At 40.9% G+C, this 72,089-nt stretch overlaps 2 protein-coding genes across 2 annotated transcripts; one reads left to right on the plus strand and one right to left on the minus strand.

The window, feature by feature from the left end:
* Positions 1-11,060: 11,060 nt before the first annotated feature.
* LOC124605840 (bolA-like protein DDB_G0274169) lies at positions 11,061-18,200 on the minus strand. Its single transcript, XM_047137774.1, has 4 exons — positions 18,041-18,200; positions 17,692-17,927; positions 16,580-16,648; positions 11,061-11,278 (listed from the first exon to the last, which is right to left on the minus strand). The coding sequence occupies exons 1-4, from the start codon at positions 18,066-18,068 to the stop codon at positions 11,198-11,200; spliced, it is 414 nt and encodes a 137-aa protein (XP_046993730.1). The 5' UTR covers positions 18,069-18,200; the 3' UTR covers positions 11,061-11,197.
* Positions 18,201-18,529: 329 nt separating this feature from the next.
* Positions 18,530-60,360, plus strand: LOC124605830 (metallo-beta-lactamase domain-containing protein 1). Its single transcript, XM_047137763.1, has 4 exons — positions 18,530-18,794; positions 19,077-19,241; positions 41,332-41,445; positions 60,088-60,360. The coding sequence occupies exons 1-4, from the start codon at positions 18,644-18,646 to the stop codon at positions 60,309-60,311; spliced, it is 654 nt and encodes a 217-aa protein (XP_046993719.1). The 5' UTR covers positions 18,530-18,643; the 3' UTR covers positions 60,312-60,360.
* Positions 60,361-72,089: the final 11,729 nt, after the last annotated feature.

The following is a 72,089-nucleotide window of genomic DNA, read 5'->3' on the forward strand; positions in this document are numbered from 1 at the left end:
GTCCCTTAGTGTATACTGGAGACTAAGATTCAGCAATAGCAGATTCTCAAGTGCAGGTTATCATTAGTTGGAAGGTTGTTCAAGCATTGGTTAATAGTATGGCAGAGTTGAAAGCATCTAATGTAGACTTGCATAATAGTCTTACAGCTAAGCAGGAAGAACTGGACTTAGGTGAGCAACCTAGTCATTTATTAGACCCAGCCACAGCCAGTTTGATCATGTCCCTCTCTGGAAAGCCGACTGACGTATAATGTCCTTTTCGGATGACCTGCAGTTAGTAGCTAATAGGATGGTGGGAGGTCAGAGGACCAGTTATTACAGGTGCCAAAGTTACAGTTAGTAGGGGAAGCCAAGACATGTCAGATGTACAGAAGGACTAAAAGGAGCCCAGAAATTTGATGAATTGAAAAAATAGAAAAAAGGCCTGCTACAAAGATACGAGAAGTGAAACGTCTGAGGTTTTATCACAATCAGTTGGTAGAATGTGGAAAGTGAATGTGCAGACATATGAATTAGGGGAAAGTGATGAGTGAAATGCAATCATACATTGCGAAGTGGAACAGAGAAGATTGAACAAATTTTTGTGAGGCTTGCTGTCTGATATATCTAGATGGGTGAGAACATGTGCCCCAAAGGATTCATATTCTGTGATCAGATTAGCCATGGAATTTCAAGAAAATTAATGTAGTAAGAGGAGTAAGGGATAAGAGAGAAGTATTTTTCACTGATGTGAGGTGTTACAGATGTGGTAGAACAGATGTGCAGAGGCAATGTTCCCAATCTCATTGTAGTAGGTGTGGTGTGCTTGGATGCCACCAACATGATTGTAGGAATGATAAGGGGAAACAGGGGTCAAATAAGCAGGTATTAAACACAAAAAGGAACCTCAAACCCACCATATGAAGCTATCAATAAATTTTGATCCAATGAATACAGATTCATGGGTTGTAGGGGGGTTGTAGTATAGTGGGAATAGTGAAAGACAGACAGCACAAGTTTTTATTACACACAGGAATGCATGTTACAGTAGCAAGTGTGGACCTTGTGTGTCAGAGGTTATTAAACTCTCCACAGTATAATTTATGTGCAGTTGGAGATAATATGCGGAATTTACAGGTGGGGATGCAGTATTTTAGGCAAAGCATAGAAGTTGTGCTCTGAGTAAGCGATAGTTATTGCATGATCTTAGGACTGGACTTTCTGACAAAACAGCATGCCAAAACTGACCTCAGGTAATATAGAGTTGAACTTAAGGGGACAACATACGAGCTAGGGGAGATGGCCACCTGTAAAGTCTAAACTGCAGTCAGCAGCACAAAGGATTAATTCACATGTGCTGCAAGGTACCAGGAAGTTGCTCTGGGTGAATGCTGAACTGGAATGACCTGTTAATGCATTTTGCTTATACTCTGTCTCTCATGACATTGATGTCAGTGGGACATTGAGCTCTAATCCCCCCATGTCCCTCACCATTATTCCTCCTCTCATCTCTCTCTTCTCATCTCCTCCCCTGCTCTCTCTGCCCATCTCATCCTCTGACCCTCTCTCTGTCCATTCCCTCATCTTCCTTATCTCTGTCATCACCTACTCCCCCTCTGTCTGTCCATCTCCACCTCCCCCCCCCCCCCCCCCCCCCGTCCATCCCCTCCTCTATCCATCTCAACCTTCCCCAAGCTGTGCCCATCCGCACGTGTACCTCCCTGGAAAATGGGTCGATGAAGTAAGCTGTTTCAACTCCTACTACACTCCTGTCATGCAGGGCAACCTAAATGTTTGGAACATGAAAAATGTTTCTTGCACTGCTCTGCATAGCAGGTTGATAAGGCAGGCCAGTCTATCCCAGTACATCATGTCTGTTGTTCAGGGCAGTCATGTCACAAGCTGAGAAACCATTTCTTGCCCCTACTTCCCTTCCTGTGGGACCTGTGAGGTTCTAACCTTGACAGTGCGTTGTGTGAGACAAGCAGTATGTGCACCAAATTCACTGAAAAGAAAATGATGCAACACACTCAAGGACTATGTTCAGTGGCACAGCATATAATATGTGCATATTGAGAAGTTATAGTGTTAGTGTTTCATTTATCTTGATCATTGACTATCAGATGATCCTCAGGAGGGCTGTCTGTGCATCCAGTGTGTGACAGCATTCCCTGCTTTTATCTCTTCATTGATTATACTCTGTGTCGATGTACTGGCTGAAAAAAATAGGAGGTGGAAGTGCAACTACTGACAACTGTAAATGATGTAGCTGACAGATGCAAAGTTACATTTCACAGTCTTTTACTTTCACTGTTCGCAACCCCCCCAATATTACAGTTATATGCCCAGTGCACTATTTTTTAACTTTCAATAAGCCTCATTAATAGGTTGCAGGTGAACATCCACATAGTTTACTGTTGAACATGTACAAGCAGAAAAAAACATAACCACATAGTCAACAGTTCTTTTGGAATAATCAGGTATGTATGGAATAGACACTGTCGTCGTTTTAACACATGGCATAATTGTGTTACACTTATTTCATAGTTAAGTTAATGCATTGTTGTAGTTCTAACCAACAAAGGTTCCTCATCTGAAACTTGGCCACAGACTGACTGTCTCAGGACCAAAAACTGGGCCGTTATATATCCTCACAATAATAGGTACTGGAACTACACATTGTTCGAAGTTAAATTTATAGAAAGTACAATTAAAACTTAGCTCATTAAATTAACTGAATACACTGAAAAATTGGTTCTTTTTAACAGTTTCTTCTACTACAAGAGTTAGACTGAATTATTTGTTTAAATCAAAAAATTAACAAATATCATTACACAAACAATACTTTTCACAAAATTATTAATTACTTTGGAATTAATTAAGGGCTGGCTTTGTTAACATGTTTTTGAATAGAGCCAAATAAATACTTTAAGAATGCTATTAGTTGTTCCTCCAAATGTTTTCCATTAGTACAGAATTTATATTTCTTTCTAAGTCAACAATAGAATTTAAGTTACGAGACAATTATCGATTTCACCCTATAACAAAAGATACTAACTAGGTACAGTTGAAATAAATTAGAAAATCAATTACATACATAAAACTAGGCACAAAATTTGATCTGGTGTTATATTATTTAGAACTGAGGGCCAACCTTTCTCTTTTATGAAAATGCAGATTATACTCGCATCTGTTAATGGTAATTAGTTAGAAGTGAAAAAATGAATTCTAAGGAGGCAGATGGCAAAACAAGGGGGGAAGTAAAAATATCCCAGCTTGCTTCATCACAAGTGTTTTGACTCTGCAGGCAGGAAGTGTGCTAAGCTTAGAGGTGAACAGTGTTTGCAACAACCCTTATAGGGTAACCATGCTCCACCAAGAGTACATGCTCCTGTTGAACGAACAGCTTCAGCCATTTGAATTGGGTCACATTGTGGGCCAGCAGCAAGCAGGCTAGATGTATCAAAGGATAGCCATACATGTTGGGCACAATGTATTGGTGGTGTGTCACTGCTTACAGCAATGGTCTGTGGAACATTACCACACCTGTAGAGCTTGTCCTGGATGTCTGCGTTTTACAGACATACGTCAAGATTGGTGCGTAGTGCTAACAGCAGTGGCTGACCAAACATCATCTGTGGAAGAAATCTGGGGCACATGCTGCACCTGCTGTGTCACCAGGAACCATTGGCAACCATCTACTTGCAGCAGAACTATGCCCATGTGTGCCTCTTCCCACACCAATGCTGACATCACAATACCTCCAAGGAAAGGTACTCTCGTGTTGTGAAAGAGCTGAGTGGAGAATGGAATGACACTCTTTTTGTCTTCAGTGATGAGAGTAAGTACTGTATGTATGCAAGTGGTGGACATACACATATATGGTGTAGACCTGCTGTGCAGCCTATTTCAGAGTGCACTTGCCCGTGACACAGGGGCCCCACCCTAGGCTTCGAAATGTGGAGGCCATCAGTCACATTTGGTGTTTCTATAGGGTGAAGTAACAAGGGCCCACTACAATGCACAGGCTTTTATCTCTGTGCTACTGCCACTTCTTCAACATGAAGGTGATGTGCTTTTTCAGCGTGACAATGCACGTCAACATACAGCTGCCATTACACAAAGTGCTTTCATGGTATACAAGTGCCCTGACCAGCAAGATCACTATATCTCTTGCAACTGAACACATATGGGACATGATGAAGTTGGAACTTACTTGATCTACAGGGCCTGCAAGAATCATTGCCAAATTGAAAAAAAGTGCAAGATTCTCAAGACAGCATTGGACACCTTTATGGTTCTTTGCATGTGAGATTCATGCATGTACTGTGGTCAGAGGGGTACAAACTATGTACCGATGTGACTCACTGGGTGGGCATCCTTTACTGTGATGTGTGTGTCATTTGATCAGAATTTATCATGTACTCCTACAGTTATGAACTACCTGTCACTTGTCAGTAAAATGACATCGCCATTGAAGGTGCTGCATTTTTCCCAGCTGTGTATGTATAGATAGCTAGATAATGCAGATATAGTGTTAGATATACTATATCAAGAGGTATAGTTTCCTGGTCTTTTTTCAGTGTAGACCTTGATTCGTGCCGTGTATCTGAAGGTTCACTTCTTTGATAATTTGTATGGAACATGATGACTGGATGAATGACTGAATTGTCATCTGATTACAGCCATTGTTTCGCAGAACTTCAATAACTTTATATATCGTAACTTTTCCCAATGTTTGTTCATTCCTTTAGTTATTAATTTATTAATCATTTTCTATAGATCCCTTCATGAAGGAGAACCTTTAAAGGTGTGGAACAAACCAAGAATACATTAACAAAAGACAAGCAATTGGTGAAAACTTAATCTGTACAATGTATTAACAAGGAACTATTACATTTTGCATAATACTGTTTTGTGTTTACACCAGCAAAATGTAACCTAGTAAATTGGATTCTATCAAGTCAGCAAAAAGTTTTAATATTCTGGTATAAACACTACCACAAGCAGAACTCGCGTCCCTTGGGAACATAAAATAATTGTAACCTCCTAAGAGATTTTATTTGTGAAACTGTCTCTCAGTGAGATAAATTTAGTGTGCTGCACCAACTCAAGATGCATACCTGATCACTTATTAGTGTGTAGAGTAACAGCTGTTTGCTGGTAAACAAGTTGCAAACTACTCAATTACTAACTGGTAGGCCTGTACGCAGTGTTTCTCACAGTTGTTCAGTGTATTCACACAGCAAATTTCTATGACATCAGTGCATGTGGTGGTGTCAAATAAGTGTAACAGCTTTTGTCATAGTGTTGCATGAAAGATATGTGCAATGCGAAGGAAACACTGTAATGCTCATTTTAGTGTCATCTTTTATGAACACGGAATGAAAGTTTGGAAGATTCCTCTGGGGTTTTGGAGTACCATGAAGCTTGTCTGCTGGATTTGTAATGTGGGTAGCTATCAGTCTTCTCAGACCAAGGCACAGTGTCAGCCTGATGTGTTTTCTACAGAATATTCTAAATACAAGTTTCCAAAAGGACAATGCATCCTACAACTGACGTCTGTCCAGATGCTTTGTAAGCTGAGTGAATGTTTTCTTAACCAGCACAATCACCTTATCTGTCAACAACACAAGCAATCAATGGATGAAACTCATGAAAAAACAAGGATTTAATGTCAATGAGATCGGTTGAGGTACACTCAGCAATCCTTTTATTTCATATATCTCCCAGAATTGGGACCTATTTACCAATGATTTCTTTCTCCAACCACTTAAATATTTTTATTATATTGCAACTAAATTAGCACTTGGTTGCTGTTCTGTATGGCTTGTTTGTGTAGCGTCTGCACATGATTAAATGTCAGTTTGATGAGTAGAATAACGAATTTAGAAAATGCTGTAAACATCTGTTTACTATAGTTTGACTGGTCTTGCAGTAAACGACATTTGAACTGTAACCTTTTTTGAGTGAAAATCATAGCTATGAAATGTATCAGTCAAACACAGATACAGATCCTGATGTGTAAGAATTTTCCATGCATAATTAGCCTCATATAATTTCCAAGCACAAGTTTTGGCCATTATATAATGTTTCAAGTTCAAACAATGGAAACATCGAGATGTGTCTTCTTCATAGTAAGTAACATTGATGCATCAAGCTTATATTGTCTGTTCCCTAGCTTCACTGATAATGCATTTCAGTTTCTCATTATTATTAAATTCTCATCCCACCTGATATATATAGTTTACAAGTTCATTAATACTATGAAGCACTTCTCAAATTTCTCTGTCATAGCTATAGTTTGCATAATACCTGTATAATTACAATGCCCGTGGAATATCTGTTTAGTTTCATAATCAATGTTCCTTCCATTTGATGCACATAATTACTCATTTCCAATGCCCTTGTTCATTATTATTTCTATTTCTGCTCTACCATTGCCTAACCCTGTCTGAAAAATTGTATGATCCCCACTCCAAAAATCTCACTCTCCTGTCCATCATGTCTCTCTTTTTCCTCAAAATCTACCTGCATCCTTTTCATTTCTACCTTTAGGTCTTCTAGTAAAGCAAATTGCTTTAGTATTATAATATTCCATGTACTCAGCCAGCATAGAATTCTTTTGATGTCTAATACCAAAAGGCCTGGTGGTTTAGTGGTAAAGTTCATGCTTGGAAAATGAAAGACCAGTGATGGAATCCTGGTCCGAGTATAGAATATTTCAGCCTGCCTTTAACCAGGAATGTCAGATGATTCAGATTCCACATTGAACTTTATATCCCCTTTCCCTGGTAGGATTTTGAGGTAAGTTAGGGACACAAAAGTCACCAAAGTGATGTCCAGTTGAAGACTTGGATCAGTGAACTGAGCCTCATGGAATAATTGTACGTCTAATAGCTCCATCCAGTAGTACTCCTCATCTGGGGATTCAGATGAGGGAGCATTTTACCTCCAGAACATTTTACCCAGCAGGAGACTGTCAATACATTTTTAGCAGACTGCAAATACTAAGGAAGGTTTCCCATTTCCTTACACACCACAGTACTACAGATAGCATAATAGTTGTTATGCCAGGTGACTTCCATCAACTGTGAGTACTCAAGGAACTACTGTCTTCCTCCAGAATGAAGTTTCTTTCTGTACTGGCCTCAGCACGGAGGATTGCTGCTTCCTCTCTCTCTGAATTATGTTGATAATTTCCTGGCTCCATTAGCTACATAACTGTGAAAAAAAGACAATGAGTGTCCACAAAAATTATCCAACAATCTAAAATTAAACAAGAATCTGAAATTACCTTTTTTGATTAACTGATTAGTGAGTTTGAAAATGTGTCGTGCTCCGAGAAATAAATTCAATGGGCAGTACAAGAATACGTAGAATTTCTCAAATATGACAATGATTGTCTCACTTTTTGAAGATGGATTACTCTGATACCAAAAAGGTACTTCAGTAGTACACAAGAAGTTAATATTTTTATATTGTTAATATGTATTTTCATTTACCAAGCTGATCTTGTATGATTAAATCCACTGTACCCAACAAGCTAGGAAATAAAGTTAGAAAATACTCACAAAATATATTTTACTTGGAATATATCAACTATTTCAGGTTGATTTTGAAAATTAAAATCTTAAATATGGCAAAGAAGTCAGATCAATTAGAAAACTTTGTTGGATACCAACAAAACAATCAGCAAATTGTCACTGACCAACACTCCTCAAATTGAAGATACAAAAAACAAACTTTTAAAAACGCTTATTCAACTTTGGTACCATCTGTAACACCAATTTCACAAACAAAACTTCACATATGATCACATTAATGGATTTATTTCATTGTTTTCATATCTTTTATTTGTTAATGTTAACTTGCATAATAAAAGTTGAACAAAATATTTTGGAAGCTACCTTTTTTGGGGTTCTTGGGTAAAATGTAAGCCTGGGCTAACGTTTTAAGAGTAGATACGCAAAATCTCCCAAAACAATACTCAAGTCAGCCAGCAGAAATAGACCGTTAACAGTCTAGGATGAACCAAGATGGTCCTCATCTCTCCAGTCTGACACACAATCTGTGGCCATGCCAAATAGACTGGAGAATTTGTAACACTGTGACTGCATGTTGCACTATTTGAGACAGTCTACTTTCCTGAAGAGGACATAATTGTGACCTAGAAATTTCACATTTGTTTTTTTCCTTTCTAATCCATAAAATGATATCCTTTCTTTTTTTTCCAGTGAAGTATTTGGGCCAATAAATAAGGTAGTGATATATAACAGTCATGTACATGGTTGTGTTCTTCAGATTCTACTACAATGACTCTGCCTTGTGAAACTCAGTGTAGTTTAAGGAAGCTTTGTCTTCTCTTCATTGCCTCCGCCCCTCCTCCCCCCAAGGCATACACTAAAGCACTGTTGTGACTGAATTATGCAGTAGGCTACTGGATGTCCCTGTGAACTGGGACAAATATCAGGAGTGCCATGTTTACTTTGTGTTGGTTGTTGTAACTGCAGGTCAGTAATGGCTGTACGAGAATGTGACATACAAATATTGGAGACTATTTTAGCAATATTTTGTAAAGCTTCTTAATTTCCATGATAGCAAAACAATGCCAAAAAACAACTGCATCAAGGAAATGGTACAGTGTACAGGACAGCTAGACAACCAAATGAACCTGTCATGCAGTGCTTGCGAAAGACACCATGTTTCCTGCTGCATTCAGCAATGTTAGATCTATAGTTCAGACGATCATTTCCTGAAAAGTATAAGAATTCTGTAATGAATAAAAATACAATAGATTCCAAGAGGGCGCAAGTTCTCCCTCTTCTCCTGCCACCTCACCCCCTTGTTGCAGACATCCATGCATGAGATCCTTACAAGGTACTACCAGACAGACAGGGATGACTTAGGATTTTAAAGGTGTTACACCTTCATCATATCCATTTTATTCTGTCTTGTGACAGGCAGATGCTGGCCTCCCAGAAGCTGAACTGCTTCCTGCTTCATACTGCAAAATGAAATGTCATCTTACTGTACCCGATCTCATTTGCATCAACTTTATTCACTCCAAAATGCTGAAAGCATCCTCTCCTTTCCCATTTGCTTCAGCTGTGGCTGATAATGAGGAACATATGTATCATTATTGATCATACGCACACAACAAAATCAAATCCTGCTCAGTTTGTTTGCTGCTGTCCACGTGACGAGTGGTGTCGAATTCTGTCTTTGTGATCACTTAAAAGTGTATTAAATGTTGTACAGTACAATACAGTAACCAAGATGAGTATTATGAGTAAATACAAATCATTAAGTTTATAAGATAAAATGAGAGTGCTTGATAAAATCCAAGATAGTGCTTCAGAGTTTAGGATTGTTAAGTTCATTGTTACAGTATTAAGAAAAATCATAATAAAGCTTTGGACCTTTTTTGTACAAAAGGCGAATTAGCCAGAAAGCGAGCAAGTGGCTCAAACCTGACCTCTCATAGTTAGTGCTGTGTAAACTTAAGCCATTATCAATAGGTACTGAGAATGAAAATATTGCCATGGCATCGTCATGATGTAGTAGTGCCTCTGCTATGGATCATGGGTCATAGAGCTAGATGACTCCAACAAATAAATGGTAAAATATAAATTTGCAATACAGCGCATGTGCAGTAGTGTATATATCAAGCTTGTTTAACATAATCTTTCAAAGTGTATTGTAACTTTAATTTGTTTGTCCTATTTGTAATTATTATAATATCATTACATTGGTTGCTATTAATTTAAATAAACTATACAGTATTTCTCATAATATTATGGTTCATCTAGTTTTTACTTAACTGCTAATGTATGAAATGTACCAATATATGACTGTTAGAATAAGTATGACATGACACGTTGACCTCAAGTATCAGGCTGCCACATCTAAAGGCTTATAAAATTTTTTGTAACAATCTTATTTCATTTGTCTGGTCTTTTAGAGCTCAATTTATTATACTGATTCATATTCTGACAATTTGTTTTGATCTTAGAAAGCATACAAATATCTATGTGCTGGTTAGACTGTTACTGATCGATAGCTGAACATAAAACATAAACAACTCTCATTTTGAAATTCCTTGATATCTTTTAGAAAAAGTGAAACCAGCTTCTTGTTAGTATTTATGGAATAAACTCATGCAAATGTCAGGAACATTTTCCAACTAATAATCTTCATGATATAAGCGTTGTTACTGAACATATTTTGTGAATTTCAATACCAAAAGTCAAAAGCTGTCTAAAACTTTATGTTGCAATGTGTGATTGGATTTTGGATTTGATCAGTCAGCATACACCAGCTAGTTTTTGATTGTAAGCCATAAATTTTCTGCTTCTAATAATGAATGATGTAAGCAGTGACTGTTCGAAATATATACAAACAGTGGCATATCAATCACTCAGGGTTTCAGTTTTCTGACGGTTTTTTGTGAGCCAGTTTTGTTACAGTTTTATGCAATAAATATGTAATTCTGGAAGAGAGCATCATGTTAACCTGACTTTCTTGAAATTTCTCTCGGCATCTGCAAATCGTTAGCTACATTGCCGAAAATTTAGCAAGTTGCATCTAACTGTTACATCCTGTTATACCTCACATGTTATATACCTTCATTTCATTGCATTTCATTTTATATTTTCATATAAACATTTTGAAAAATATTTGGAGTTTGAATAATTTGGCCTGAAACTCACCTCAATTAGTCCAAATCAGTAATCTTTCACTGTACATGTTTTACTCATTTCCTCTGCTCAGAAATTCCTTTATAGAAGACAAACTGTCACTGATTCACAATACTTAGTTTAATAAAAATATTTGTCACCTGTGCTATATATCTTCTTTACCATTGTTTCCTGACACAGAATTTTGCACCTCTTAATATAATTTCTTCCAAATATAAACATAAATTTCTGCTTTAACACATGATCTTAAACTGAAGTTAAGTTCATTTTCTTACTTAAAATAATTGATTAAATTTTCTGCATAACTTATTTCCCATTTCACCAGGTAGCAGATGATGTAATCACGAACTTGAAGGGGAGATAAAAAGAAGCAAAACAATGTTTCTTGACATGAAAGAATCTTTATTTTAATGAAACCTACAGTTTATAACAATACATACTCAAGACAGTTGATTTACATGATACAGAGGCATACTTCTTTTATTTTCAAATATGCTTTCAGATGTGTTATGAAACATTTATTTTCCAAAACCACCTTTACATGCTGGACTAGACGTCACTTCCTTGCTTGACTCTTCCCACTGCTTCGGAGTTTTTGCCTTAAATGACACAAATTAAAGAGACTTCTTTGAAACTGTCACATATAGGTAAACAAGCATTACAGATTGCACATTCACCTCTTTTTATCAGTTTTACAAGGAGCTACCATCAGCAAGCAGATTAGCAAATAATAAATGAAGTTACAGTAGTCTCTCTTTCATAAAGATCACGGCTATGCACACTTAACAGTATAGAAATTGGCTGACAGAAATCACTTCTAGAAATCGTGTCACGTACAGCACTGACATGAATTAATTGTTTTTTCAGTTTATGTTGGTGACACTCAGAGCAGAAGTATAATTACATGAAAATGGTCCTTTAAGTATTCTAAACATGTTCTAAGATGATACAAAAACTTTGTGGAAATGCAATACAGCTTCATTAGTTGCAGATGTTTAACCCCCCTCCCCCCCCCTTTTTTTTAAGAGTAATGTTCATAATGGTTGTGTGATTAATTCTAAATCTCAGTAGCCCTGAAATGGAAAACACTAAAGAAAATAAGAATCCAAATGCCAATAAAGACAAAAACAAGTTAGGAATATACGAATGATATAAAGTGCACTGATAACTTGATTGCTGTATGTTAATGATTCACTAGCTGCTTTATGCCATTGTGTTTTGGAAAGGCATCTGAGATTATGCAAAAGAACTTGCTCTTCTTCTATCAGGAGTGTACTGAAAGTTTCTAGAGGAATGATGGGTACCAAGTGGTCAGAAAAAGGTGCAGGTCATTACCTTTTTCAAGAAAGATTGTTGCACAGATGCACATAATTATAGGCCTATGTCACTGACATCAATCTGTTATAACATTATGGAACATGTTTTATTCTCAAGTGTTATGGTATTTTTTGAGAATGAAACACCCCACTATAATAATCAACATGGATTTGATAAACCAAGATCTTGTAAAACTCAGGTTTCTCTTTTCAGCCAAAAAATTCAGAGCGTCAAACACAAAGTTGTCCAAGTAGATGCTGTTTTTCTTAATGTCTGGATGGTAGCAGATAAATTTGCACTGTTCTTTAGTGCACAAAAGAAAAGCTTACTGAGTATTGGGACAGATTTGTGACTGGCTCCAGGACTTGTCAGCATGTAGCGCTTTTCTCACATGACATACTGAAAGCTTTGGATCAAGGTAGTCAGATAGATGCAGCATTTCTTGATTTCCAAAAAGCATTTGACTTAGTCCCACATCTTCATTTATTGTCAAACGTATGATCATATGGCGTATCAAGTGAAATTTGTGACTGGACTGAAGGAACTGACCTGGAAGATTCTTGCAGACAGACATAAGCCATCCTGGTCAAGTCTATTAACAAAGTTCCAAGAACTGGCTTTAAATGATGACTCTAGGAATATACTAATTCCCCTATGTACTGGTCACATAGGGATTGTGAGGATAAGATTAAAATAATTACTATGTGCACAGAGGCATTCAGTGAGATGTACACTCTGCCAAGCAACTAATGGTAACTTGCAGAGTGTACAATGATGAGACAAAACATTATGATGACCTTTTTCACAGCTTGTTTGTCCATCTTTGGAACAAGATACACCACAGATTCTGTGTATCAGGGGTCCGACAGTTTCTTGGTAAGTTTGTGGAGGTATGTGGCATTAGATGTCTATGCACAGGTCATGTAATTTGTGTAAATAGCAGGCCACCGATTTATATACAATGTGATGGTGCCTGATAGTGACCCAGATGGGCTGCATAGGATTTACATCAGGTGATTTGGCTGCTGAGACATCAACATGAGTACATTATAATGCTCCTCAAACCACTGCAGCATGGTTCTGGCTCTGAGACATGGACAATCATGCTGCTGAAAGATGACATCGCCGTCGGGGAATACATCTAGCATGAAGGGATGCAGGTGGTTTGCAGCTGTCGGTGTGTCTTTGATTACTGCCACAGGTCCTATGCAAGTGCAGGAGAATGTCTCCCATGGCACAGTACTGCTCCCACCAGCCTGCGGCTATGGCGCACTGCATGATTTGAGCCACCGTTCGCATTGATGACAGCATTTGTGGAGACAACCAGCAACCTAATGTAGCAAAAATGTGATTCACCTGAAGAGCCGACATGTTTCCATTAATTGATAGCTGAATCCTTGATGGTACTGCATCCACTGCAATTGCAACTGGAGAGTCATTGTTGGGTCAACACGTGAACACACAGGAGTGGTCTGCTGTGGAGCTCCATGTTCAACAATGCACAATGAACGGTGTGCTCCGAAACACTTAGGTGTGCACCAGCATTGTGCTCTTTCGGCAGATATGCCATAGGTCACCATCTAAGCACTTCACAGAGCAAATAAGCCTTCAAAACCCCATATTCTGTGAAAAGTCATGGACGTCCTTCCATTTAGTGTTTACTGGTAGTTTCCCTGCCCTTCTATTTCTTTTCATAGATGCTCACAACAGCAGCATGTGAACATTTGACCAGCTTCGCCATTTTCGAGATACTCCTTTACAGGCTCTGTGTAGCAATAATCTGTCCTTTGTCAAAGTCACTTACGTCTATGGATTTCCCCAGTTGAAGTCCATATCTGTGCTATGGTGATCCCTTAGCAGATCCATGCTCCACTAACATACTTTTGTTAGCATGTCACGTGTCGGCAATGCCACCAGGCAGCATCCAATGTCGTGTGAGCATTGGTCATAATGTTTTGCCTTATTAGTATAGATGTAGAGCTCAAAGTGTGGTTCTTAAAGGTTTGAAAATGGCAGATGTAAAGGTAAGTTAGGGAGTACCCCAAGGAAATGGTGTAGTGGATAACGTTGGAAGTACTATGATCCTGTTCACAGACAATGTTGTTTTCTACAGGAAAGTTGCAATTCCAGAATATGGTAGCAAATTACAGCAAAAGCTGTGTTACAGGGCCAGGTAGATGACCTTTAACATTAACAAATGTAGCACAATGGGCATAAATAGTTGAAGGATAATTTACTGTTTGTTTAGCAACTGTAAAGTACCTAGTAGTAATTGTCATGAGTGACCTAAATTGAACTTAAAACTAATGGTAGGAAATGCAGATATCAGGCTGACAGTCATTGAATGAATCATAAGGAAGTCTAATAAATAATTCATGAACAAAAGAAGTAACTTACAAAACATTTTTAAGGTAGAGTCCTGAGTATTGCTCAGCAGTCTGGGACCAACACAAAGGGGAGGGGGAAAAGGTAAAAAAAAGGGGGGGGGGGGGTGGGAAGAGAGGAAAAGAGAGTTAAAAAGATAAAAAATAGGTAGGTAGGTAGAGAGAGAGAGAGAGAGAGAGAGAGAGAGAGAGAGAGAGAGAGTTAAAATTCTGAGAGCATACGTTGTTTCAACAAGAGTAGGCCAATTTATTATTTTTCCACACACATCTCCCACAGTAACAATGATGAGAAAATCAGAGAAATTACAGTTCATGTGGTGGTTTACTCATACTTATTCTTCCCATTTACAAATCGAACATGGAAAAATGGGGGAGGGGGGTATATATTGTTGCCAGATGAACCCTCCAACACACATAAACTATGTGATCAAAAGTAGCCAGACACCCCCCACAAACTCACGTACTTCGAGCGTGGTCAGGTGATTGGGTGTCACCTGTGTCGTACGTATGTACACAAGATTTCCACACTCCTAAAGATCCCTTGGTCCACTGTTTCCAGTGTGATAGTGAAGCGAAAATGTGAAGGGACGTGTACAGCACAAAAGCTTTCAGGCCGACCTCGTCTGTTGACTGACAGAGACCGCTGACAGTTGAAGAAGGTCGTAATATGTAATAGGCAGACAGCTATCCAGACCATCATACAGGAATTCCAAACTGCATCAGGATCCAGTGCAAGTACTATGAAAGTTTGGGGGAAGATGAGGTGAGAAAACTTCGATTTAATGGACGAGCAGCTGTTCATACACCACACATCACACTGGTAAATGCCAATGACACCTCACTTGGTGTAAGGAGTGTAAACATTGGACAATTGAACTTTGAAAAAATATTGTGTGGAGTACACAATGTGGCAATCCAATTACAGGGTGTGCCCAATGAACATCATTTGCAGGCATGTGTAGTGCCAACAGTAACTTTCGGAGGCGCTAGAGTTATGGTATGGTTGTGTTTTCAATGGAGGGAGCTTGCACTCATTGTTATTTTGCATGGCACTATCACAGCACAAGACTACATTGATGTTTTAGGTGCCTTCTTGCTTCCCCATGTTGAAGAGCGATTCGGGGATGGTGACTGCATCTTTCAACACAACTGAGCACTTGTTCATAATGCACAGCCTGTGGCAGAATGGTTACTTGATAACAACATCCCTGTATTGAACTGGCCTGCACAGAGTTCTGACCTGAATCCTATACAACACTTTTGGGATGTTTTGGAACGCTGACTTCATACCAGGCTTCACCTACCGACATCATGCAGCACTCCGTGAAGAATGGGCTGCCATTCCCCAAGAAATCTTCAAGCAACTGATTGAGCATATGCCTGCAAGAGTGGAAGCTGTAATCAAGGCTACGGGTGGGCAACAGCATACTGAATTCTAGCATTACTGATGGAGTGCACCACAAAGTTCTAAGTCATTTTCAGCCAGGAGTTTGGATACTTTTGATCACATAATGCAGCACAATGATGGTGGCTTGGAGAGTATAGATGTGGATGTAGAAGTACAATGTATGAAGTCAAAGAAAGGTGATCTACTTTTATACCATCAAAATACAGCAATTTGCACAACTCACAGAATTAGTAAGTTTTTTAGTCAGGTGAGGTGTTGTTGCAGGGTCATACACATTTTCCAACTGTGACTCTTTATATACTGAAGTCAAGCAGAATTATTCATATGATGTGGATGTAACACCCTACATAAGTGTGCTGAATAGCATTCTTCAAGAGGAGTGTACACAAACAATTGTTCTGAAAAATATTTTCACTTTTTCCTCTGGTTTGGTCAGTCACTCTTCATGAGAGCACACATCTCTTGCACTTTCTTTGGACATATACAGAAAATAATGAATTCAGAACAACTATTGCATGAGTATAATTTTAGGTGGTGTAGCTTACTTTAGGATATTACCTGGTGCTGAAATACGTATTTGGTTGTACTAAAACATGAGCATATGCTCATGGATGCTCCCTCTCTCAAAAGTTCCTAACATATGATGTAGCACAATGTGTCTTAAATGCATTTGCTCTCCCCATTTCTCTACATTCTGGTTGCACAACTTATATGATAGATATAAAGAGAATATTGTACAGCGTACATTATGCCCTGTAGTCAGTACTTGTTCTTATTTTAAGTACACTTACCACAATTGACAAGGCATGAACACCATTTTTCAGTTCATCCTTCAGTATTTCATTTACTATCCGATGCCTCTGAAATAAAATGAAAAATATTAAATACTCACTGCACATAGTGACTAAATTACATGGCAAATTGCTGAAATTATATGTTACTGAAATGTTAACGGACTTGATTAAACACACTATAGATGGTATTAAGGTGTTCGATAGGTGGACAATGCATATAACTGAGAAAATTGCAACTTTTTGTTTAGTGGTGTCTTTCCTTTCATTTTACTAGGTTACATTTAGCTTGTGTAAGCACAAATAGTATTTACCAATGTAGTAATAGTTTATTTTTGTGTACTGGTGTGTCTACATTGGCTCTTCCCACATCCCACAAGGTTCTCAGTCCTTATGGTGTCTACGGTACCCAATGGATTATGAAAATTCAACAGATACTGACACAAATAAAAATCTTACAGAATTAAGAATATATGACAGAAAAATTATAAAACTAAAGCCTTTATCATAAGCTAATGCACAATGACAAAATTTTCAGCATGTAATAATACTAGTTTTCTTTACTAAACAATACCCATATATGTTACTTTTGTAATGTCTGCCTTTGTTAAATTCAGTAACCACAGTTATGCTTTCTACTGCCTTAGTAAGAGCAAATAATGTTTTTGAATTTTAGATGAATAAGTAAAAGTTTAAAAATGTTTGAGCATTTGGAACATTCCCTCCGTTGTTCCAGGCCAACACTAATAACTAATGACTTGGCATCAGTGGTGATTTCATTATGCCTAGTTTCTGGTCATTGATTCTTTTAAGTATATTCAAATCTGCAGAAACGCTTATTGGCCCTACTGAAAAAGAGGATCATGTCAGATACTACCAAATATGGTATGGGCAATCGTGGAAGGCATGAATAATTTAGAATAACAGCGTTTGGCCATTTACACATTAAACGTAGTTCTCAGATCAACTGTACAAAATCATTATTCAGGGGGTGTCAAACACAACGCAACTAAATGTAAAGAATGCACTTGTTTCATGCAGTCACTTGACAGTTCATTCTAACCAAAGATCTGAAAAAAGTACGAAAAACTTTATATTACATATCAACCCACATTTATAAGAGGCAACGTTTCAAATTTTTCTGAAACGACGACGACTTTGAAATGAGTTTCCGAACCACGGGGCACATTATGCATGTATGATTCATTAATAATCTGAATATGGTGTGGCTGCAAATTCTCTGACAGTTTTTGGCGTATTGATGTTTCAATCGGTTTCGCAGCTGGTTCTGAATTAATAGACATTTTATTTAACCCACATCGACCACAGAGTCGTACGTTTTGTACACCTGTAAAGAAAAAGGTTCATCATAAGGAATATGGTTGGAAGGAATTGTAAACAAATTGAAAATTTTGTTCGATGTGGCTAATGAGTTTAATTGACATAAGGAAATATTCTCACTTGTAACCAATTTGACTGATCGAATCATTTGCAGAGTCGTCGACTATTGAAGGAGTCAATCAGCTGTCTAGCATAAACAAACCACAACTGCTTACTACAGCACTGGCAACCCAAACTCGACAAGCTGCGCGCATCTTCCATTTAACGATTTGAATTGTGACGACTTACTAAAAGTGTATTTACTTCTTTTTGGAGAGCAGAAACTTGCGTCATTAAAAAATAAATAAAAAGTACTCATTGGGCTAATGTGTGTGTTTCGGACTATAAGAGGACAGCTGACTTTAGAGTCTGTGATATGAGAGTGGACAACAATACTTGACGAATTTTTGTATTCGCGATGTCACTTTGTAAGCCCAGTGTCTGTAACTAGATGTTATTTATTTTTGCATGTATTTTAAGTACGTTTTACAAACGGATTTCATTTGATGGTTGTATTATTGTAACTCTGTCCATAGCACTTCACTTGACTACCTACAGCTAGCTACATCTTTGGTCAGCAAATTTGAGGAATCTTTGACAATGTTTTGATCAGCTGTGCGTGATTTTCAAATTTGATTGTCGTCGCGCAAGAAATTTTGTGGATGATCTGAAACTACTTGAATCATGGCGTATGAAGTACATGTACTTTACGATGGATTCTCGAAGATGACGGAGAATGGAATGGAAGCTAACTGTAGTTGCACGTTAATTAAAGGACCGAAAAAAATAATAGTCGATACTATGACAGCATGGGACAAGGAACTTATAATCGAAGGTTCTCTAATTTTTTGTTTTGTAACGAGTGACGCTTCTTGCTTTCTTTTTTTAAAAACCTTTTTCATTTTGACGTAAATACAAATATCTAAGACCAAGCATTTGAAAATATTTATTTTCTTAAAACACTTTTCGAGCCCCTTCAGCGTCCTATTCAGATGGGACATGCAATTATCAGTATGTGCATTCAGTTAATACATATCCATATAGCGTACAATATTCATAATAGATAAGCTTAATGTTGAGCTTTGCCGCAGTTTAATTGAAATCACTCCTTCTGCAGGACTAGCACGCCATGGAGTCACCTGCGAAGAAATTGACTATGTGGTTTGTACTCACGGTCATTCAGATCATATAGGGAACAACAACCTTTTTATGAATGCAAAACATATTGTGGGGTTTTCTGTATCCTTCAAGAATACGTATTTTATTCATCCATTCGAAACAGGTAAGTAACTCCATTATCTTTTGGAGTTTGTCAAAAGTAGGATTATAATACATAAACAAAAATTGGCACTTTACAAAGATACAGCGAATAGTAAGTGATATCAGCGGAATGCATTTTCATTGTACAGTGGAATGTGCACTGATAATTGGCCAGTAAGTTTCAGTGAGTGATACTCTTTACAATGTATGGTTATCAGCCATCTGCTTAACTTTTTGCAGAATGGTGTAAACAATTGTTGTTGTAACAGTAAACATAGCCAGTGAGTTTTCTGTGTTGGATGTCATGCTTAGTCACTAGTCAAACATGTCCCAAGCATCCAGCACTGCTCGATATATCGCGATAATTCATGTAGATCCCAGTAAAATGGCAGTTGGCAGATGGCTATATTATCAATGCTAGCAGCCTTAAAATGTCCAATAAGATCTTTTAGTACTGCTCCCAATGTACCGAGAACCACTGGGACCACTTTTATTTGCTTATGCCAATGCTACTGTAGCTCAGTTTTCAAGCCCTCATACATGGAGTGTTTTCAAGTTATTTGCCATCTTATCAATCATTTGGAATAACAGTATCAGTGATCCACACTTTTTCTCCACAACTGTGATGTCTGGTATACTGTTTTACAGCATTCAATCTGTCTGAAATTGAAAATACCACAGTAATTTGCAGTGTTTGTTTTCTTTAACTTTTTCTAGCTGGTGATACCACCAGATCCTTCTCACTGGCAGTTGGTAATTTTGGCTAAGTTCCAGCAGATCATTCGTGCATTGTTGTGCCTCTGCTTGTAATCAGTCTGAGCAATAATTTTGCTGTATCTCAAGATACAGTCAGCTGTTTCATCATTATTTTTGCAGGGTATGTACTTTCAGTTCTTTGCTGATTTCTCGATTCTGGTTGTAATGGCGTTTGTTCTGATTGCTTGTCTCTTTGCAGCAAAAGTTAGTCTTTCAGTTTCTTTAATCAGATTTCTGTTGGTCACTCAAGACCAGGTATTTTCTCAGTCGATTTTACCTTCAGTCTTCTGCAAAAAAAATCTGCCCATGCAACGCTTTTGTAATGGAGTCAGAAAGAGTCGAATGGGCAAGTGGTTGTGTGCTGGAGGCGGGTGGAGGCGTAGGCGATGAAGGCAGCTGCTTGGTGTCACAGTTCTTTATTATCAACCATAAGTGGATACAGTGCAGTATACCTGCAGTAAGCAGACAACAGGTGTCGAACCCTGCAAACAGGAGCACAGGTCTGGATGAGTCACTGTAGGCGGTCTGATAGTGAATGGACTTAACTACCAGTGCATTCCACATGGCAGATGGCTGTTGGTGAGTCAGGGTGGCTTGACACTGCCGGGCTGGGGTGGATGGAGAGAGGGAGGCTGGTGGCCAGTGTAGTGGGAAACAGCAGTGACATCCAGATAAGGAACTCTGGACCAATTGGTGGGGTGCTGCATCTGGTTGTGTTGGGCCCCAGTGGCACAGAGCTGGGAGGACCCCAGTTTATATGTCAGACAATGAGGTGGTGACAGGTTCCCTGGCTGATAGTCTCGTGTAGACAGCGGCAGAGTGAAGTTGGCATGATGGATAGGCCAACAGGCAGCAGTTGTCTACTCACAGCCAGGCTGCATCAATGATAGCTCCATCAATGACAGCTGCTTCACAAGGGTGTCTGTGACCCACAGCAGAGACCAACACGTGGCGGGTGTCGATACATGGCCCAGCCATGCCAATGACCTGCTTGGCCAACCCAGGGGATATATGTGGTTGAGGAGGCTTTTTAATATGGAAGACAAGTACTGCCACATATATTCAGTGCCACTGAATCTTCCTAACACTGGTCATTGCCTGGAGAACTGAGTCGCTATTGAAGAAGCTGTTGATACTGCGAAATGCTATGCTGGCTGGCTGCAATCCATGCCCTGATATGGCATCAGGCTCCTGTCTGGATGTGTATAGCTACATTTACACTCTGTGAGCAATGATTCGACCCACTGAATTTCTGCTTGAGAAACTGGCTGTAACAGAAGTATTTTTCAGTTGTTTACATTTTGTATTCTGCTACTCAAGGCCGGACTGACCACTCTTGAGTGACCAATACCTTTTAGTATTCTTTTTCCTTTCTACATTTGTGCTATGTTCACTGTCTTGACTCCTGTGATGGACAGGAGTGGAGTCTTTAGGTACTGTTTTGCCCTATCCTTCTTTATTTCTTTTGTTTTTAGTCCAGTAAGCAGCTGTCATTCCACCTTGTAGGAAGAGACGCCTATCAATGCATCCCCACAAATTTTTCTTATTTTTGTATTGTCTTCCTTATTGTCACTTGATTCCAAATAGCTAATAAGAAGACATGAGGAACATGTGTGCCCTCTTTTGTCCTTAGTAAAAAGTACTAGGTGCTCATCCGGCACTCAAGACAAGTCCAAGCCTTTGTTGGCTTGTGTGAACTTATCTGTATGCATATTGCCATATAATGCTGTATAACTATGTCTTAACAAATAAGGATCTTTATTTACAAAGTAAAGGTGTCCGTGGTAGCATTGCTATGGTCATATTCTTGGATGTAGTGACTGAGGAAGTATCAAAATTCCATTGTTCTCATATACTGACATTACTACAAAATCACAATTTGGTGATGCCTCTCACTCCAAGAGACTTGTCCAGCAGATTGTGCTGCACGTACTCAACAATGCCACTGACCTGAGGGTCATAGTCACTTTTCAGCTACCCTGTGTGCCCTTAGTCTACCTGTCATTGTTATCATAGATCATAATACTTTGCTGAATACCTCATATATTCTCCTGCAGTTTCGTGTTTTTAGCTGGGACAGATATATCTCAGATGGATTTTTTGTTGTCATGCTCATTGAATCTCAAGGGACATAGTATTTGAATTGATGATGTCACGACCAACGGCTCATCTTGCATCTGTGGTACCTCAGTGCACTGCTGCCTTGAATCAGTGTTGTGTGATGAAAAGACAGGAAACCCTAACCATATGATATTGTTGTGACGTTTGATCTGTGCTTTTCTTTGGCAGTGCTGTACTACTGTTTACATCTACCTTATTAAAACTGAGTAATATTCCTTAATTTTTGCTCTGGTGGTCATCATACTTATCCAATTTCCTATAACACACTGTAACCATTTATAGCACTCACTTTAGTTTATATAGACATATCATATGCTAAATTCCTGCTTCTCTATCTACAACTCATGCTCATAATTTCCTGTTATTTACATTGACCTAAATTTTCTTGGTGCCCATGGCCTTCCTTGTCTTAGCCTTGTGTTTTCTCTGCATTACGTGGTGTAATGCTGTTTTTGTCAGCATGCCGTTGCATACTGTGTCTTGCAATTTGGCACATGAGTTTATATGCCCAGATAAATTACATTGTGTATATGTAGTCTGTGTCATCAGTTCATCCCTTAGCTCCATCCCAGGTACCATAACTGAGACTATCCGTCACATAATGGGAAGAGGACAGCAGGAAGAGGACAAACACCAGGATACAAGGACCCTACGAATGGTATAAGATGTGTACTTGCTGCCACTTACATTTACTGTTATCGGACACATTGAATCACCATTGCAGTCCTCAACTGATCTGCTCTTCAACATCCTACAGACCTTCTGACACCAAGTGTAACAGTATTGGAAATGACACCAGGAAGAATGTAATGAGCAAATGATTCTCTGCTGGAGTTGGATGGAGGCATAGATGATGAAGGTATCCATATGTCATAAAAGTTCTTTATTGTTAACACTAGACAGACATAAAGCAGTGTGCCTCTGATGGATGTTGACTCTGCCTCCAGGCATGCCAGTGTGGACACACCATTGCAAACAGCCCAGTAGTGAGCAGACTTGGCTACTTGCGCATTCCAATATGACAGTGTCCTGGCTCAGGTGGCCAGAATGAGGCAGGCCTGTGACCAGCCTAGTAGGAAATGGTGGTGGTGGTGGTGATGGGGGAACGAATCCTTGACCAGTTAGTGATTCACTGCTGCTGGAACCAGCAGAGATCGCCTCAGTGATACAGAGTGAGAAGACCCTCAGTTTTTACATAGTACCCCATAAACTGCTGTCAGGATCAATGGCTGTCTGTCTAATGGAGATGACAGCAGAGTGAAGGTGACCAGCAGTTGTTGGTTCGCAGCCCAGCTGCATCAATGATAATTAAGTCACAAGATTTTTGGTAATGCCATAGCAGAGATCAACACCTGGTGCCGTGGCAGGTGTTGATGCATAGCCCATCTGTGCTAATGACTTGCTCAGTTGGCGCAAGGGTGTATATAGTTAATGCAGAAGACAAGTGCTGCTTCTTGCCGTGCCGTTGAAACTTCCTGAAGGCTGGTCATTGCTCGGAGATAAAGGTCACTATTGAGGAAGCTGTCAAAAGTCTGCATCAGCTGGCTGCGACTCATGCTCTGAATATGGCACTGGGCTCCTGGCTGTGTCTGTACTGTTACAGTTTATTGCATAGGCTGTCAGTCCGGCTTAGCAGTACAACTTTTCTGTGTGATGAATCTTGGTTTGTTGTGTCTTGAGAAGCTTTCTGTTGTTGACTTCAACCAGCGTTGATTCTTTGCTATCTTTCACACAGTGTGCCAAAGCATTCCTTTCTTCTTCCAGTGTCTGCTTTTGTGGGCAAGTACAGCCTGTTGACGTCACGGAAATACGGAAGCGTCCGATCCCGCCCGTCTGCTTTGACCCATGATGTCACAAATATGGCAGAAACAAAAAAACACACACACACACACACACACACACACACACACACACACTCACACACTTTCCACAAGAAGCCTAATGACATTAACGGGACAAGCGCGGGAAATGGGGTGTTTTGGGTGGGGGCAAACTAAATATAAACAAATTTAGACGCCTTGCTACAACGTGTAAGTGAAGACAGCCATGCATGAATACCCACCCACCTCCCCAGAGGTCGTAACCCCTGCAACCCATAGAAGATAAAGATGCTTCAGTAGCTGATTAGTGTTTTTTGTCTTTAAAAAAAAAAAAAATCTCACGGGATAGAACGAACAGATCAGAAAGATAAATATAATAAACTAAAACAGCAATTGGAGGAAACAAATAATTAAAATAAGTAATAAGTGCTTTTAAATTTTAAAAAAAATCTCACGAGATAGAACGAACAGATCAGAAAAGTAAATAAAATAAGATAAAACAGAACTGGAGACAGCCACACACAAACCAAACTCAGCGCCGTCATGACGTCACACACGACAGCACCCTTACGTCACGGGTCAAAGCCGACGCGTGGGATCGGACGCTTCTGTCGACCCGACATCACTGTCAAGGGTGGATCTTTTGGGTTTACTTTTTACTGACGATATGTTTTACATGCCCATGCTTGATGTAATCCTGCAGCACAATGCCCAGGTTTTTGTAGGCTTGTAGCACGTGATGATTTGTGCATTAGGCATTTCAATGACTCCACTTTCTTAGTTTTGCCCTTCTTTAGTGCCAGTGGGGTCTACTTAATCTAAGCTGAATTCTGTGCTGTTGTCACAACTGAAGATTTAGATTGTATTTGTCAGAGACTGGTTTCAGTTTCAGGTTTTCCATGGAGAATTTCTCGCTGTTTGATAGGCCACATTTGTTTTCTGTGATATCATTGGCAGTGGAATCAAGACAATGACAGAAAGCAGTGGGGACACGAGTGCTTCTGGAAGGTGCCTATCTTGACGTTGACTAGTCCGTAAGTTCAATATCTGACAAATGGTTCTCTATTCCAGTGTATCTACAATTTCTCCGTGAATTCCCTGTTTTTGCTGCTCCTGATGATTTCCAGATGCTTTATGGGCCATCTGTGTGGCAGTGAGTCAAAGGCTTTTTCTATAGTCTAAAGCTTTTTGTAGTCAATCACAGTCATAATACATAGACATGTTTTCTGGCTTTTGCAGTTTTCCAGAACCATTTTGTTGATCAGCAGCTGGTCTTTGTCCTCTTGCTTTTTCACTTGTCACCTTTTTGTCCTACTGGTATGATTATGTATTCTTCCAGAAAGTCTTGAATTCTGATGGTTATGGTGCCTCTCAGAAACTTTAACGAACTGGACAAAGATGCTAGTGACCTGTAATTTCTGGGTATTGTTCATCTTTCTGTTTTAAATAATTTTTTCCAGTTGTTAGCTGTTCATTGATGTTTCCTGTCTGGTTTAAAGCTGAAAATTGTGGTACAATGCTTTGACTTCGACCTGTGAGGTCAACAGATTTCTCATCTTTAGAAGTGCTCTTCGTGCCATTACCATTCTACTTTTATTTCCTCTGTACTTTTGCCATTATCAGTTTTTTTGCTGCCCAAACAGCAAAATTCATCTACTACTTTTAAGTGTCTCATTTTCTAATCTGATTCTCTTTGCATCACCTGATTTAATTTGATTACATTCCATTATTCTCGTTTTGTTTTTGTTGATATTTATCTTATATTCTCTTTTCAAAGCAGTGTCCATTCTGTTCAACTGCTTTTCCAGGTCGTTTGCTGTCTGGCAGAATTAAAATGCCATCGGCAGCCCTTGAATGTTGTATTTCTTCTCCATGAATTTTAATTCCATTATCAGTGTTTAAGGACTGCAACTAAGCTACTGCTTATGGCTGGTATGTAGCTCAGCTGAGAGGAAAGAAAAGTCATTATTGTGGTGTGCTGCCTCTCCCCCCACTCACCATTTATGTATTGGGAGCTACTTGACACCATCCTCATGTCTTATTTTCTCTTTTTGTTTTTGCCAGTAGTTTCACTTTGTATTCACCTTCTCCTTTTTACCGTAATTTACTATACAATTTTATACCGCCTATATATACTCAATAATACGTCACCCACTTCCAAACCATGACCAAATTTATTTATTTATTTAATTTTTTTTTTTTTCCGTATTCAACACTACCGCTGCTATAAAAGCCGCCGTTTCTAGTCCACAAACAGTTCCTTTCACCTATTAAACAACCATTTCGTCTAGTTCTGATAACTTTCGCTTTATTTCCATTTCCGTTTTTCCCACATCACTGATAATTTTTAGCCGCTTCCCACAGGTTTTAACGTCATTATTTCTTGCCAGACAATTGTTAGCCTCATTTTCATAATCTGCCACCACAAAAGCACTCATTTTTATACACTTACACGCCGTTTTTTTGAAATTTTCCCGAATCTCTCCATCCTTTAACGTGTTTTGGCGGCAACACAACCACCTAACCTTCTACATCTACATCTATACTCCGCGAGCCACCTTACGGTGTGTGGCGGAGGGTACTTATTGTACCACTATCTGATCCCCCCTTCCCTGTTCCATTCACGAATTGTGCGTGGGAAGAACGACTGCTTGTAAGTCTCCGTATTTGCTCTAATTTCTCGGATCTTTTCGTTGTGATCATTACGCGAGATATATGTGGGCGGTAGTAATATGTTGCCCATCTCTTCCCGGAATGTGCTCTCTCGTAATTTCGATAATAAACCTCTCCGTATTGCGTAACGCCTTTCTTGAAGTGTGCGCCACTGGAGCTTGTTCAGCATCTCCGTAACGCTCTCGCGCTGACTAAATGTCCCCATGACGAATCGCGCTGCTTTTCGCTGGATCATGTCTATCTCTTCTATTAATCCAACCTGGTAAGGGTCCCATACTGATGAGCAATACTCAAGAATCGGACGAACAAGCGTTTTGTAAGCTACTTCTTTCGTCGATGAGTCACATTTTCTTAGAATTCTTCCTATGAATCTCAACCTGGCGCCTGCTTTTCCCACTATTTGTTTTATGTGATCATTCCACTTCAGATCGCTCCGGATAGTAACTCCTAAGTATTTTACGGTCGTTACCGCTTCCAATGATTTACCACCTATGGCATAATCGTACTGGAATGGATTTCTGCCCCTATGTATGCGCATTATATTACATTTATCTACGTTTAGGGAAAGCTGCCAGCTGTCGCACCATGCATTAATCCTCTGCAGGTCCTCCTGGAGTACGTACGAGTCTTCTGATGTTGCTACTTTCTTGTAGACAACCGTGTCATCTGCAAATAGCCTCACGGAGCTACCGATGTTGTCAACTAAGTCATTTATGTATATTGTAAACAATAAAGGTCCTATCACACTTCCCTGCGGTACTCCCGAAATTACCTCTACATCTGCAGATTTTGAACCGTTAAGAATGACATGTTGTGTTTTGCAGATTTTGAACCGTTAAGAATGACATGTTGTGTTCTTTCTTCTAGGAAATCCTGAATCCAATCACAAACCTGGTCCGATATTCCGTAAGCTCGTATTTTTTTCACTAAACGTAAGTGCGGAACCGTATCAAATGCCTTCCTGAAGTCCAGGAATACGGCATCAATCTGCTCGCCAGTGTCTACGGCACTGTGAATTTCTTGGGCAAATAGGGCGAGCTGAGTTTCACATGATCTCTGTTTGCGGAATCCATGTTGGTTATGATGAAGGAGATTTGTATTATCTAAGAATGTCATAATACGAGAACACAAAACATGTTCCATTATTCTACAACAGATTGACGTAAGCGAAATAGGCCTATAATTATTCGCATCTGATTTATGACCCTTCTTGAAAATGGGAACGACCTGCGCTTTCTTCCAGTCGCTAGGTACTTTACGTTCTTCCAGCGATCTACGATAAATTGCTGATAGAAAGGGGGCAAGTTCTTTAGCATAATCACTGTAGAATCTTAAGGGTATCTCGTCTGGTCCGGATGCTTTTCCGCTACTAAGTGATAGCAGTTGTTTTTCAATTCCGATATCGTTTATTTCAATATTTTCCATTTTGGCGTCCGTGCGACGGCTGAAGTCAGGGACCGTGTTAAGATTTTCCGCAGTGAAACAGTTTCGGAACACTGAATTCAGTATTTCTGCCTTTCTTCGGTCGTCCTCTGTTTCGGTGCCATCGTGGTCAACGAGTGACTGAATAGGGGATTTAGATCCGCTTACCGATTTTACATATGACCAAAACTTTTTAGGGTTCTTGTTTAGATTGTTTGCCAATGTTTTATGTTCGAATTCGTTGAATGCTTCTCTCATTGCTCTCTTTACGCTCTTTTTCGCTTCGTTCGGCTTTTCCTTATCAGCTATGATTCGACTACTCTTAAACCTATGATGAAGCTTTCTTTGTTTCCGTAGTACCTTTCGTACATGATTGTTATACCACGGTGGATCTTTCCCCTCGCTTTGGACCTTAGTCGGTACGAACTTATCTAAGGCGTACTGGACGATGTTTCTGAATTTTTTCCATTTTTGTTCCACATCCTCTTCCTCAGAAATGAACGTTTGATGGTGGTCACTCAGATATTCTGCGATTTGTGCCCTATCACTCTTGTTAAGCAAATATATTTTCCTTCCTTTCTTGGCATTTCTTATTACACTTGTAGTCATTGATGCAACCACTGACTTATGATCACTGATACCCTCTTCTACATTCACGGAGTCGAAAAGTTCCGGTCTATTTGTTGCTATGAGATCTAAAACGTTAGCTTCACGAGTTGGTTCTCTAACTATCTGCTCGAAGTAATTCTCGGACAAGGCAGTCAGGATAATGTCACAAGAGTCTCTGTCCCTGGCTCCAGTTCTGATTGTGTGACTATCCCATTCTATACCTGGTAGATTGAAGTCTCCCCCTATTACAATAGTATGATCACGAAACTTCTTCACGACGTTCTGCAGGTTCTCTCTGAGGCGCTCAACTACTATGGTTGCTGATGCAGGTGGTCTATAGAAGCATCCGACTATCATATCTGACCCACCTTTGATACTTAACTTAACCCAGATTATTTCACATTCGCATTCGCTAATAACTTCACTGGATATTATTGAATTCTTTACTGCTATAAATACTCCTCCACCATTGGCGTTTATCCTATCCTTGCGGTATATATTCCATTCTGTGTCTAGGATTTCGTTACTGTTCACTTCCGGTTTTAACCAACTTTCCGTTCCTAATACTATATGCGCACTATTTCCTTCAATAAGAGATACTAATTCAGGAACCTTGCCCTGGATACTCCTGCAGTTTACCAATATTACGTTAACTTTTCCTGTTTTTGGTCTCTGAGGACGGACGTTCTTTATCAACGATGATAATGTCCTCTCTGGTAAGCCGTCAGGTATTTTATCGTTTCGCCCAAGGGGGGGTCCCTCTAACCTAAAAAACCCCCGTGTGCATGCCACACGTACTCTGCTACCCTAGTAGCTGCTTCCGGTGTGTAGTGCACGCCTGACCTGTCTAGGGGGGCCCTACAGTTCTCCACCCAATAACGGAGGTCGATGAATTTGCAACCATTATAGTCGCAGAGTCGTCTGAGCCTCTGGTTTAGACCCTCCACACGGCTCCAAACCAGAGGACCGCGATCGACTCTGGGCACTATGCTGCAGATATTAAGCTCAGCTTGCACTCCGCGTGCGATGCTGGTTGTCTTCACCAAATCAGCCAGCCGCCGGAAGGAACCAAGGATGGCCTCAGAACCCAAGCGGCAGGCGTCATTCGTTCCGACATGTGCTACTATCTGCAGCCGGTCACACCCAGTGCGTTCAATAGCTGCCGGAAGGGCCTCCTCCACATTACGGACGAGACCCCCCGGCAAGCACACCGAGTGCACACTGGCATTCTTCCCCGACCTACCCGCTATTTTCCTGAGGGGCTCCATAACCCGCCTAACGTTGGAGCTCCCTATAACTAATAGGCCCGCCCTCTGTGACTGTCGGGACCTTGCCGGAGAATCGGCCACTGGCCCAACAGGCGAGGCATCCTGTGGTGGCTCGGAAACGATGTCATCACCATTAGGAAGCACCCCGTACCTGTTGGAAAGGGGTAAGGCAGCTGCCACGCGGCCAGATCCCACCTTCGCCTTTCGGCCAGGCACGCGCGAGCCCACCACTGTCCGCCATTCACCCTGGAGTGATGGCTGACCGGTAAGATGCTCACTGCCGGAAGACGCAGTGGCATCAGGGGTTCCATGCAATTCCAAGGCCACCGAAGTAGGCATAGGTCTCACCACAGTTGCCCCAACGCCACTACGAGCCGACGCCTGCGCCTCGAGCTCGATGAGCCTAACAGACAAAGCCCCCACCTGCCCCCGAAGAGTGGCCAATTCTCCTTGGGTCCGCTCACAACAACCACAGTCCCTACACATGACTATGTTTACCCTACTCTATACGGTGACAAATTCCCAAGATAATCTTCTGATGAGCTACTCTGATAATCAAGAAACACTCACTGAAATACGAGACGCGAAAACTACGCTAGGTTTTCCCAGAAAAACTATTTAAAAGCTAAGCGCAGCAAATAAGTACAAAAACGCTTTATACAAACAGTACTCGCTGCTGCTGGTGCTCTCGCTCTGGCTGTCACAAGACAACTGCTGATTCAAGTGACTAGTGGCTAACGGCCGCGAAACAAACAAAAGACGGTTTTAGGGCGCTTTCTGTTCTAAACGATCAAGAAAACACTAAGAAATCTAACACGAAAACTACGTAAAGTTTTATCAAGAACTGTTAGTTACTATGCAGAGCAGATAAACACAAATAGAATCCCTTCCTTAGTGGAAGGTCGTAAACAAAATGCAAAATAAACGCTTTATACAAACAGTACTCGCTGCTGCTGGTGCTCTCGCTCTGGCTGTCACAAGACAACTGCTGATTCAAGTGACTAGTGGCTAACGGCCGCGAAACAAACAAAAGACGGTTTTAGGGCGCTTTCTGTTCTAAACGATCAAGAAAACACTAAGAAATCTAACACGAAAACTACGTAAAGTTTTATCAAGAACTGTTAGTTACTATGCAGAGCAGATAAACACAAATAGAATCCCTTCCTTAGTGGAAGGTCGTAAACAAAATGCAAAATAAACGCTTTATACAAACAGTACTCGCTGCTGCTGGTGCTCTCGCTCTGGCTGTCACAAGACAACTGCTGATTCAAGTGACTAGTGGCTAACGGCCGCGAAACAAACAAAAGACGGTTTTAGGGCGCTTTCTGTTCTAAACGATCAAGAAAACACTAAGAAATCTAACACGAAAACTACGTAAAGTTTTATCAAGAACTGTTAGTTACTATGCAGAGCAGATAAACACAAATAGAATCCCTTCCTTAGTGGAAGGTCGTAAACAAAATGCAAAATAAACGCTTTATACAAACAGTACTCGCTGCTGCTGGTGCTCTCGCTCTGGCTTTGTGCACATCGTTGTCTACCAACCCAAGTTCACCACAGGATCAACATAGCCCAGCTTTATCCAACACTTTTTCGCCTTTTTTCACAACAGATTTCCAGTTATTTTCATTTTCATTTCAACCTCATGTCACACTTTCCACCTTCTAATACCATGTCACCCTCACGACCCCATTAAGTTTTATTTACATTCCCTCTGCAAACATGCCTTCACCCTAGCCAGATTACGCTCGCATATTTTATTTTCTCAGGCTTGTCTGACATTTGGCATTACCCCCAAAGGTCTCACACTTAAAGTTCCCATCTCTGGCTGCAACCCTTCTTTCCATCAGTCCCTATACCAGTTCCAAACTGAACAATCCATTGCCCTCACCCACCTAATCCTTCACCTACACATCAACTCAGCCAATGAATACACCCGTCAACTCCTATCCTTAATAAAAGTCCTCAATCTTTCCTCTCCCACATCCACACCGGCTGTTCAGAGCATCCTCCTACAGGCCAACCGCAAATTAGAACAGCATGCCACCCTTCACCTCAAAAAACTATCCAATCTCCTGGTTTCTCACCTCCGGAAAGGCAACTCACTCACCCTTCACAACCTTTCCAGCAAACCTCAACCTCCTCTCATTGCACACAAACCCAGTCTCTCCCATCTACTCAACCTCCCACTTCCAGCTCCACTCCCTCCAAAACCTCAAAATTCCAATCAACACAATCTGGAACCACAACACCCTAATTCAGTAGTTAACCTTTCCTCCAAACCTCTCTCCCAATCCGAAACCTCTGTCCTATCCAAAGGCCTCACCTTCAGCCCGACTCCCAGATTCAACCAAACAGCCCTCGTCAAAGATTTACTGTCCTACACTCGTACTCTCTGCTGGAAGTATCACTTTGCCACGAAGAAAAATGATCCTAATCCTACTCCTAATGATCCAACTCTCCAAGACACTATCCAAATTGAACCCTGCCTGGAACAGTTCCGTCCTCCGTCACTGCGGGACCCACCTCCTCTTCCTCAAAATCACCCTCTCCAAACCTACCAGGAATTTCTGACTTCCAGCCTTGCCTCTCAATCCTTCTTAAAAAACCTTAATCCTACTCCCAACATTACCACTGCTGAAGCCCAGGCTCTCTGTGATCTGAAGGCTGACCGGTCCATCGTCATTCTTCCGGCGGACAAGGGTTCCACGACCGTGGTACTTGATCGTCGGGAGTATGTGGCTGAGGGACTGCGTCAGCTTTCAGACAACACCACATACAAAGTTTGCCAAGGTAATCCCATTCCTGATGTCCAGGTGGAGCTTCAAAGAATCCTCAGAACCTTAGGCCCCCTACAAAACCTTTCACCTGACTCCATCAACCTCCTGACCCCACCGACACCCCGCACCCCTACCTTCTACCTTCTTCCTAAAATTCACAAACCCAATCATCCCGGCCGCCCCATTGTAGCTGGTTACCAAGCCCCCACAGAACGTATCTCTGCCTACGTAGATCAACACCTTCAACCGATTACATGCAGTCTCCCATCCTTCATCAAAGACACCAACCACTTTCTCGAACGCCTGGAATCCTTACCCAATCCGTTACCCCCAGAAACCATCCTTGTAACCATTGATGCCACTTCCTTATACACAAATATCCCGCATGTCCAGGGCCTCGCTGCGATGGAGCACTTCCTTTCACGCCGATCACCTGCCACCCTACCTAAAACCTCTTTCCTCATTACCTTAGCCAGCTTCATCCTGACCCACAACTTCTTCACTTTTGAAGGCCAGACATACCAACAATTAAAGGGAACAGCCATGGGTACCAGGATGGCCCCCTCGTACGCCAACCTATTCATGGGTCGCTTAGAGGAAGCCTTCTTGGTTAACCAAGCCTGCGAACCCAGAGTTTGGTACAGATTTATTGATGACATCTTCGTGATCTGGACTCACGGTGAAGAAGAACTCCAGATTTTCCTCTCCAACCTCAACTCCTTTGGTTCCATCAGATTCACCTGGTCCTACTCCAAATCCCATGCCACTTTCCTTGATGTTGACCTCCACCTGTCCAATGGCCAGCTTCACACGTCCGTCCACACCAAACCCACCAACAAGCAACAGTACCTCCATTATGACAGCTGCCACCCATTCCACATCAAACGGTCCCTTCCCTACAGCCTAGGTCTTTGTGGCAAACGAATCTGATCCAGTCCGGAATCCCTGAACCATTACACCAACAACAGCTTTCGCATCCTGCAACTACCCTCCCGACCTGGTACAGAAGCAAATAACCAGAGCCATTTCCTCATCCTCTCAAACCCAGAACCTTCCACAGAAGAAACACAAAAGTGCCCCACTTGTGACAGGATACTTTCCGGGACTGGATCAGAATCTGAATGTGGCTCTCCAGCAGGGATACGACTTCCTCAAATCCTGCCCTGAAATGAGATCCATCCTTCATGAAATCCTCCCCACTCCACCAAGAGTGTCTTTCCGCCGTCCACCTAACCTTCGTAACATCTTAGTTCATCCCTATGAAATCCCCAAACCACCTTCCCTACCCTCTGGCTCCTACCCTTGTAACTGCTCCGGTGTAAAACCTGTCCCATGCACCCTCCCACCACCACCACCTACTCCAGTCCTGTAACCCGGAAGGTGTACACGATCAAAGGCAGAGCCACGTGTGAAAGCACCCACGTGATTTACCAACTGACCTGCCTACACTGTGACGCATTCTATGTGGGAATGACCAGCAACAAACTGTCCATTCGCATGAATGGACACAGGCAGATAGTGTTTGTTGGTAATGAGGATCACCCTGTGGCTAAACATGCCTTGGTGCATGGCCAGCACATCTTGGCACAGTGTTACACCATCCGGGTTATCTGGATACTTCCCACTAACACCAACCTATCCGAACTCCAGAGATGGGAACTTGCTCTTCAATATATCCTCTCTTCCCGTTATCCACCAGGCCTCAATCTCCGCTAATTTCAAGTTGCCGCCACTCATACCTCACCTATCATTCAATAACATCTTTGCCTCTGCACTTCCGCCTCAACTGACATCTCTGCCCAAACTCTTTGCCTCTGTATACGTCTGATTGTGGCTGTATATGTGTGGATGGAGATATGTGTGTGTGTGTGTGTGTGCGTGCACGCGAGTGTATACCCGTCCTTTTTTCCCCCTAAGGTAAGTCTATCCGCTCCTGGGATTGGAATGACTCCTTACCCTCTCTCTTAAAACCCATATCCTTTCGTCTTTCCCTCTCCTTCCCTCTTTCCTGATGAGGCAACAATTTGTTGCGTAAGCTTCAATTTTGTGTGTATGTTTGTGTTCGTTTGTGTGTCTATCGACGTGCCAGCGCTTTCGTTTGGTAAGTCGCATCATCTTTGTTTTTAGATATATTTTTCCCATGTGGAATGTTTCCCTCTATTAATATATATAAAGATGATGTGACTTACCATACGAAAGCGCTGGCAGGTCGATAGAAACACAGACACATACATACACACAAAATATGTCTGCTTGTGTCTGTATATTTGTGGATGGATGTGTGTGTGTGTGTGTGTGTGTGTGTGTGTGTGTGTGTGTGTGTGTGTGTGTGTGCGCGTGCGTGCGTGCTCCTACCCTTGTAACTGCCCCGGTGTAAAACCTGTCCCATGCACCCTCCCACCACCACCACCTACTCCAGTCCTGTAACCCGGAAGGTGTACACGATCAAAGGCAGAGCCACGTGTGAAAGCACCCACGTGATTTACCAACTGACCTGCCTACACTGTGACGCATTCTATGTGGGAATGACCAGCAACAAACTGTCCATTCGCGCGCGCGCGAGTGTATACCCGTCCTTTTTCCCCCCCTAAGGTAAGTTTTTCCGCTCCCAGGATTGGAATGACTCCTTACCCTCTCCCTGAAAACCCACTTCCTTTCGTCTTTCCCCCCTCCTTCCTCTTTCCTGATGAGGCAACAGTTTGTTGCGAAAGCTTGAATTTTGTGTGTATGTATGTGTCTGTTTGTGTTTCTATCGACCTGCCAGTGCTTTCGTATGGTAAGTCACATCATCTTTGTTTTTAAATATTTAAAATGTTTGGGTAGCCACCTTGTCATATCAGTATTAAAAACAAGACACACAAAATCAAAGCTCCAACTATTAACAATAACATGCACTAATAATTACAAATCTGAAAAATGAATCAAGTGCTCTTAACTGCCAACATCAAAATAACTTGCTAACGAAGCATCACAAATTCTTCCTATATTATTCTCACAAACAGCACTCAAGAAGTCCAGTGATCTGCTAAAAACCAAAAAAATCCCACACTAGAAAGTGCCACCACATGCTCTGCAAACATGATTAGTTTCAAATACACTGTGCCACCATGATGTCACACAACAAGTATGTCACAGGTCGAAATAGACAGGTGGTATTGCAAACTTCGGTTGACCCATCTGCAGCGTTGCACTAAGCAGTTGGGCTATTTTTACATGCAGATTGGTTAGATATTTGAATCAGAAGTCATTACCAGGTGGTGTCCAGTTCCTAACTTCCTTCATCCTTTCCTCAACCATTTCATGTTTTATCCACAGCTGGTGCATTCTTTTTTCTAAGTCCTTTGCACACCCAGCACTTTTGTTCTAGTCATTTTCAGTCTCCCAGAGATCTTTCCAGAATGGAGTCGCTGCCTATTTCTCTGTTTTTCAAATTTTGTGTTGACTTGCTGATTCAGGTGCTGGTAGAACTGCCTTTCATTGGATTGGAAACTTCGATTTGGCCTGTACTGGATGATACTGGCCTCATATTTTTCAATTTCCCTGGCTGTTGCAGTTATTTGTTGTTTCACAATTTCCAAAGCTTCTTCAGTTTCTCCTGTGTTCACCAAATACATTTTTAGTCTTCTCGTTATTCAACTCGTGCTCTTTCATGTTCTTAAAGTTGCTTGCACCAGATTCAAGCTTTCCCAATAAATCTTCTGGCAGGCTTTGGTTGCAGTAACCCCGTTTCTTTTGTTACCGTTACTGCTGAACTCAAGCTGGTTCATTTCTTTGTCGTTGTTTGGGCAGCTTTGATGTCCTTAATTAGTGGAGCCAGTTATTTACTGCGGACAGTTTTCAAAGTTGGCAGCCACTTGCTTTTTGCATTAGATGGCCAATGATCCAGAGTTTTCTCTTTAAGATCTTGTTGTCTTTTGAGTCAGTGTATCAGGCATTTCATCAGTGGCCTTCTTTTTCACCTTCTTATTCATCTTGCATCATTTTAAAGGTTTTTTTAAAGTTTGACATTGTTCAGTGACTCCAGTTCTTCCTAGTGCCCAAGCAGGAGGTAGTATTACTTTTGTGCCTACGTTTTCCACTAGACTAAACACTTTGTTCCTTAGGACAAATTGTCTGTAATTGGATAGTCATCATTCTGTTATCTTTGAGTGTGAATATTCTTGTTTCCAGAGTAGGTACATGTGCTTTTGGTAGCCACTCTTATAAAGTTCTGATGGCTAGAAGCATTTGATGACTTTGCAGTTGTCTTACATAGTGTATTTCTGCAGCTTCAGAGTTTTTTCATTTTGTATGGTAGGCCACCAGCCAACGGCTGCCCAGGTTCGTCAGCAGCCACTGTCCTCCTTTTTATCCTGAGTGACACCTGAGCCAGTGTGGCTTCCTGTTTTTGGTTTGTTGCTCCATTTGTTCAAATCGGTTAGGTGTGTTTAGTCCTTCCCCTCAGCTTTGACCTCTTCATTGTGGTTGAAACTGCCAGTAGGTTGCACTATTGCTGGCATGTCTCTCAGCTTTACTGGAGCACTCAAGGCCCTCACCCCCTCCGGACCACATAAAGGTGGCACCTGTTGGAGGGACTATAATTTTTTATTATTATTATTATTATTGGTGGTGGTGGTGGTCGTAGTAGTAGTAGTAGTAGTAGTAGTAGTAGTATAGTCCGTGAGACGAGTGATTGGTACTGACAGTTCCGGCGGGCAGACGGCGCTGTTGCCGAACGTGGCTCACAGCACGCGGCGCCCTGTCCTCTACACGCATTCTCTAGCAGCAGAAATAAAAGCGAGACAAAATACAAGTCGTATTGGTACGCGTGAATTTATTTAAAGTTGATGCTTGAAATATATTAACTCGAAAACTGATAAGAGCTATTTAGTACAAGTATCTAAGATGCTGAAACATAATAAAGTTATTTGTTAAACTTCACAACTGAAATGAAAACTATTTTCGCAAGTTGTTGAACATTAGCAGTTTTGGTTTCCATTGTTAAGTATTAGCATTATTAATTTGTTCTACTACAAGCTACAGAATAATTGGTCAGTGTATTAAGAGTTATAATCTGAAGAAAGTACTCACAATATGATGATCTGGTTGTAGATCGATAGCAAACTCCCTCCTTACATTCCTGAATATGTTGTAGTTACTGTAATGGAAAAACACCACTCACATCACTGTCAGAATCTGATTTGACATTGCCTTGCTCAGCACTACTCGAACTATCACTGCTCTCTCCCAGATGTATAATTAAATTTTCGATGCATTCTTCCACAACCCCTTCGGTTTTGGCCGCCTCTCTGATGGCACTTGCAGTGCTGTTTACAATTTTAGCCCACGTCTCGCTTGTCACTTTGATAGCTGCTGGAAGGAGAGTTTCCACTTCAGAGATCGTGAATTTTTTATTGTTTGCAGCAATGTAATTTTTTATCTGCGCCCACACTCCTTCAATTGCATTGAAGTGACAGTGGTATGGAGGAAGCCGAACGATTTCATGCCCGTGCATTTTAGCAATCTCGTCAATTACATATGTTGGAAATTGGGGTTTCTTTTGTGCCACAATTTCGAGCAGTTCCGCCTTCCTTAAATCTTCCCTGAAATCTACTTTTTGCTGTTTCAACCACTGAATGATATCGTCTTTTTTTGTTGCCAAGGTTGGTGCCTTATCGTGAACAACGGAATGATAAGGCGCATTGTCCATAACAATCACTGATGGACTTGTCAGATTCGTCATAAGCGATGTCTCGAACCATTCTTGAAATACTACACTGTTCATTTCTTCATGGTAATCTCCCGTCTTTTTTGACCGAAACATTTTCAAGCAGTTTGGCACAAAACCTTTTGATGTTCCTGCATGTAAGACAATAATATGCCCTCCTTTGCCAACAGGCACTGCCATTGCCCCCTCGGGCGTTCCATCATTCCAGCCTCTACGTAAAGAATGGCTGGCATTGACCCAAGTTTCATCTAACCACACTATACTTTTGAATTCCACACCCATGATCCTGCGCAGAAATCTGCACCACCATGCAACTACATCTGTCCTTTCCATTAATATTTTGCGTCCGTTAAACAGTGAATAGCTGAAGCCTATGTCTTTCAACACTGAACGCAATGAAAATTTGCTCCCTTTAAAAAGATCGTCTTTCTGAAGCGACACCTGTAATTTAGATAGAGTGGGATGTTCCCTTCTCTTATAATAGCTGTATATATGACGACGAATAGAGTCTTTCTGAAAATCGTCCAAAGCTGTCACCTGCTTATTTCTCGGTCGCTTCTTTCCTGGTGTGTGCAGGTTTGTTGTGCCACTCTCGTCACAATCTCCACTATACTGTTCTTTCCATATCTTTACAACAGTGTTCTTACTTATTTTCAATGCTGCTGCAGTTCTCTTCACAACCTGAACAACAGGAATTAAGGGCCCACCTTTGTCCTTTTCTTTCTCTAAGTAATCCCTCACAGAGCACACGAATTCACGGGCCTGGGTGTGTAGCACACTTTTCTTCCTCCGTTTCACTTCTTGTGTTGGGCTGGTACTACCCGCTGCACTAGACATTGTTTACAACGAAACATAAACAAAGAAACACTAAAAACAACAAAAACGAAATAAACTGCGAATTCAACTTCAGACAAACAACGAATGACCGCACCGCCTGCACGCGAGACACTGGTAAGTTTCATAAACGCGCGCGACCAGGTTTCAGAGCGGCAACGTGGCCCTTGCTACCCGCTCAAAGTCAGGCCATCATTGGCTGCCTGCCTGCGGTCGCTAGGCAACGGAAAGACGCTACCGAGCTGTCAATACCAAAGACTCGTCTCCCAGACTATAGTAGTAGTAGTAGTAGTAGTAGTAGTAGTATTGTGACAGACTGGGCATTTCTCAGTATATTTATTACAAAAAGTGTTTCAGCTACCCTGGCAACAACCAAGACACAGAATTTACTGTTTTACATGGTGATAAACATATCCATAACCAGAGATGTTGAGTGGCAGAAGAAACTGCAAATGAGCCCAGATATTGAACATAAATACATGAAATTGTGTTTGAGCTGTTGAGCCACACTTTGAAATAAAAATCTTGATTTGGTCAGTTTGGTTAAGTATGTATGTGGTTTAGCAGGAGACAGGGAGGGGATTCAAGGCACCATAGCACTAGGCTGGTTCCTTTATTAAATGTGTGTGCCTTCCATAAAACTGAACTAATCTGTCATACATGAAGATTTTGCAGCGAGGCATTAAAGCCTAGCAAGAAGAGAATACCAGTCTGCAGATTATGTTCTGTCTTACCCCAATATTCTCTAATATGAAGTTTTTATATGATCAGGCATTTGATGTTCAATGGAATAAAGTGAACATTTCAACCATGTGCTCATAGGGACTGTCACAATTTAATCTTTAACTTACTAATACCGGTAACCTATTGCTGTGTTGTGACACTAGTTAGAGTTAGTGTGATAATGCCCCTCCCCACCTGAAATCTTCATTGCTGTGACAAACTAATCTATAAAATTAAGAGAGACTTAAATTAGGTAGGAATGCTACACTTTGGTTATGATTTATTGAAGGCAACAAATGTAAATGTGAAATACATATAATGGTAATGGATTGATATTGATGCAGTTTGATGTCTAAAGTTTTTGCCATATTTAACACATTTTTTGTTATAAGAGTTACATCTACAGATATCTTATATAAACTATGAAAAATTTGGGGGAAGGTACTACATAATTCTTAATGTAGTTAATTCTCAGTGAATGCTTTGTATCTCTCCCTTCATGCACACTTTTACGATTATTAACTTCTATTAACCAGTTGCGGTTTCTCATTACTACTTCATATCTAAGAATTCATCTATTGAGTAGAAGTTGTCATTCAGAAATTCTTTTAATTTGCTCTTATATATATTTTGTTTATCTGTTCCAGGTAAATTTGTGTGCTTTTTATAGTTTTGCAATTCTTTCTTTGTTAGCTTCTTGATTTAGTCCCACTAGTTCAATAATTTCTCCTAGATACTAGAATTTGTCTAGCTGGGGTGTGCCAAAATTACTGAGTAAAAGTTGATCGTTCAGTCTTAATCTGGTCCCTTCCATATAATGTTTTTTCTTATGAAATTTGGTCCCAGTTTTTGCCACCATTTCGTAGATTTTCTCTACAGAAAGGGTTGCTTCCGGTCTGTTATTGGAGAGGATTAGAATGTCAGCAAAAGCTAGGCAATGAAGGCGAGTTTTAGTTTGGAGACTTCTGGCAATATTTATACATTGAGTTTCATTTTGCTATTTCCAGAACTAAATTAAACAGTAATGATAATAATCTATTCTCTTGTTTAATGTGTGTTTGGTTTCAAATGGTTCAGTTTATTATTATTTATTATTTTATTTATTATTATTGACTTTATTTATTTATTTATTTATTTATTATTATTATTTTATTTATTATATTATTTATTATTTTTATTATTATTTATTACTATGTGCCTATTTTTTGTAATTGTACTTTAATAAACACAAGATAACCTTGTCACAGTTTACAGAAAAATTTTATCATCACTTCTGAGATTAAAATGTGGAATTTCACAAACCAACATCCCAAAAATAATAATTGTTACGTGTGATAACAATTTCATTTCTCCTCTTGGTATTAAGAAACCTTTTAACAAAAACCACTTTAATTTCTAGGGGAACCTTATATTATAGATGAAGATGTGAAAGTTATACCAACACCAGGCCACACTCTCAGTGACGTATCTGTAATCGTTAAAACTAAAAGTGATGGCATTTTTGCAATTACAGGTAAAGTTATAAATTTACTTTTCAATCATTTATTATTAAATGTTAGTTTACTTTAATGGAATTTAATGTAGGCAAATAAGTCTTCAGATCTCCCCCCCCCCCCCCCTTTTCCCTCATGTTATGGAGCAATACTGTAATTGAACTGGAACAGAAATAGATGCGTGTCTGCTTCTTGGATGGAATAGTGATAACTCAAAACTTGGCTTTATAAGTGTGGTGCTGCCATGGTTGACAACTTAGCATCATGTAATAAACTAATAACCAAAATTTATTTTGTGGCCCTACAGCTGAGACAGCTTAAAAAGATCACTGACAGCTCATAGTGCTGTTGTCAGCTTCCAACTGTAAGCACTGATGGCTGCAGGAGAAAACAGTAGCCATATACAGAGCTGGGAGAATAACTAGGCATTGCCATAGAGACTTCTATCATGTTACGTTATTAGTTGATGTAGACCCACAAAGCTTCTGCATCCAGCTGACTGCAACTGCAAGGAATCAGCTTATGCCGACTCAGCTATAGCTCCGCATGTTAAGTGGTGACTTTGATTTAAAGTTATAAGTGAGTTACATAACTCACCAAAGCAATGATCACAATTCATCCACACCTTAGGGACCTTTGCTAATCCTGTCTGGTACAAGTTTAGAGAAGCTGAGAACTGGTCAGTACCACTAGTCCTTCATCACCTTAACCTCCAGGCATACTTTAGAGACTTCATTTAAGCATGATGGTGGAAACGATTGTGTTGAGAAACTGGGTATTTAGGTTTATCTGCTGCGGTTTTAAGGATGTTATAAAACTAAAAAGTCCTCGAGGTTTTCTGTATGGTGTCTGTTGAGGTGAAATATCATTAGTGAGCAACATCGAGGGCATTTGGCGCATCTCAGTTCTATGAGGCTTACTCAGTCATGTTGGGCTCTACTTTGACCAACTGTTAACTCCATAGAAATCAATGAAATGAAAGTGGGTGACATTTAAGACATTTCTCACAGTCAAAACCTGTCTGTTGGTGCTTCTGGGTCAGGGCTGGCCACAGTATGCTGAAGTTCATGCATGCAGCATGTGCAGGCTGTGGGCAGTCCAAGGCCCATCCTGTCACTTGACTTTGCTCACTCCTTGTTGGAAGTACCCAGAACAGTGTGATATTTCATTTAGCATTGCAGTGCAGCATCATCCAGTTGGCATAACACGGAGTTCAGCAGAATCATGGGGTCAGTAATGCTTACTCTCTGCTGTTTCTAGAATGAAATTTTCACTCTACAGTGGAGTGTGTTCTGATATGAAACTTCCTGGCAGCTTAAAACTATGTGCCGGACCGAGACTCGAACTCGGGACCTTTGCCTTTCGCGGGTAAGTGCTCTAGGAGACGAGGTACTGGCGGAATTGAAGCTGTGAGGACGGGTCGTGAGTCATGCTTGGGTTGCTCAGTTGGTAGAGTACTTGCCCGCGCAAGACAAAGGTCCCGAGTTCGAGTCTCGGGGTCCGCCACACAGTTTTAATCTGCCAGGAAGTTTCTCTGCTGTTTGTTTGTGATATGAAGGATGTTCACAGGTCCATTGGCTATTTGCACAAGAAGAAGCAGTCTAGAGTGATCATCACAATTCTTTAAAATGAATGGGAATGACGAAAGAGAGGGGTGAGAATTCTCAATTTGCATAAGCGAAGGGTACTACTTATTTGCTATGCAACTACATTAAGCACCATGCAGAAAGAATTTAAGCTTTTAGATGACAATGAAATGGCAAAGAATTACAGTGGTTGACAGGTGTGATTCATAGTACACCAAGAAGTACTTCGTGCTAAATTTGCAACCATGGAGCACTTGAAGAAATTGGTAGTACGAGCAGTAAAATTTCTGAAGTCACATCTGTTATTCTGTTTTTAGTTGCAACAGTTTTCAGTTGAATTGAACGAAGAGCATATGGAGTTCATTTACTACTTCAAAATATGTTGGTTAAGTCAAGGGGCATGCCTGGAATGATTTTTCAATTTAAATCTCACTACTGAATTTATGAAGGAAAAAGGAATGCAAGAATAAAAATTAGATCATCTGGAATTGATCATAGACTTTGCATTTTAAATGGACTTACCTGCACACTGCACACAGTAAGATGCTGAAAGGCAACGTCTTTGTGATTTGATAGGGATGCACTTAAAAAAGTCACTTTGTAGAAGGGACACGTTCTGAAAGACAGGCCAGTTCCCTGGTGCAGTGGCATTAAAAAAAAAGGGTGAGATTTGGAGAATTCATTGTGACCACTAGCCACTTCACATAGACGGCCATCCAAACAGGTGACCAGGAAAACCAAAATGCCTTTCGGCTCTCTCATTGGTTAATGTAATTTGAATTTCTGGGAGGAATTAATTTGATAAACCGAGAGAATGCTGAGAAGCTACACAACATGCAAACATTATGAGTGTATTGATCAGTTGTAATTTTCATAATTGAAGTTTTAGTATTTGTCTTGCAGGTACAAATTAGGTTTTGCATACTTTAATGTTATGAATGTGGTTTAAGAGTTACAAAATAGTTGGAAGTGCAAGAGATCTAACATTTGCAACATAATATTCAGTGGCACATTACATTCGAATATGAACTTGAATCTGTTGTTCACCAGCAGCATAATTAAAATTTAGGTATTTTTCCTTACATCACAACACATTGTTGTAATTCTCAAATTTGTTATGTTATTGTTGGCCTTTTACTTGTAGTGTGTTTGCATTAGGCAATCACAAAATGGAAGGCAATCAAAGACGGACCTTGTATGATGTTATTTTCAATTGTAAAATAATTCTTACTGCTGAAAAATATGGTAACAGGAGGGCTGGACGAGAGGTCAGGCTAGCTGAGAGTAACGTTTGCTTATGGAAGATACAGAAATTGGCAATATTTGCAGTGCCCACCAATAGAAAAAAGTTCACTGGCCCTCACAGACACATCCTGATGTCAATTCTATGAATTTGCCTGTTAAGGTAGTATGGGTAATCTGTGACTAGTGACACCACAAGAAACAAACCAAAGAGGTGGCTGCAGCTCTTAATATACCGAAACAAGAGTTTAAGGCTAGCTGCGGATGGGTTGATCATTTTATGAAACGGGCAGGCTTATCTCTATGATTCTGTACAACAGTATGCTAAAAGCATCTACAAGATTTTGAGAAAAAAGTCAAGATTTTCAGAGACATGTCAACACACACTGAAAAGAGAATACTTTTTTGATGGGCCAAATAGGCAAAGCTAATGTGATAACAATTTGGTTTGATTTGGCACATAATTACACGGTTGATTAGGAGACGAAAGAAGTTGCCATCAAAACAACAGGGTGTGAGAAATAGCACATAACTGTAATGCTGGGAATCACAGCTGGTGGGCGCAGACTTCCCCCTTTCTTAATCTTCATGTGGAAAAATGCTCAAAGACATCTAAAAATGAAAAGTTGTTACCTGTTGACTTTTTGATCAAAACCAAGAGAATAACTGGAACTTAAATGCTTGACTCTCTCCAAAGCGTATGGGAACTAAAACTAACATCAGTGTTTTGTCTTAATGCATTTTGTGATCATCTCACTGATGACATAATAAAGAAGATCCACAGCCTAGGCGGTGATCTTGTTGTTATTGCTGGAGGAGTGACTTCCATATTACAGTCTCTGGATGTTAATATAAATAAACCTTTCAAAGGCTACAGTTAAAAAAGAATGGTTTTGTAAACCAAACTGTGAACTGACTCCAACAGGAAAAATTGTGTTGCACCCCATATTATTGCACAGTGGGTTTTGACTGCCTGGAAAAGCATTGAAACGGCAATGATTGTAAAATCATTCAAGAAATGCTGCATTTCAAATCCCTGGACAGCACTGAAGATGATGTGCCCTGTAACATCACCAAGGATGAAGGGGGAAGACAAAATTAATATATTTCTTATGTAGACTCCTCTGAGGATACCGGTAATGATGACATTAGTGAATAGTGATGAGTAATGCTGGTAATTTACAGTATGTTTGTTTGTTTGTTTGTTTGTATGTATGTATGTATTTCATGTAGGTAGTTACATTAGATGTTCCTTTTTAATAATGACTTTTTCATTTAACAGAGGATCACTTAAAAATTGCCCCCTGCGAGTATGGGGGTTAGAATAGGTCCGAGGTATTCCCGCCTGTCATAAGAGGCGACTAAAAGGAGTCTCACTTTTCGGCCCTATGAGTTCAGGTCCCATTCTATGATTTGCCTGCCACTTTCAAAATTCTCTGTAGAAAAAGTGCAGGCCATATGGGGAAGGACACCTTTCGTGGTGCACGAGTGCCCTTAGATTCAATATCCTGAGTCTCTTGTCGTGGCTTTGCATCTCCACCTGCGTTTCAACTCTTTGGGTGAGGACACTTTCCGGGATATGTCATCTTCCGTTGTCTCCTGTCCTCTTTCACCCTCATGACAATATTGGATTTCTCTGCACCCAGTACCCAGCACGGTAGCCAGTCCATTGTGGTGGGGCCGTAATGTACCCATTTGGTGGTAGCTCTCTGACAACATGGGTCACACTGCTGATGCCTGAGCTGTAAACTCCCCATGTTTGCCAAGGAGTAGATGCCTGTCTTCCTGGGGCATCAGGACTCCTGGCAACGGCCATCGTGCCAGTTGGCCTTTGCTGTGGCTGGGTGGTGCCCATGGGGAGAGACCCCAATCGGAGTGGGTGGCATCAGGGCGGATGACTCGCAATGAAGTGGACTAAGTCGTCTCTGGCTGGTGACCGTACGGCAGCAGCAGTCTCTAAGACGGACAAGATAGAGTACAATGCCGACAGGTGTGACCCTAAATCGTTTCCCTCCCTTGCTACACCATGGGAGGAATGTAGAGCTACAGAATGGAGAGAGCATATTCGCCTCAGTTTTTAGTCTGTAGCAGAACCAAAGACCAATGGGTACTCTTTTCTACCGACAAAGCCTCAATTTTTCATTGGACACCTTGAGGATAAGTTTGGAGAACTGATAGTGCTCTCCAATAGTGCAAAACGACGCAGTCTTGATTCAGACAGCATCCCCAGCCCAATCCCGAGCGTTACTCGCCTGTGACAAGCTGGGTGATATTTCTGTTTCCGTCACTCCCCATAAAAGCCTCAACATTGTCCAGGGGATTATTTTCCATCGTGACCTCCTCTTGCAGTCTGACGATGAGCTCCACGCCAATTTAGAACAGCAGGGTGTTCATTTCATCTGGCGCATTTCCAGGGGACCCAAAGACAACACGGTTGCTACCGGTGCCTTCATCTTGGCCTTTGAGAGCGATTCATTGCCTGAAAAGGTCAAGGTGATGGTTTACCGCTGTGATGTTAAACCATATGTTCCTCCCCCTATGCAGTGCTTTAAGTGCTGGAAGTTCGGGCACATGTCTTCCTGCTGCACTTCCAGTTCTACATGTCGAGACTGCGGACGTCCACTGCACCCAGATACTCCATGTGCACCACCTTCCACTTGCATCAACTGTGAAGAGCACCACTCCACCAGCTCATTAGACTGTTCAGTACTCTGTAGGAGGGGAAAATTATGGAGTACAAGACGGTGGACTGGTTGACTTACACAAAGGCTAAACGTAAATTCAAAAGATTACACTGCATTCGGTTGATGTCAACATGCACTGCAGCTACATCACCATCACCATTGCTGTCCCAAGTGCCAGTGGTTCCTCACTCTATGCCATGAACAGTGGGCCATCCAGGCCACCAGAATACTTCCGCCCCCTTGGTGGTAGGGGGCAAATCTTCCTCCATTGCTCCCAAAGCACCTACTTTGGGAGCAAGAGTCCTCCAAATGCAGGGGACATCCAGTCCCCTCCCCCCTGCCGGAGAAGCAACAGCCTCCTCTCTTCCAAGATCTCCACTAATGCCATGGCAGACACTCGCCAGTGGCTCAAGGAGCCAAATGCTGCTGGACGAAGAGCGTCACAGTCTTCCTCCTTGCCTGAAGCTGCTTCAGAGAAATCTTCCCAGCAAGCCCCCTAAAGAGAAACGAGAGAGCAAGCAAACTAAGAAGAAGTCTGCTAAGAAACAGGACCCAGTGGTGGCTCCAACACCATCCCTCCCTATCATTTCTGCATCTGAGGATGCAGTGGCAATCTTAGCGTCACCTGCAGACCTTGGTCTCACCGATGGCTCATCCACCACAGAAATGGCTACAAATATTCAGTTGGAGGCAGCAGGTGACCCTGAGGCATAACCTGCCTCCTTGCGTGCTTCATGCCTTCCCAGCCTCTCGATTACGTCATCCACCAGTGGAATTGCGGTGGTTTTTTCCACCACCTGGCTGAGTTATGGCAACTGTTAAGCTGTACACCTGCTTTCTGCATTGCCCTCCAGGAAACCTGGTTTCCGGCAATGCTGACCCCTGTCCTCCGTGGCTATAAGGAATATTACAGGAACCGTAGCAACTATAGTAGAATGTCAGGTGGAGTTTGCGTCTGTCCTGAACAAATCAGTATGCAGTGAATCTGTGCCCCTTCAAACCCCTCTTGAAACTGTGGCTGTCAGGATAAGAACGACGCAGGAAATAACTGTCTGCAACATATATCTTCCTCCAGATGGTGCACTGATTGATCAACTTCCTAAACCTTTTCACTTTGGAGAGATTTTAACACTCATAATCCCTTGTGGGGTGGCACAGTTCTTACTGGCTGAGGCAGAGATGTCGAAAATTTACTGCCGCAATTTGACCTCTGCCTCTCAACCCATTTCAGTGTGGCACATGGCACATATTCAGCTATTGATCTCTCAGTTCACAGTCCTGACCTTCTCCCATCTATCCACTGGAGAGCATGTGACAACCTATGTGGTAGTGACCACTTCCCCATCTTCCTGTCACTGCCCCAGCATCAGGCCCACGGACGCTTGCCCTAGAGGAAACTTTCACCTCTGATGTCACTATTGAATCTCCCCCACACGGTAGCATGGATGTGGTCATTGAGCAGATAACTACAATGATCATTTGTGCAGCAGAAAATGCGAATCCTTGTTCTTTAGGGTGCCCCTGGCGAAATACAGTCCCTCAGTGGTTGCCAGAAGTTGTTGGGGCAGTTAAGGAGTGTCGTTGAGCTCGACAGCGGCTTAAGTGGCACACTTCTCTGGAACACCTCATAGCTTTAAAACAGCTCCATGCCCACATTTGCCATATTATCAAAAGGCGGAAACAGGAGTGTTGAGAGAAATACGTGTCGACCGTTGGGTGCCATATGTCACCTTCCGAAGTCTGAGCAAAGATCAACCAAGTTTTTGGGTACCAGACCCCAGCAGGTGTTCCTGGTGTTAGCATAAATGGTGTGTTATCTACCGACATAAACGCAATTGCGGAGCACTTTGCTGAACACTGTGCTTGCACCTCTGTGTCAGAGAATTACCCCCAGCCTTTCGCACTCTCAAACGGTGGATGGAAGAGAAAGTCCTTTCATTCACTACGTGCCTTAGTGAACCCTATAACACCCCATTTACAGAGTGGGAGCTCCTCAGTGCCCTTGCACATTGCCCTGACACAGCTCCTGGGCCCAATCAGAACTACAGTCAGATAATTAAACATATCTCGTCTGACTACAAGCGACATCTCCTTATGATATTCAACTGGATCTGGTGCAATGGCGTCTTTCCGTCACAATGGCAGGAGAGCACCATCATTCCAGTGCCAAAACCCGGTAAGAGTCCACTTGATGTGGATAGCTATCAGCCCATCAGCCTCACCAACATTCTTTGTAAGCTGCTGAAACATATGGTGTGTTGGCAGTTGGGTCAGGTCCTGGAGCACGTGGCCTACTGGTTCCGTGCCAGGGTGGCTTCTGCCTGGGTCGCTATACCACTGATGATCTTGTGTCCCTCAAGTCTGCCATCCAAACAGCCTTTTCCAGACGCCAACACCTTGTTGCCATCTTTTTTGATTTATGAAAAGCGTATGATACCCCCTGGCGACATCATATCCTTGGCACATTATACGAGTGGGGTATCCGAGGCCCGTTCCCAATGTTCATCCAAAATTTCTTGTCGCTTCGTACTTTCTGTGTCCAAGTTGGTGCCTCCGGTAGTTACCCCCAAATCCAGGAGAATGGGGTCCTGCAGGGCTCTGTATTGAGTGTGTCTCTATTTTTAGTGGCCATTAACAGTCAAGCAGTAGCTGTAGGGCCACCCATCTCACCCTCTCTATATGCAGACGACTTCTGCATTTCGTAGTGCTCCACCAGTACTGGTGTTGCTTAGTGGCACTTACAGGGAGCCATCCACAAGGTGCAGTCATGGGCTCTAGCCCACAGCTTTCAATTTTCACCCATAAAGTCGTGTGTTATGCTTTTCTGTCAGCGTCGTAAGGTTCATATTGATTTTTAGGACTGGTTTTCGGTGCTTGATTGACTTGGCTTCTCACCTTCGTCAGCTTAAGTGGAAGTGCTGGTAGTACCTCAATGCCATCTGCTGCCTAAGCAACAGCTACTAGTGACAGGAGCTTTTAGGACGGGTCTGGTGACCAGCATCCTTGCGGAGGCTGGAGTTCCTCCATTGCAGGTCAGGCATGCACAACTGCTCAGCAGTTACATTGCACACATTTGTAGTTATTCTGCGCATCCAAATTACCATCTCCTTTTCCCACTCACGGCAGTTCATCTCCCACATCGGCAGCCCAGGTCAGGACTTACAATTGCAGTTCGCGTCCGATCTCTTCTACCTGAAATGAAGAATTTGCCTTTACCACCCATACTCGAGGTCCAATCGTGTACACCTCCATGGTGTACACGTAGGCCGCAGCTTCCCCTGGACCTTTCACATGGCCCAAATGACTCAGTTCACCTCGCGGCTCTCCGCTGTCACTTCATCTCAATTCTTGACATGTACCGACACCATGAAGTGATTTACATGGACAGGTCGATGTCTGATGGTCATGTCGGCTTCTCGTATGTCCATGGAGGACATATTGAACACTATTCCTTGCCTGATAGCTGCAGGGTTTTCACTGCAGCACTGGTGGCTGTATCTCGGGCTCTTGAGCACATCTGTTCATGCCCTGGGGAGTTGTTTCTTCTGTGTGCTGGCTCCTTGAGCAGCCTACGAGCTATCGACCAATGCTACCCTTGTCATCCTTTGGTAGTGAGCATCCAGGAGTCCATCTAAGCCCTGGAATGGTCCGGTCATTCAGTGGTGTTTGTGCGGACCCCAGGACGTGTCAGAATCCCAGGCAACAGACTTGGTGACAGGCTAGCCCAACAGGCTACATGGGAACCACTTATGGAAAGTGGCATTCCAATATCTTACCTGCATAGTCTCAGTACTCACAACAAACTGCATGCCATTAAGGTAACCATGCATGTGTGGCATTCCTCCATTTGGGCCTCTCACAGGGACTCTGTGGTTTTCTGCCGCCTCTGCATTGGCCACGCTTGGGTGACCCATGGCTACCTCCTGCGCCGTGAAGTCCCGCCTCAGTATCGGTGCGGCGCCCAGTTGACAGTGGCCCATATTCTGGTGCACTGTCCCACTTTGACTGCCCTGCAACGAAATCTTCGGTTACCAGACTCGTTGCCACTAATTTTATCTGACAATGCCTCATTGGCTGATTTAGTTTTATGTTTTGTTCATGAGGGTGGGTTTTATCATTCTATGTAAGTTTTAGTGCATGTCCTTCATCCCTCTGTATCCTCCACCCTAGTGCGTTTAGGGTGGAGGTTTTAATGTGTTGCAGAGTGGCTGGCTTCTCATTTTTATTTGCATGGTCAGCCAGCCATGGTAATCTGTTTTGTTGTTTTAATCTCTTCTACCTGTTTCTTGCTTCTCTCTGTGGTTTCCTTCTCCCCTTTTTTCTATTTAAGTGTTTGTTGCCCTTCCGTCGTTCTTGTGGTTTTTTTCCTTTCTCTCCATTTTGTGTCGTCAGTCTTGCTTGTTTTATTCTCGACCTTGTGGCATTGTTTTATTCAGAACTAGAGACAGATGACCTAGCTGTTTGGTCCCTTTCCCCCTCTTTTGAACAAACCAACCAACCACTTAAAAATTGCTGTTTGTTTAATAGTTCATGTATAAATTCATTGTTCTGTAAAACAAATTTAGTCTACCAGTTACGTGCGAACATACTCTTTCTTATGATTTTAATTTTTGGGGCATGCATAACAGTTTATGGAGCGTTAGATTCAGGTAAATATGGTAATTAATGCAAGCTTTTGCCAATGAGAGCAAAGTTAAATTCTGGCTATCAGCTTGAGCTGTATATTGCTTCCAGCTAATTGACTTAACCCATTAACTCAATCATCTTACCTTTCTGAAAAGTATAGATTTGACTGTTCTCCTGCTTCTAAAGACTGACAGATGAAAAATTAAAGATCTACGTACCACCTCTATAATTAAGCTAACTGTAGTTTTTTAACATATGAGAAATTGCAAATAAATATTCCATGACACATTTCCGATGGAGTATTAGTAAAAAATGAAATTAAATTGGTCTTGTGTAGCTGCAAAATGTAGTTGTTACCAGCTGTACCCAGCACAAATTGCTGTGGCTCAGTACAGTTAAAAGGAAAAGAAAGAAAAGAGAAAGCATGTCCTAATCTCCTCCTGCCCCCCTTCCCTCCCACAATCTCTGTCCATCTCCTCCCACTCTATTTTACTGTTTCCTTTTCCTTCCTTCGCCCTCTCTCTGTCCATCAACTCTTCCCCGATTTCTCTGTCTGTCATCTTCTCTCCTCTCTTCATCTCTTCCTGCCACCTCTGTCCGTCTCCTCCTTTCCAATCTCTGTGTCAATTTACTTCCATCCCTCTGTCCCTCTCCTCTTTCCCTCCTCTTTCTGAACTTGAGCCGTGTTTTTTGTTATTGCAAATCCAAATTCTTTAGTCTGTATGTTTTATAGAATATTGTTTAAAATTTGAAGTAAATCTGTCAAGAACTTTTCAAGACTTTTAAAGAAACAACATTTCATAAAAGCTGTATTTGTCCAAATGTTTGAGTAACATGTAAAAATTGGAAGTAAATTGGTCCAGTACTTTTTGAGATTTTGTGTAACAGTATTTCCACATTATACATTATATAATCATTTTCATGTTACATACATAAAATAGGCGTAGGAAAACATTCAAATTAAACATTGTGTCAAAGTCACTACTTTTTGAGTTTTGCGAGCAACAATGTACAAAAGGCTCAATTTTTATGTAAAACTAGTGATGCAGCCAAGATTCGCATAGGTAGCATTAAGTATCTACGGCCAGACAACTTGACTGGTGTAGTGTGTTTTGTTTGGAGTCACAAATAAAACTCAAATAACAACTTTAAGTACACTTCGTGATCAAAAGTATCCGGACACCACAAAAAACATACATTTTTCAGATTACGTTCATTGTCCTGCCACCTACTGCCAGGTACTCCATATCAGTGACCTCAGCAGTCATTAGACATCATGAGAGAGCAGAATGGGGCACTCTGTGGAACTCACGGACTTTGAACATGGTCAGGTGATTGTCACTTGTGTCATACGTCTGTACGTGAGACTTCCACACTCCTAAACATCCCTAGGTCAACTGTTTGCAATGTGATAGTGAAGTGGAAATGTGAAGGGACGTGTACACCACAAAAGTGTACAAGCCAACATCGTCTGTTGACTGACAGAGAACGCTGGCAGTTGAAGAGGGCCGTAATGTGTAATAGTCAGACATATATCCAGATCATCATACAGGAATTCCAAACTGCATCGGGATCCAGTGCAAGTACTATGAAAGTTAGGGGGAAGGTGAGAAAACTTGGATTTAATGGTTGAGCAGCTGCTCACACACCGCACATCACACTGGTAAATGCCAAATGACACCTTGCTTGGTGTAAGGAGCATAAACATTGGATGATTGAACAGTGGAAAAACATTGTGTGTAGTGATTAACCACAGTACACAATGTGGTGATCCAATGGCAGGGTGTGGGTATGGCGAATGCCCGGTGAACTTTATCTGCCAGTGTGTGTAGTGCCAACAGTAAAATTCGGAGGCGGTGGTGTTATGGTGTGGTTTTGTTTTTCATGGAGGGGGCTTGCACCCTTTGTTGTTTTTGCATGGCACTATCACAGCACAGGCCTACAGTGATGTTTTAAGCACCCTCTTGCTTGCCACTGTTGAAGAGCAATTCGAGGACGGCAATTGCATCTTTCAACATGATCGAGTACCTTTTCGTCATGCACATCCTATCACGGAGTGGTTACACGACAATAACATCCCTGTAATGGACTGGCCTGCACAGTCCTGACCTGAATCCTGTAGAACACCTTTGGGATGTTTTGGTACGCCGACTTCATGTCAGACCTCACCGACTGACATCGATACCTCTCCTCAGTGCAGCACTCCTTGAAGAATGGGCTGCTATTTCCCAAGAAATCTTCCAGCATCTGATTGAATGTATGCCTGCGAGAGTGTAAGCTGTCATCAAGGCTAAGGGTGGGCCAACACTGTATTGAATTCCAGCATAACCAATGGAGGGCACCATGAACTTGTAAATCATTTTCAGCCAGGTGTCAGGATACTTTTGATCACATAGTGTAAGTGGATATCATCACATTCATATAACTTACGTAATGCAAGCAGTGCATGCCAGAAATATTGTGTGTTCCATATTGAATTGGTGTTTGGAGTGATAAGTTTGCAACCATTGTAAATATTGTATGTGAATCATGAGTGGTGTGTGTGTGTGTGTGTGTGTGTGTGTGTGTGTGTGTCAGACAGGAAAAATAAGAAAAAATATGCATGATGTAGATGTTTGGCTCTTGTTATGGCACTACTCCTGTGAACAGAACCTTAGTACACACCATGATGCATTGTTGAGACTCATTTCCACAACTCTTTGTCATTGGCCCTTTATGCAGAGGAGCTGCAGTTGAAGTGGAACCCGGAGCACATTTCATTTCTGGTGGTCCTCCACATCATTGAGAGGTAAATGCTAGGTTTTTGGCAGAGTGAAAAAGTTGATCCAGTTGGCAGTTGATCCTGCAATCTCCTGGTCTTTATTCAAATGCTCTACCACTAGATCATTAAACCAGATGTGAACTTGGTCACACTTTGTTAACTTAAGGCACTGTTGCTCTCTCAAGTTATAGCTGCTGTTTGGTAAGTGATAGTGACATCATTGCCACAATTTAACTTTAATTCTTACAGTTTGGAACATGGCTGTTATTCAGCAAACACAGACTAGTTTAAACATAGGATTAAACAACAGACTGGTTGCACTTAAACCGGTTGGCTGTTTAATCCTATATTGTTACTTTAATTCATGGTAATTAAGATAGTCTGTGTGATGTATGTGTATATCATATACAAAAACCTTCCTCATATGGCAGTTCCTGAGATTAGCCTGCACTTGTAGACAGATGCCAGGAGACAACTTCAGTTTATATGTGTGAAGATGGTGTTGCTTAGTGAAATACATACTTACAAACTATAGCTGTAATTTTTCATGGAATAAGTAATTACTGTAAATAATATTACTCAATGCAGCTTGCTTCACTTTTTATCTTGCCTTTTATAGCACCATTTTTGCTTGTGTAATGATTTTTTTATTCACTTTGTTACATAAATAACATTTTTACTTATTATATGACAGATTTAACATTGGTCACTTTGCAGTTACATCCTGCAGCATAGTTTGCAGAACATACCTCAGAATAAAATTTAAAACAATTTCTGTTGTATTTGACATCAATTTGAAAACCTGAACTAACAAAAAAAGTACTCACTTCGTGAGCTGTAAATTATACAAAAATGACCACATAATTCATTATTGTAATTACATTAATTCTGCAGGTAATTGCATTACAAACATTACTGTCCACAATGCAACTGAAATGACAGTTACTACATAGGTCCTGTGTGTTACTGTTAGTTAAATAAGCAGCTTGACAGGTGCTGAACTGTGATTCACATGTGTTTGACTTGTATTGGCACCATCAAAATATGGTGATTAAGAAAAGGATGCTATTACAGTCCTGTTACACAAATAACAGGACAGATGTTGGCAAATTACTTCTTTTGTCAAAAAGAAATACACACATAAAATGCCATCTGGAAATGTTTGACAACTTGATAGTCAATGTACTTCAAAGACCAGAGATGACTTAACCTACTAAGTTCACTAGATATTTATGTATAATTTTCATGACATGTTCTGAACAATTCTTGCATAATGAGTGACAGTGATCCAGAAAATTAAATTTTTTGACTGCAGGAAGGCTTTTTTAATAGTAAATTACAATTTCTCTCAGCTTATACTTTGTGAGGAATCGGTCTGTTTTTATCTTAGCCACCAATACAGCAGTGCAATAATGTTTACATTATCAGTGCCTCACTAGCTGTGTGCCAGTGTGACAATAGCCCTGGATTGAAATCTCACTGGAAAATTATATTTAAAGTCAGTGTTTTTTCCTACTCTGCTTCACTAATTATTACAATATTTTTTTTAAAGTTCATAGGCACTTTCCTGCCATTTATTTTCGCTATTTTTTGAATGGTGTCACTAAAAGAATGGAAAATCAGATGTCTGCTGAACAGAATATTTATATTTACTTAAGTATTTTTCTTCAAAGAACACAGTCAGAAAAAGTGACAACAAGAAACTGGTAAAGTAGATGTAAATTAGCATCCAGTGTCATTGTCATAATTTATAGACACATTTACTGTGGGTACGCACTCTGATGGGAAGGATGATGTGATAAACTGTAATACTTGTTTATCACCTCCACAACAACATGACAGGCTGCTTGGAAGAAACTAAGTCAATGGTAGAAAGATGCAAACATATGGCATTTTGTTGTGATTAACTGGCAGTTCATCGGTCTGTGTTGTGTGTGGGGTGCTGATGTTACTGTCACACTGTTGAGCAATTCTAAAGCAAGTCTCTCTGTGGATGTTCACTTTCTGCAATCAGTGCTGTGTTCCTCTGTACTGAGGATAGTGCCAATGATTGTATGCGTGAGAAAAACATTTTCTAAGCCAATAATGGTGAAAAGATGTGTTACCTGCTCATAATGTTTACAACATAACCACTGTAGCCACTACAAGATCGTAAATCATGTTTTCAATATCTTTAAGATGGGGAAACAAAAATAACTGTGACAGTGATTGATTTATGATGATTAGTTTGCAGTTGCTGCATCTGAATATTGTTATTAACTACACTCTATCCCCTAAATCTATTTACAGAAATGGGAATAAAATTCCTTGGCATATACTTTCAGCATTCCAGCCCTCAACAGCCACATGTGTGAGGTGCTAGCTGAGCTCAGTTGCGAGCTTGCTCGAGGAACAGGCTTGGCAACAACACAGAATACATTCAGCAAATGTGTGATCATCGAGTTACTTCCTGGGTGCATAGAATTATCCTGCTAAATTCACTAGATGTTTTATGTTTTCCATTGAGTAATTTGAATGATTTTCAGTCGAGATGTGTGATGTATACCATGTAAAAGGTACACAACAAATACCAATGTGATGTATACCATGCAAGAGGTACACAACAAATACCATGAGAGGCCGTCACCACACAGGAACAAACACATGTCTGGCATCTCTCAGTTCCAGGCAACATCCTCCAGGTGGTGCTCACAAAACTCAGACCTGTTCCTGCTTCCTCACCACTTCATCCAGAGAGTTGTACACATCCACTGATAGTTTGGGTAGCCGCCACTGCGAGAATTGTAAATTGCAGACTACGTTGCTTCCACAGACGTGCACGAGAGGCACTAATATGTGCAGCACTGCAAACACTCAGTCAGTTATGAACTAGCAGTTAGGTACTTGGAGTGCCTGCAATCACCTCAGTACAGTACTCTGAAGAGTATTTTTCGACTTAGCATTTGCTATTTATCGAGAACTAGGTTAGTTTACAGAACAACTGCATACTGCTATAAGTTATTGTGACATTATCATAGACTACCAAGAGACAGCAAAGATATTTACATATTACTGTATGAGGTTTCAAACATCAATTGCTGTGCTTCAAATTCTCCAAAGTATGTTTTTTTTTAACATTCTCTTAATAAACATTAGTTGTTTCTTACTGTGTTGCCACATTCTGTTATAGTAAAGTGGCTACCTTTAAGGGACTGTAACAAGGAAACATTTTTCTGCTGCCATGGATGTTTGGGCTGAATTAATAATAGCATTCAATTACTACATTCACAGCAGTGTAACATTGGGTTGACAGTTTATGGTTTTGAGCCCAGGAAGGTCATTTCATGTGGAAATTGCAACTAATTCTGTCTTTTGCATTGCAATTTAGTTTTTCTGGCAATCACTGTGACATTAAGGGAGAGAAGAATTCTGCAGCTCTTGAGTAGCTCTAAGATAATGTGGTCACACTATAAAGTGAAGGCTGGATTGGCTGTTACTTCAAATCTCACTGCAGGTTAGCATTGACTGATGATGTGACAGAGCTACAAGTAGCCAGATAGAAAATCAATAAGGAAATCTTAAAAAAACCTCTCAATCATAAGCCTTCTCATTCCTTCCAGTACCCCATAGTGTAAGGGTGAAGGGCCTATGATACTGCACACTTGATCGTGCCTTTTTCTCCTGCTGACATAATTTTTGTATATACTCAATTTTATGAACTTGTGGCACCGAATAATTTATTAACAGAGTTGTTTATGTATCTACTTCAGTTGTCTCTGTTTCATGCTACTTGGGGATGACATAGGACAATGTGTGAACATAGACCTTCTCGAAGCCCAAAGTGCCTCTGATATGTTATTTATTTGTGCCGATCTGGCATGCACATCACAGATACTTTATTTTACTAAAATAGATTTTTGTCGTAAGGTTATTGCTGTAAGTTCTAATAAATTTGTATCAGTGCAATACGTATTTATAGTGTTTTTGCAGTAGTTTATTGAACACTATAGTCGCCAGGAGAGAGAAATCAGCCATCAGCAATAAGCTCTCTAACATCAACTAAAACAGTCGGACTGTGCTCACTGACTATAGAAACCTAATCTTCAGAATTAAAGATGTCATTGAGCTAGGTTTGAAGTGCATTTTTATCTGGAAAGAAATTTTCTTGGTGGTTGTTTCATAAGGAGCAAGAAAGGTGAACATTTGAGGGCACAAGATCAGAAGAATAAGTCTGTGAGGAATTACTTCTCAAATAAATTTGTGAATAGTTTTGTTTGTGAAATCAGCAGGATGTGTTACCATGTAGTAGCAACACTTGATGTAGTTGAGGTGTTGTTTCTCTTACATTGCGACTGAAAGGTGTCTCAGTTGTTTGTAACAGATTCCAGCTTTGAGGGACACACCTCTTGGGTGCCACCAGATGCAAAATGGTATCTGTTCTCACTACCCTTTGCTTGAGGTGATGAGATGACTTTTGTTAGGGCTTAACCATTAATTTCTTCTTAACAAGTGAAGATATAGGCATCGTAACTCATCACCAATGACAATATTTCATAGGAATGCTCACTGTGTGAACTGATGATGTTCAAATAAAAATTCAGTGTTGCTTTATTGCTTCGAATCAGAGCATACAGTACTCCTAAAACCAACTTTCAAAATGTTGCACTTCATCTCCTGTGTCAGTTATTGATGCTTCCTGATTGTGGAAATTCATTCGTGCCAGAACGATCTATCTTGAAACAGAAAAATCCTTTTCTGAGCTGATTTCTACGATAGTACTCATCCGACACAAGATGCAAATGTTTCACCCAAAGCAGACAAAATTTCACACATGTTAGACCTTTCTGCACTTGCAATTGTTTTATAACTCTTAAACAACATTCATAAGATTAAATTATGAAAACCCAATCTTCAAGTGCAAGACAAATACTAGAATTTCAATTAGAAAATGACAACTTATAAATGCCCACATATTAATCTATGGTTGTGTAAATGCATAATGTTCTCTCAGTTTATCAAATTTATTTCATGCAGAAATTCAAATTACAATAAGAAACAATTTTATGCTTGCCAGTGAGCGAGAATAAATCTGCCTTAGGTATGAGGCACTGCATTCACCTGTTTGGATGGCAGCCTATGTCAAGCGGCTAATGGTGAGGGATCGGTGGCTGCTCTAGAGCGAGGAAACATTTGAGCATAAACCGTTCTGATCTTGAAGCAGCCACAAGCTCTTTTGCTGAAGATTTTTTCATTACTGATGGGTTATAAAGTGAACAAAATTATTTTTTAGGCTTCATCAACCTGATATCTTCAGCATACAACTGAAATATAATAAAAAAGTAAAGGACTAAGTGGACTCCAACTCGCGACTTTACATCTTAATGATGCATCATTTACTGCTAGACCATGAGCAGATACAGCACTGTAACAGATCAGGTGGAATGCAACACTTTATATGGACATATCCCACTTGTATGGTGTTGCCAGGTCATTCAGATGGGCAGATATAGAATTCTGAGGGACAGCCAGTTTTATTGGTCACTTACATGAACTATCAGAATTTGTTTCTGTGACAGATGGCTGGTAGCCATGTTTTATGTGTAAGAGTGTACATTTCCAACAATAAGTTAATCCATAAAGCTGCAGTAAGTAGTGATGTATCATTTTTATCATCTTTTAATTCCACATAAGAAAATATTTATACTGTCACTGATCCATTTTACAAGTGGCCACCTTAAAAATGAAGTATACGATCATGATTTCAAGGAAATTACTGTGTTTCAGGTGACTTGTTTGAAAGAGAAGAAGATATAAAAGATCCACATTTGTGGCAACATGTTGCTGGCAGTGACGAACCTGGTCTGCAGCGGCAGAATAGGAACAGAGTACTACAGTTGGCTGACTGGGTTGTACCTGGCCATGGTCCTAAGTTCCAAGTAACACAGAAGATGAAACAGGATGTCGAAGACATTTTAAACAATTCTGATAATCAGTTTCACTACATCTAAACTATGTAAATGTTCAATAACTTATTAAAAATTTTATTATGAAGTGCTATTCATGTTACTATTTTTTGTTACTGGAACCTTTTACGTTGTCCCTTTTATCCCACTGCATGAGAAACAAACATGTGTCAGTGCTCATATCAATTTTTCCAAAGGAAGATCAGTTGCCTCTAGCATTTTTCCATGTGGGGTGGGGTGAAACTTTAATCTATACATTTTACTTTGATATTTAGCTGCCATTTATATAACCTGGGTTTTGGAATCACACTTCATATGTTTGCAGTTGCTGCTACAGAATAGTTGAAGGGGGAGGGGGGGGGGGGGAGGCTGAGAGAGAAAGGGAGGGGGCAGGAGACACCAGTAACATTAAGTTGGATACAAGTTAATATCATCTAAAGCACCATACAACTGCACTTTTTTAGGAAAATGTAGAATAATTTTGCTTTAGGTTTTTTGTCTAAGGAAGTTTTTTGTCTTGTCTGTAAAATTTATTAAAATTGACTTGTTCCATTTCTGCACTTAACAGTTCATAATTTTCATGAGTCACAAATGCCAGTGCAGCTGCGTAAGCTTTAATTTCTTTTCTTTTCTTTTCTTGTCTTGTCTTGCCTTTACATCATTGTTAGGTTGGGGGTCTATTTTATATTCGTACTAACAGTGATTTAGGAAAACTGTTAGGAAGTTCTGGAGGAGTGGATACAGATACATTCAATGATTAGGCCAGAGCAGTGCAGATGATGTAGATTAAAAAGAATTCCAAGCAAGACCAGTCTGTAGACGTGCCCCAGTAACTAAATCTCTAACATCTGAGGAGCAGTCCTAGAGTAACAAATCTGTACCAAGGATCCATTAAACTATCACAGTGAAAAGATTTGGATGATATTAAAGGTTACTACAGCACTGGCTGAAAATTGCATAGTCAGAAGCCATGAGATACGATGAGAGCGACACTTAAGGCTTAGTCCTGGACCTCACCCTGGTGAGGTTGCAAAAATCTAAATTAAATTTCCATTTACTGCATTTCTGGTGCTTATTGACTGTAAACATTTGTGCTAACTTACTTTGTGTTTTGAAATATCTTTGTGGCTCCATGATATGAAAAGTTTATGCTGTAAAGTCAGCTTAAAAAACTCAAAACAACATTTGCCAAGCCCTATACTAACCAGACATTTATATGCAACAAGCTCTCCTGAAGCTGCTGTTTTTACAAAAACTAGTTTACTGTGAGAAAAGTGTAGATTTGTTTACAGCTGCTTATTGTCATTTTAAACATACAGTGTGTCCAAATATTATATAAATACATAAAATACAGGATTTTGACAACTAAATGTCTTCATTCTGCTGAAGTTGATGCTTGAAGAACCAAGACAGCTGTTTCTTTTGAAGGAACTTTTTGTCCTCCCTCACAGGATCACATTCACTAAAACTGCACTAGAATTCATATTTTACTGTGACAACTTTAGTTCGAAAACAGTTTGGAGCTGATGCATTGAGATACATGTACTTATTGGACAGAGAAGTTCTTTTATAAGACTGCTCTTTGTTAAGCTTTGTTTATTCCCCTATTTTCCCACCGGTTAGATCACAAAATTTCTATACCCATCTGTAAACTCTTGGACACATCAGAAGTATCTGAATACAACCAGTAACAATTTAGCAAACTCAACATAATGAATGACTGGAACTATTCTGAAAAACAGAGTGGTTATGAAAAAACACATTTTTTTACAACAATCTCATCCATTTTCTGATTGATTCCTTATATTGTGACCTACCCCCATGAACCATGGACCTTACCGTTGGTGGGGAGGCTTCCGTACCTCAGCGATACAGATGGCCATACCGTAGGTGCAACCACAACGGAGGGGTATCTGTTGAGAGGCCAGACAAACGTCTGGTTCCTGAAGAGGGGCAGCAGCCTTTTCAGTAGTTGCAGGGGCAACAGTCTGGATGATTGATTGATCTGGCCTTGCAACACTAACCAAAACGGCCTTGCTGTGCTGGTACTGCGAATGGCTGAAAGCAAGGGGAAACTACAGCCGTAATTTTTCACGAGGGTATGCAGCTTTACTGTATGGTTAAATGATGATGGCGTCCTCTTGGGTAAAATATTCCGGAGGTAAAATAGTCCCACTCTCGGATCTCCAGGCGGGGACTACTCAAGAGGATGTCGTTATCAGGAGAAAGAAAACTGGCGTTCTACGAATCAGAGCGTGGAATGTCAGATCCCTTAATCGGGCAGGTAGGTTAGAAAATTTAAGAAGGGAAATGGATAGGTTGAAGTTAGATATAGTGTGAGTTAGTGCAGTTTGGTGGCAGGAGGAACAAGACTTTTGGTCAGGTGAATACAGGGTTATAAATACAAAATCAAATAGGGGTAATGCAGGAGTAGGTTTAATAATGAATAAAAAAAAATAGGAGTGTGGGTAAGCTGCTACCAACAGCATAGTGAACGCATTATTGTGGCCAAGATAGACGTGAAGCCCATGCCTACTACAGTAGTACAAATTTATATGCCAACTAGCTCTGCAGATGATGAAGAAATTGATGAAATGTATGATGAAATAAAAGAGATTATTCAGGTAGTGAAGGGAGACGAAAATTTAATAGTCATGGGTGACTGGAATTCGAGAGTAGGAAAAGGGAGAGAAGGAAACATTGTGGGTGAATATGGTTTGGGGGAGAGAAATGAAAGAGGAAGCCGTCTGGTAGAATTTTGCACAGAGCATAACTTAATCATAGCTAACACTTAGTTCAAGAATCATAAAAGAAGGTTGTATACAAGGAAGAATCATGGAGATACTAGAAGGTAGCAGATAGATTATATAATGGTAAGACAGAGATTTAGGAACCAGGTTTTAAATTGTATGACATATCCCGGGACAGATGTGGACTCTGACCACAATCTATTGATTATGAACTGTAGATTAAAACTGAAGAAACTGCAAAAAGGTGTGAATTTAAGGAGATGGGACTTGGATAAACTGACTAAACCAGAGGTTGTACAGAGTTTCAGGGAGAGCATAAGAGAACAATTGACAGGAATGGGGGAAAGAAATACAGTAGAAGAAGAATGGGTAGCTCTGAGGGATGAAGTAGTGAAGGCAGCGGAGGATCAAGTAGGTAAAAAGATGACGGCTAGTAGAAATCCTTGGGTAACGGATGAAATATTGAATTTAATTGATGAAAGGAGAAAATATAAAAATGCAGCAAATGAAGCAGGCAAAAGGGAATACAAACGTCTCAAAAATGAGATAGACAGGAAGTGCAAAATGGCGAAGCAGGGATGGCTAGAGGACAAATGTAAGGATGTAGAGGCTTATCTCACTAGGGGTAAGATAGATACTGCCTACAGGAAAATTAAAGAGACCTTTGGAGAAAAGAGAGCCACTTGTATGAATATCAAGAGCTCAGATGGAAACCCAGTTCTAAGCAAAGAAGGGAAAGCAGAAAGGTGGAAGGAGTATATAGAGGGTCTATACAAGGGTGATGTACTTGAGGACAATATTATGGAAATGGAAGAGGATGTAGAGGAAGATGAAATGGGAGATAAGATACTGCGTGAAGAGTTTGACAAAGCACTGAAAGACCTGAGTCGAAACAAGGCCCCGGGAGTAGACAACATGCCATTAGAACTACTGATCGCCTTGGGAGAGCCAGTCATGACAAAACTCTACCATCTGGTGAGCAAGATGTATGAGACAGGCGAAATACCCACAGACTTCAAGAAGAATATAATAATTCCAATCCCAAAGAAAGCAGGTGTTGACAGATTTGAAAATTACCGAACTATCAGTTTAATAAGTCACAGCTGCAAAATACTAACGCGAATTCTTTACAGACGAATGGAAAAACTGGTAGAAGCCGACCTCGACGAAGATCAGTTTGGAGTCCACAGAAATGTTGGAACACGTGAGGCAATACTGACCCTACAACTTATCTCAGAAAATAGATTAAGGAAAGGCAAACCTACATTTCTAGCATTTGTGGACTTAGAGAAAGCTTTTGACAATGTTGACTGGAATACTCTCTTTCAAATTCTAAAGGTGGCAGGGGTAAAATACATGGAGCGAAAGGCTATTTACAATTTGTACAGAAACCAGATGGCAGTTATAAGAGTCGAGGGGCATGAAAGGGAAGCAGCGGTTGGGAAGGGAGTGAGACAGGGTTGTAGCCTGTCCCCAATGTTATTCAATCTGTATATTGAGCAAGCAGTAAAGGAAACAAAAGAAAAATTCGGGGTCGGTATTAAAATCCATGGAGAAGAAATAAAAACTTTGAGACTTCCTGGCGGATTAAAACTGTGTGCCCGATCGAGGCTCGAACTGGGGACCTTTGCCTTTTGCGGGCAAGTGCTCTACCAACTGAGCTACTGAAGCACGACTCACGCCCGGTACTCACAGCTTTACTTCTGCCAGCTTTATTTCAGCGCACACTCTGCTGCAGAATGAAAATCTCATTCTAAAAACTTTGAGGTTCGCCGATGACATTGTAACTCTGTCAGACAGAGCAAAGGACTTGGAAAAGCAGTTGAACGGAATGGACAGTGTCTTGAAAGGAGGATATAAGATGAACATCAACAAAAGCAAAACAAGGATCATGGAATGTAGTGGAATTAAGTCGGGTGATGCTGAGGGAATTAGATTAGGAAATGAGGCACTTAAAGTAGTAAAGGAGTTTTGCTATTTGGGGAGCAAAATAACTGATGATGGTCGAAGTAGAGAGGATATAAAATGTAGACTGGCAATGGCAAGGAAAGCGTTTCTGAAGAAAAATTTGTTGACATCGAGTATAGATTTGTCAGGTAGTCGTTTCTGAAAGTATTTGTATGGAGTGTAGCCATGTATGGAAGTGAAACATGGACAATAAATAGTTTGGACAAGAAGAGAATAGAAGCTTTTGAAATGTGGTGCTACAGAAGAATGCTGAAGATTAGATGGGCAGATCACATAACTAATGAGGAGGTATTGAATAGAATTGGGGAGAAGAGAAGTTTGTGGCACAACCTGACAAGAAGAAGGGACCGGTTGGTAGGACATGTTCTGAGGCATCAAGGGATCACACATTTAGCATTGGAGGGCAGCGTGGAGGGTAAAAATCATAGAGGGAGACAGAGAGATGAATACACTAAGCAGATTCAGAAGGATGTAGGTTGCAGTAAGTACTGGGAGATGATGAAGCTTGCACAGGATAGAGTAGCATGGAGAGCTGTATCAAACCAGTCTTAGGACTGAAGACAACAACATCAACAACAACAACATTAAGTGTGAAAACAATGAACCAAATCTCATTGTTCTTCTGTAACTGCCATCATTAATATGTAAATGATTTAACAACTGAGAGGTTATTGCTTATCGTACATTTCAGATATGTGAGGTGTACAACAGAGATCATGCTACATCTTACTATATGTCTACAATGCCGTTGGTTCTTAGGACAAGGAATTATCGTAAAGTAAATGAATCAGAGTCTGTGTCCATATGGGTTAAAGGTTCACTGAATTGTGCAAAGATTAAAGTTGTTGGTGATGTCACGCATTATTGTAGAAACTGAAATAAAGCACCTGTCCTTTCCTTATTTGACCTTGAGAAAAAAATATTACACAACAGCAAAAAAAGAAACCTATTGGGTCATGTAAATGACCCATTCCAAGTCATCCAGATGCTGATTCACCAACAGACACTGACACCTCAGAGGGGGAACCATGCCAATGGGGGGTCTGAGACTCTTTGATTATATATATGAGTAAAGATTCATTTGCTACCAGTTACTACGATATATATCTTTAATATGCTAGTGTACTATGTGCGGCATTCTAGTTACCTTGCGTTGCCCACTGGGCATTCTAGCGCGATGCTGCTAGTATTACTTAACGTCGTGTGCACTAAAAATCCAAGGACAGAAGTTGATAAGCGGGCTGATAACTAGCAGCTATATAAGTGACGGTTCTGATAAGACGGTGTCAGTTGTCGAGCAGCCACATGTGCAGCAGCATCGACACAGACTAGTTATGCTGCATTATTTTAAGAGGAGAAGGCTTTGGACAAAAACTGGTCACTGTGCATCAGCCACCGTATCCTGCGTAAGCTGTGCTATACAGCAATCTTTAAATGCCTATAGCAGTATCTCTAAGAAAAGCGCATTGTAATAAATAAATAATGAATAAGTAAGACATGCAATGCCCATCACATACCATAGTCTTTTGGATCTAGACATTGTGATTAAGTGACATTTACAAATGGAAAGAAGGACCGCATCCTTCTGCCGTCACTCTCTCTTCTTCTTGCCACACTCCTCTAAATAAATGTTTTATGCTTTATCTGTAACTTCTTTCAAGTTTTTCCTGATTCCCCTTCTCTGTGTTGATATTAGTGCCATAATCAATAGATTCTGATATTACGATCATATGGAAAAAGCATATCAAACTTTATTTTGGAGCTGAAGAAACTGACTGGATCACATGAACTATTTATCCAGTTTTGTCGTCTTTCATACTGTTTGGATTCCAATGACTTTACTTATGATTTAACTGTTAGGTTAACTACAATAAATGAAAGTACTTCCAAAACTGCTTTTTTTAGCAATAAATTGTGATCATGGCTTATCAGAAAACGCACCTTCTCTATGTCCGACCATAGCCATTTTTCCATTCTGTGCTATGGACACATTAATAGGCACTGACGAATTATACACTTTTTTAACCAATAAATCATTTATATGTAAATCATTTGCTGTCCTATGATCCACTTTTTAGGAATGCTGCCGAAAATACAATGCTCAGCTGTGTTGATCAATGCAGGTCTTGCACTGCAATTATTGTCTCCGGTGCTGCCCAGTATTATCAGCTAATAAATAAATTATTTCTGTGTGCTACGTTAGCTGTACAGTCAGTGTGGTAGATAGCTAACTGGAGGGGTCTTGTTTGATTCCCAGCAGGATTTGAGATTTTTTCCAGTCGGAAACAGTGTACTGTTGTTCTTACGTTTGTATAGTCAGAAATGACTATACATGGCTGTATAAAGCCAATAAAAAGAAAATTATATCCACTATGAGGATACTCAAATTCCAAAGATTGTGGGACATTCACAAGGTTGCTATTAATATAATAATTGTAGCTTCATGCAACAGATACTTTTCTCATTATATGGGATTTGAACATGTGAAGGAATGAGGAATTATTCGCACGGGAATTTTGTTAGGTGAATGTGTCAGATGTTTCAGTGTTTCTTAAAAAGGCAGTGAAATATTATGAACCTGTAAATATAGCAATATTTTTATCACTTTGTGGCATTTGGATGCAGTTCTAGGATATTCTGGGATAACAAGAAATATTTTTATCTTCTTGACGCATTAAGGTCATATACCTGTATATGTTTAAACTGTCTAACTTCTCACCCTTGGTGAGGAAAGAAGGTTTGATAAAATTGACTGCCAGAATTCTGATACATTTTCTGCTTTCAGGACATAGATATAGGTCTATACCACACATATTTTATTGTACACAACATTTTATCATCATCTGCTGTCATCAAAAATTACATTTAATAAAGTGCGGGAGGGGGAAGGGGAGGGGTTAGGTTAGATTACTAACTTAACCTAACCCTCCTTGCTCATTTCTCCATGCTAGCTACTCTGAGATTCCCACAGGAGGTCGGACATACTCTGTATCGGCACTGAAGAAGGTGGATCCATTCATAAAATTAAGGATATGTTTCTCTGTAATTAGGTAGGAAATGCAACAATGATGCTTGTTTTGCATGTCTGGTTGTACTCCTAACAAGGCACTTAGTGTCTCTTGGTTTAACCTATTACAATGTTTTAGTTTTAATGCCTGTCATCGTGGAGTAAGCCCATTCGACATCTGCAGTAGCATGCGGCAACACTGGTATTATTTGTACTAGCTTGGCAGTATTCGAGAACACGTATTGCTCATCAGAATTTAGTTTATTTCACCTACTGTACTCAAGAATTCGACACTATTCTTTGGGCCTAAAGCCTCTTTCTTCTATATCAAAAGAGTCCACCTTTAGTTTCTTTCACGCCCTGAGGGCTTCATATTTATCAGCCTTCCTTCATGCTTCTCGACAAGTTCTGTTATATCTAGGGCTGGTTTGAGAAAATTTTTCTGCACAAGTGATGTATCAGTTGATGCCTCCCCCACCCCAGTCTGTCATTTTCCCACACAAACAATAATTTATTGCCACCCCCCTCCTCACCCCACGCCAAACCCTGCCTTTCCAACCCCTTCTCATGCACTAGTTACCATTCCCCCTGGGCTCTTCGTAAGACCTTTTTCAAATTAAAATACACTCCTGGAAATGGAAAAAAGAACACATTGACACCGGTGTGTCAGACCCACCATACTTGCTCCGGACACTGCGAGAGGGCTGTACAAGCAATGATCACACGCACGGCACAGCGGACACATCAGGAACTGCGGTGTTGGCCGTCGAATGGCGCTAGCTGCGCAGCATTTGTGCACCGCCGCCGTCAGTGTCAGCCAGTTTGCCGTGGCATACGGAGCTCCATCGCAGTCTTTAATACTGGTAGCATGCCGCGACAGCGTGGACGTGAACCGTATGTGCAGTTGACGGACTTTGAGCGAGGGCGTATAGTGGGCATGCGAGAGGCCGGGTGGACGTACCGCCGAATTGCTCAACACGTGGGGCGTGAGGTCTCCACAGTACATCGATGTTGTCGCCAGTGGTCGGCGGAAGGTGCACGTGCCCGTCGACCTGCGACCGGACCGCAGCGACGCACGGATGCACGCCAAGACCGTAGGATCCTACGCAGTGCCGTAGGGGACCGCACCGCCACTTCCCAGCAAATTAGGGACACTGTTGCTCCTGGGGTATCGGCGAGGACCATTCGCAACCGTCTCCATGAAGCTGGGCTACGGTCCCGCACACCGTTAGGCCGTCTTCCGCTCACGCCCCAACATCGTGCAGCCCGCCTCCAGTGGTGTCGCGACAGGCGTGAATGGAGGGACGAATGGAGACGTGTCGTCTTCAGCGATGAGAGTCGCTTCTGCCTTGGTGCCAATGATGGTCGTATGCGTGTTTGGCGCCGTGCAGGTGAGGGCCACAATCAGGACTGCATACGACCGAGGCACACAGGGCCAACACCCGGCATCATGGTGTGGGGAGCGATCTCCTACACTGGCCGTACACCACTGGTGATCGTCGAGGGGACACTGAATAGTGCACGGTACATCCAAACCGTCATCGAACCCATCGTTCTACCATTCCTTGACCGGCAAGGGAACTTGCTGTTCCAACAGGACAATGCACGTCCGCATGTATCCCGTGCCACCCAACGTGCTCTAGAAGGTGTAAGTCAACTACCCTGGCCAGCAAGATCTCCGGATCTGTCCCCCATTGAGCATGTTTGGGACTGTATGAAGCGTCGTCTCACGCGGTCTGCACGTCCAGCACGAACGCTGGTCCAACTGAGGCGCCAGGTGGAAATGGCATGGCAAGCCGTTCCACAGGACTACATCCAGCATCTCTACGATCGTCTCCATGGGAGAATAGCAGCCTGCATTGCTGCGAAAGGTGGATATACACTGTACTAGTGCCGACATTGTGCATGCTCTGTTGCCTGTGTCTATGTGCCTGTGGTTCTGTCAGTGTGATCATGTGATGTATCTGACCCCAGGAATGTGTCAATAAAGTTTCCCCTTCCTGGGACAATGAATTCACGGTGTTCTTATTTCAATTTCCAGGAGTGTATGTTGAGTGTGGAAATGGGTTGTTTTTTCTACTAATTATGATCCAGCCTGTGTACAAATTTTATCATTTGGGGCACCCTTCTCAGCTTGATGCCCCAAGTGACTGCTTGCGTCACCTGGGCCATAAATTGGCTTTGTCTGTATTGGAGCTAAGGGCAATTTTTGGATTCTCAAATGACATGTTCTTCTATAAATTGTTGTGTACTGGAAACCTCTTTTAGACATCACTATCACACATTTTATCAAATTTCACACAAACTAGGCTCAGCTCTTTGTCCCTCTCACCATGGTCTTTCAGCACTTTCACTATTTTTGCCCCCATATTAACTTCTTCAGTACCAAGCAACACATCAGGGGCATACATTTAAATTGTCTAACCTCTCATCCTTCTATTAAATCTTCTATTCTCTGGGTATAGATCCTGTACAGAGTGTTTCTGTGGCTGAAGCATCACATTGAACTGATTAATTAGTGGCAGTACATGATTCAAAAAATGAAGGTAAGCCTTTATGTAAGGATTTTGAAGTACAGAAAAGATAGTGTTCCATACAGGACTCTTATCCTTGAATGCTGTTTCTCTAAACAGCCAACAAAAACTTTCCATTGTTGCAATACATGATTAACACTGTTCGAAAGTGCTGACCATCTTGCTTTACTGGCACTTAATCTCTCTGATAAGAATGGATGAACTTCTGAAATTCTGCTATAATACACTGGCATTTTGGAGAGTGAAAAAAATACTTGTAAGTACTAATATTCCGTATCAGAGCTTCAACACAGCTAGAGATTTCTTGTAAACTAGCTGTGGTTTAGTCCAGTGACGAAAACAACCATTCATAATTATATCGAATTTTTCTCTTAACAGGTAGGCCACGAATGATTCATTATCACCGTTATAGCCTGGGCATTATTGATGCAAAACCCAGCAGCATTATCAACAGATAACTGGAACATCTCTGTAAATTTTTTGAAAAGTTTGTACAGATCTCTAGCATTGCCTTCATTTTCCATCTAAGGCAATTAGATCAAAAAGTTGTGTTTTGACTGCATAATTGTCTACATATGTCACTAACATATACATTAATTGAACCACTATTGCTGATATCTGAACTATCTGTAACAATGGGAAATGCATTGTTTCTTAGGTCATTAAATTCCTTATTCTAGCTTTAAACTTAAAATTCATAAAATAAACTTCAATAATAATACTACACTAGTAATAACATCCACTGCTATTGTCTAACTCATTTGAATTTAAAAAATATTGTGAAAAAGGAAGTTGCTACTTACCATATAGTGGAAATGCTGATTCGAAGATAGACACAACAAAACAATTCTCACAAATAATAGCTTTTGGTCAGTAAGGCCTTCGTCAGAATTAGGCGAAAAAAAAAAAAAAAAAAAAAAAAAAACCCACCCACCCACACACACACACACACACACACACACACACACACATGCGTACGCGCTTGTGTGTGTATGCGTCTGTCTGCTGTCTAATTCTGATGAAGGTCTTACTGGCTGAAAGCAATTATTTGTGAGAGTCTTTTTGTCGTGCCTATCTGCGACTCAGCATCTCCATTATATTGTGAGTAGCAACTTTCCTTTTCACAATTTTGTTGCATTCCATCCTAGATTTTCCATTGTTTGCATTTTAAAAAAAGACATTTTCTTATGCGAGAAATATTCCTTAGCTTTCACTTTCATCTTATGTGTTTGGCTACTAATGTGATTCCCCAACTCACCTCGTTTTGTTCCCAGCACTTATTACATGCCTTGCATTTTGCTTTCATATTGTCATCACTAACTGGTTGTAACCATGTCTTAAAAAGTCTTCATTCACCTATTTTGCAGAGAATAATTGTTTTCTTGACTTTTTCCTCATTTCACACAATCTCATTTCCGTATTCTCTTTTTCTTCTTTGACGTTAATGAGTCAGCTTTAGCATTCATTATTCAGTAGCATTATGCCGGTACCTTTAAAGTTACTACATACAAATCACATGCATCTGACTCACACAGCTTGCTGTAATGAATAGATTTAATACGAG

The sequence above is a fragment of the Schistocerca americana genome, chromosome 1 (assembly GCF_021461395.2).
Source record: "Schistocerca americana isolate TAMUIC-IGC-003095 chromosome 1, iqSchAmer2.1, whole genome shotgun sequence".
Taxonomy (NCBI): domain Eukaryota; kingdom Metazoa; phylum Arthropoda; class Insecta; order Orthoptera; family Acrididae; genus Schistocerca; species Schistocerca americana.

Excerpts from the sequence above, each read along its gene's own strand:
- LOC124605840 (XM_047137774.1), bottom strand. The coding sequence starts at position 18,068 with ATGATTCGATCAGTCAAATTGGTTACAA. Across the intron at positions 17,928-18,040 it reads ATCAGTCAAATTGGTTACAA|GTGTACAAAACGTACGACTC; the intron begins GTGAGAATATTT and ends TTTTCTTTACAG. Across the intron at positions 16,649-17,691 it reads AAACGTTGCCTCTTATAAAT|AGGCATCGGATAGTAAATGA; the intron begins GTGGGTTGATAT and ends ATTTTATTTCAG.
- LOC124605830 (XM_047137763.1), top strand. The coding sequence starts at position 18,644 with ATGGCGTATGAAGTACATGTACTTTACGATGGATTCTCGAAGATGACG. Across the intron at positions 19,242-41,331 it reads TATTCATCCATTCGAAACAG|GGGAACCTTATATTATAGAT; the intron begins GTAAGTAACTCC and ends TTTAATTTCTAG. Across the intron at positions 41,446-60,087 it reads TGGCATTTTTGCAATTACAG|GTGACTTGTTTGAAAGAGAA; the intron begins GTAAAGTTATAA and ends ACTGTGTTTCAG.